Source organism: Triplophysa rosa, linkage group LG4 (assembly GCF_024868665.1).
Source record: "Triplophysa rosa linkage group LG4, Trosa_1v2, whole genome shotgun sequence".
Taxonomy (NCBI): Eukaryota; Metazoa; Chordata; class Actinopteri; order Cypriniformes; family Nemacheilidae; genus Triplophysa; species Triplophysa rosa.
In genome coordinates this window covers 653,863-725,704 of record NC_079893.1, presented here as the reverse complement: position 1 = coordinate 725,704, position 71,842 = coordinate 653,863, and the positions used below count along the sequence as shown (strand labels likewise).

Below are 71,842 nucleotides of genomic sequence, written 5' to 3'. Positions count from 1 at the left end.
CTTAATCCATATCCTGCCATAACAACATTCTCAGGTCAATGAAGCTTAGAAAATGAAAGGAAATGAAAACTTTTGATCAAGTCCTGTTACACACGGAGGTTGTTGTTGACATGTTGCTAAGTTTACAGTCAAGCAATAAAAAAACATAACACAACAATTGGGTGAGGTGGTTTAATTTACACATGAAGAGTTTGGTTCCAAAATGAGATAACTTCTTATGACGTTATCATGTTTTTATAGTGTTTTTATTGTGTCAGTTAGCTGTACTTTTAAGTTATCATGGCTTAAATCAAAACAAACCAACTGCAGTTTGACTGATATTAATTGGAATGCGCAATAAAAAACGTGATTTATCTCATTTTGGAACCAAACTTTTCATATATTTATGCATTTGACAGATGCCCTTTTCTAAAGCGACTTTTGTTGCGTTCAAATTCACGTGAGATTGGGCTGCTCGTATCCCATTTGACGAATGAAAATGTATTCTTGGGTTAAAAACAACACGTGAGCCTTCTTGACACTCAATAAATTCTACGTGGGATTCAGATTCGTCCAAAGGAAGCTTAGAAGGCAGCATCATAACTGCCCACTGGGTTGTTTCGATTGACATGCATTGCGACCAATCGCAGTTCACTTAAATCATCTCCTTTTCTCAAGTAAATACAGCTTATGTCCTCAAGCTCTTTATGATGTTTACAATACCTGGAACTGAATGTGTTTTCTCTAGACTCGGTTACCACGAGTAGGAAATGAAATGTGCACATATTTGCATGTGAATGTCTGTGTATAACACTAACTCTACATTATCTATTCAACCTCTCTGATGCTTCAGCAGGTGAAATTCACAAAGGTCATTGAAATGACAGATGAAGCTATAGATGCAGGAAAACTGAGTTGCATGTAAACACTGACGGAGAGATTTGAATCAAATCTGAAAGGTTAACGCAAGCCAGATTTCCTCACTTGGCTGAAGAGAGCAGAAACAAATTGGCATGAAATAGCAAGCCAAAAATGCAACAACGAAGTGAGGAGAATGTCTTTGCCGACTGTTGAAAGCGAGGTGCCTACCTGTATTTTCAACCAGACTTGTTTTTGTAGTTTCTCTTCTGTGGAAATGTTTTTGCACTTTTGCTACAAACATGTCTAAAGTTGATGGTAAAATGTCTGAACCTCATCAGGAAACACACACAGCCCACGCAGAAGTCAAACAGCACGCGTGTAAAGTCAATGACATTATCTTTTCCACTCGGTAACCCATAATGTACCATATGTTAGATCAGAGGTCTGCAACATCAAAGTCGATCGATAATAGCATTTGATAGTATGTGTTGAACAGTTCTGTGCGATACGCTCTTAAAAATAAAGGTGCTTATACGGTTCCTCACAGCGATGCCATAGAAAAATCAAACCGTTCAGTCAAAGGTTCTTTAAAGAACCATGATAGATCTGGATAGAAACATACAGTTGTTTCTTGTTTTATTTCACTTTATTATTCTATTTCATTTATCTCGTTTATTACATTATTCAGTTATCATATGTATTCATTCATTTGTTGTATTAATCACTTTTATTCGTATTATTTGTTACATTTCGTCCTTATTTTCAATATTGTTTAACCTCGTTGGGAGTTGTATTGTCTCTTATGCTGATATGAGTATCCAATGGTCTCCATCTCAAGGTTCATAATAACGTCAGGAGACAACGTTTTGATGCTGTAATCTTGCGTGGTTAACAACACCTATTGAATCTGTTTCTAGTCAGACGAAGTTTGACAGCGCTAGACTGAGCATTAAAGCACAACTGAGATTATTCAATAAATCATTTTCAGTTTCAACAACATCACTTCGTCTCCTGCCTGCTGTTCTTCCCTTCAGCTCTGGATCTCCCTGGTGGTTGGGTTAAAGTCTTGACTCACAACGGAGTTGATATTTCCGGATTCAATAAGTTGCTGACGGGGAGAGATCTAGTGAAACTTTAGATCTATAAGATCTGCAAGCCATATCCCATAGTTGGATCTATCAACCGTCTCATCATTACCTTTTCATAGTCTGAAGAACCCTTTTTCGCCCCAATGAACCTTTTGTGAAGCAGAAAACCTTACTTTAACCTGCAATCTTTATCTTCTGCCTCAATAGCGCCATCTCTGTTTGAAACATGAAATTGCAGGTTACTTTCTGTACACTCTTCAAAATAAAGGTGCTTCGCCATACCATAGAAGAACCTCTTTTGTCTAAATGGTTCCATAAAGAACCTTTCTGTTTGACCAAAGGTTCTTTGTGGCGAAAAAAGGTTCTTTAGATTATGAAAAGGTTAGAAAGAGATGGTTCTTTAAAGTGATAGTTCACCCAAAGATGAAAATTCTGTCATCATGTACTCACCCTCTTGGCATTTGCAAACCTTATGAGTTTCTCTCTTCCGAAACAGAACACAAAAGAAGAAAGTTGGGAACCGAACAGCACTTCTACTGTATAGACACAAAATCAATGCAAGTGAATGTGAATGTGAATAACAACATTCTTCAAAATATGTGAAGAAAGGAAGTCATACAGGTTCGAAATGACAAGTAAATGATGACAGAACTTTCATTTTTGGGTGAACTATCCCTTTAAAGAACCTTTGACTGAATGGTTTTTTTCTTCTATGGCATCGCTGTGAAGCACCTTTATTTTGAAGTGTACTTTTTATCTTGAAGTTTATTGCATACTGTAATATTGCCCAACAAGTCAAACAGATCTTTATTAAAAGTTTACTGTGGTGAATTGGCATAATATAAGGAGACTGATCTTTTTTTGAACAAATGAATAGGAAATCTCTCCACCCCGTGTTTGCATATTTGGTTTATTTGTTACAACAACAGAACATCTGTGCCTTACGTGTCCAAATGTCATTTATTCATTAGGTACACACATATATGGCGTTTGGACACTTAAGGAACAGATGTTTCATTGTTGTTATGTAACAACAGAAACCAAATCTCATCACTTACGGCACATATTGTTTATTTATATTTTTTCCCTAAAGAGAAATGTGACTTTTGTCATCAGTCAGTGACTAATTGGACGATAAAACGGAGGCAGCCCATCATCACACAAAAAGCGAAGTTTCCAGTGGTTTCCTGTCATGTTATTATATCAAACCAGCAATTTCCGAGTGGATTTGGGGCCGTTTCTCTGGGTGCTCAGGCACCAGGGAGGTCCAGCTCATCCTGCCAAGATGGTTGCGGGGAAGGCTGGTCCCAGTATCTGCACACATGAAAACATTCCTCTGTTGATTTATTTTTAGACATAATCTCAAGCAGATTTCCACGTCGGCTGAGAGCGAGCGAGGTTGCGCCCGATCCGTGGAAGCGCGGGCCTCTCTGAAACGAATGTTCTTCTTTGTTTTCCTGGTTGTAAATTCCGTCGCTGTGGCGGTAACACGGCTCCAAGTTTGAGGGACAAGCGAGTAAAAGATTGGTTTTGGCCTGTTGGAATGTGTTAAGTACTTTATTATTTCCACACCCCTGTGAAATATCCTTCCACGGGCTAGTGACGGATTGTTTAGTGCACACCTCTGTATTTGACAACTGTTTACTTGTCACTGAAGATCATTTAAGACTGAAACGCTGATAACCAAACAACATTGGCCCCCACTGACTGCCAATGTATGGGCACAAAACCACTGAGACGTAGAGGTTTCGAATCACATCAGGGTGAATAAACCAAGACAGAATTTTTATTTTTGGGTGAAACTTGTGCAATAATAATAATACGGTTAGCATGCATTCAGAGGTGCTAAATGTGACCCCCCGTGTCCTCCAGGCTCACCTTGTCAGCCTCGCAGACTCGGAGGCGAAGCCGTGTCAGAACAGCATTCACGCCTCCAACCAGAGGAAACTGATCTCAACTCTGTCACACAACTATGAAGGGGCCGAGGGCTGGAGTTTCAGGTTACCAGAGGCAGGTGCAAACCCACCGTTGGGGGCACGAATAGCGAGTAAGGTGAGGAATTTCGGTTACCGATCCCCATCCCTAACCACAACAAGCTGGTCTAACCTTCTAACCTCTTCCCTTCCCATCACGATATTTGTGTAGATATCTCAGTGTTGAGTTCTCCCCTGCCCTGATAAAATGAAACGGAGAGATAAGCAACATGCCTTGGATTTCTCCAGCGCCGGTGTACCTGACGAAAGAAAAAAGCAGCTTTTCGTGCCAAAGGTATCGTCTGCGAAATTAGCACAGGTGCAAGGTTTCGCACGACAAAGAGCTCTTTGTGAGTAGCCACGATCACGTTTTTGCGACCGGGTTTCAAATTGGAGAGGAAAAAGAATGTCTTGCGGAATAAACTCGCTCGGATTGAAACGCGTGGTCGCGGAGAGCGGTAGACTGCAATTAACACCGGCGGTTAAGAAATAAGCCCCGGCTTAACAATGTCATCTACGCACGGGGACGAAGGCACGGACATTTCTGGAGCAGGGCCAATCCAAACAGAATTCCTTTCGCCTCGGCATTCCAGCTTGATTAATATGGAAGGAAGGGTCGGGCGGTTAGGTTTACTGCGCAAACATAGCTACAAAAATGGCAGGCAAAACCAAGAGATTATTTCAAGCACTTAAGTACACGCGTTTCCCCCCGAGCGCTAGTTTGGGGCTTTTAACAGAACTCTCTTTGAGGGCCGTCGTTTTTACGCTGCGATCAATGCGATTCAGTCAACCAGCGGTAAGTGTTCTGTGTCTCTCCTCATTGACACATTGACGCGCAGGCGCTGGAGTTCCGTGATGCGGTCGGCGCTAACGGCTCAGGCTGCAGCCAAAATAGGAAATCCCTGTGGCAAGACACAGGCTGGAAAACCTCACGACAACATCCTGTGGTCACCTGGACACTGTGACCCAGAAGAAAGGGCTCCTTAGAAAGCCGCCCCAGCGGAGAGGCCTCCCCCTGCAGGGCCCGTGAGGAGGAGACAACGTGCAACTCGGCCAGCGGAAAAAGGAGAAAGCTTTGTAAATATGTCGCTGGAATCCCTGAGCCTGTTTGTTTTAGAGTCACCCCTCAACCCTCCTTTTCCGAAAAAGGCTGAAGGGGAAAGAATCGGATCACAGGTTGCCTTGGGTTGTCACCTGTCGGGTATAGAAAAGGGAGAAATGAAGACTTAAGAGACAACGAAAGAGAAAAGATTTATTTTTTAAAATATTAAATAAATGTGAATAACATATTTTCATAATAAAATATATAATAATAAATATACGTGTGTGTACTTTTTAAGTTTGTATTTATATACACATATTGTTATTCTTTTATATTTGATGAAATACAGTATATATAATAAAGACATGCATTTGTGTGTATGCCTACATATCTATATATAATGTATACATATTTGACATATTCAGTAGTAAATAAAGAAGGTTTTTACCATGCCAATAAAGCTGAATCTTGAAAGAGAGAGAGAGAGAGAGAGAGAGAGAGAGAGGGGGGGGGGGGGGGGGGTTGAGGGAGAAATACACAGATACTTAATGACTTCTCAGAGGCTAAATATTTCTTCAGTTTCACGGGTGGAGAAACAATGAATGAAGTTATTATCTCTCAGTTTCAGGTGTTTCTGGACATATCTGGAGTTCTCGTGTTACTGCTGAATAACTTCTAGAAAAAAACACTACTGTGTGTGATGGAGATCTTAGAATAACAGGCCGGCCCAATGCAGATACAGACGCCTTCAGGGGTTTCCACTCCAAACCCCTCATGTTCCTTCTGTCCTGTGAAAGTGAATGGGAACTGGTGTTCAGAAGACTTCAAATACAGCACAAGTACAGCAACAGCTGTGAGAGATTATAAAGACTGACGTGTAGTTATATTCTATATGCTTTATGATATGGCACTCTAAATAAATGTCCTAGCATGTTTTTTATTTATTTATTACAGTGTGTATTCAATGGTGCTTCTTGGAACACTTTCACTGTGTGCCAAAACAGTGTCCGTAGGAAAATAATGACCATGGTTTTATTATAGTCATAGCATAGTAACCATGTTTTTGGGGGGATCTGATTACCAGTACCATTTGTAAAACCAATTAACCACAAATACCATGGCTGAACATGCTTACTGTATGTTAATTTTCGTACAGAAGCTACTTAAAGTGACATTAGCATGAATACATGACCATTTATATTTTGGCATAAACTTCAAAATGACTGGTATGTAGTCTTAAAAAACAACATCTGACCATGGAAAATAATATAGAGCGTTAGGTGTGTATCGGCGAGTAAAGCCCAGTCCTTCTTAAACTTTAAAGACGTCTTCTCTTCATGCCTGAAGGCATTCATATGGAAACTGTATGCGATTATTTACAATTCAAACCCATTCAGAGGCGGGTGGAAACCATGTGTCGGCCCCCCACGGTTTAAAACTTCCTCTTCACACTTACAGCCCATTCATGGCGTTCTGCACCTAAGAGCAGATAGAAGAATAGTTAATGGCCTTCATGAAACTTCAATGAACACATCACACGTTAATAAAAATAATCCAAGGAAATAATCTGCAACCAAACGTCATTGCCGTCAACTTGACGTGACTGGATGTCAGCGCGAGGTCCTCGGCGAGCAGAACGTCTGTTGAGCCATCTTTCCGAGACAAAAGCCATTCAGAACGCTTGAGCAACTGGAACCTTTTCTCCCCTCTCGTTCCCCGCGCTTTTTGGGGACCTTCCGAAACGGCCGTCTTGAAACGGGGACATCAGATGCCAGAACAAACCGGCCGCTTCATTCACACAATGCCACAGATTGTTGGTGCCCATTGCTTTAGGAGGGAGAAAAGGGTGGATGGGGGCGAGAAGAGGGGGCGTTGGGGGGCAGAGACGGGATCTTGCCAAGCACCCAGGCTGCCAAGAGTTGGTCTGAGGTCTGGTGATGGGCGGAGCTTGTGACAAACGAAGGGCGGGGGGATGCGGTTACAATGCAGAGAGAATAGCACTGATGTTTAGATGCGCTGGTGTGTTGTGTGGCACAAAACAGACATTTTATTATATTAATGTCTCCAACTTAATGTCTAACTATGAGGAAAAACAAACTTCTCATTTAACTTGGCACGTTTAGCAAAAAGTTAAAAAAATTAAACTTAAAAATGAGTTAGATATACAGTAGATATCTGGCAGGTATTATTTAAACAAATAAAGTAATAATAAGCAAGGATAAGTGTCGTTTTCTAAGAGAGTTGTGCTTCAGATCTTTGAACAATTTTATTGCAATGACAATTTTACGATGTGCCTAATTCGTCTTATTTGTACGTTTCTGTGCGAACTGCTTTCGTGCCTGTGACGTTTTAAGGAATGAGGCTTTGATGTTGCTTCTTTCTAGTAATTGTGCATTATGTACGATCAACATGTACGAATTCAAACTAGCCACATGGTAAAATAGTTAGGAATTCCAGTGAGATCAGTCTGGACTATCCAAAAGACACGTTATTGAGGTAAAACCGTATTAACTAAGAAGAACATCCGAGTTAAAGCGATGTTCATCGCTGCGTATCTTCATTAGGTCACATTTAAGAACGATTGCAAAACACGGAAACTAGCCGACTGGAAACAGGTTCACAGGGTAAAACAAAGAACCCTCTGTGTGGCGCATAACACGAAGACTAATTCCTCATCTAAATCCTCTAAGTTGATCCGAAAGGCGTGAGCCCGGACCTGCGGTACAGTGAGACTTATGCAAACGGCCCTGTTCACCCTCCTGCCCCTCCCCCACCCCCGCCCCCCTGCAGAAGTCATGCAAAACTCGCTCCATGCTTAGGAAGTTACTTATTAAGAGCCAGCGTCAGCACGCAGGAGCCGATCTCCTTTTCTTCTCTCCTCGGTGGCTTTGGCCTCTCCTCTCGTTTCAATAGCCTCGATCCTGTCGTTGCCCTGTGTTTTTGGGTTGGGGGGTGGAGTGCATGCCTGGAATGTTAGCAAGCGCTCTATTCACTCGAGGGGAGTGTTGTAGGGTAAGAAAAGAGAAGGAACGGAACGGAAAAAGAAGAGAGGGAGAGAGAGAGATGCCTACAACAGACTTGATGTTGATCGCATTAATGCATTGGAGTGGTGGGTCGGGCTCGAATGATTGAAAGAGCTTCCAAAGCTTTTCGCCGTTGACGTTGACAAAGCCGGCTCTGTTTCCCCCACCCCGCCCCCCTCGAACGCGCATACACACACTCGATGGTTGTTTTCCCTCGCTGGTTTTTTCAGGGGCGAATGGATGCGGAGCACGGAGAGGGAATACAGCCAGGGTCTGTCCACCAGGGGCCTCGGTCGAGGGAGGGTGCGTTGGGGGACCTAGATGGTGAGGAGTGTGTAAATGAGCCATGGATGGGTCAGATGGTCTCAGAGAGGAACCGGGGGCGGGGGGGGGAGATTACAGGTCAGGCCAGAGACTTGGAATAAATTAAGTTCTGCCACGGTACAGAATGGTACATTGTTAGCGCCAACAGACAGACAGCGGGCGAACAATCCTAGCTTTGTGTCCGGTACTGGCAGAAGGCAATCTCTCTCTCTCGCTCTGATTTCTCTATAAATCCACTCTGGGATCCCGCTCTCTGAGGATGTTATAGAAGAAGCCTCTAGATACTGGCAGGGGATGCGGTCATATGACCTTTTCATGATTTGGCTCATCATGAATATATTTTTTATTTGCAAAGGCAATCATCACAATTGCTCATACTTTGGGTTAGCGATCATTTTTCTCATCTTACTTTAATCATGCGGCGTCTTGAAGACGTGCTTCTATTTTTTGGTACAATCTGCACCTGCAGACAATAAAAAACCATAATAATATATCACAGACACTTTTTTTAAAACTTGGAACAGCTAACCAGTTAGTAACCACATGCTAGTCCGCAACATGCTAAAAGCCACTTGGAACACCATAGCAACAGAATGCCCCAACAGAACTAATGTTTTGCTCTGAAAATCAAATGAATGATCTAGGGTACAGATCTACGATCCTTATCTATTAACTGTCTTTTCATTTGCATGGCGGCTGCACGCGAAACTTTTAGAAGCTACAACCAGGTATTGTACCTTGTCATTTCTTTTCCTCCTTTCCACAATGACAAGCATCACCGCCTTTTGCATATCGTATGCAAAATGCGCACCAACTGTTGCACGGTGCGCTTTCGCACGACGACCGAAGAAAAGCACCTTTCACACGCCAATTCATTTGCATTATGGAAAAATAGCTACGTGGAATCAGCCTCCACAAACAAATGTCACTTCAAGGTAGTAGTATGTGTTCGTACACAACGCAAGCCATTATGTATAAACACATAGCGTCCTTGGCCACACACTTCATGCTGTGTTCAGGATCTAGAGAGCAAATGGCTTCACCACGTGGAGTCAATATCATTTACGTGGGACAGTTACTCAAGACAGCGTCGATCCATTTGGAGTGGACTGAAAAGCTGAAAACAACAACAATAATAAACAATATTGCTTTTTGATTTTGCACAGTGAGCTCCACATTTATGCGATAAGATTTCTGGCAAGCTCTGGTGGTCTTGTTGAATTTGTAGAGATAAGGCACACAACATTATTCCATGCCTCTGAAGTTATAAATGAGTGCAAATGGATGGGTTTCTTTTGGATGAGTGTAGCAGCTTATGAACTGAGTTTTGTTGAGCTCGAGTTGGATGGACAGTGTGCAAATGGCGTCCTGAAAGCGGTATTCCAAACAAGTCCTCGTTTTTTTCCAAACGCACATCTGGTTAACACATATGTTCATTTGCTACACAGATGAGGCCCTTTGCGTAGCACGTGACAGATGCAAGTCTGAACGCAAATCACAGTTCACACGTTATTTATTGCAACCAGCCGGTGGCATATTTTTGCGCTGAACTCACTCGCATGTGCTTAACACGCGCGGATATGCCGTACGCCGTTCCCACACTGATTAGAGAAAATCTACGATTAAAACTTGCGAATGTGAAGCTTGTGCACTAAGAAGCTTAATGGAGGATACTTTTTGATTATTTAAAGGTAGTTTTAACATCTTCAAAGCCTTAGGAGTTGACTTTTGTGATAGGACCATGCGTCCTATGGTGTGACAGCAAACATTTCGAAAAAAAAACAATGAAGATAAATCACTCTTATCCTATTTTATACTATAAATAATCACATAATATATTATTAACAGTTTGATTACATTTTTTGCTGTAGGATGATACGGTTTATTTGTCAACTACCCACATACTACTAAGTGCAAGACCCTTTAGTCTTCGTATTGAACTTTGGGGTGTAGTTAATCTCATACCATTTGAGCAACAGTCAGTAATACTTCAAATAATAAGATCTTTTGAGTGAAGATGTGTGATTTACGGTTTTGGCAGGCGATTAAACGGGTAAAAAAATCCCTTGGCCTCGGATTGAAGGAAGGACCTGAGCCATATCTGGAGAGCAGAACATGTTGTTGCTGGGCATTTAGAAAAAAAACACCTGGAAACCATTTAACACCCTAGCAACCTCATAGCAACCCATTAAAAACGTTTTAGAATGCATTAGCGACTGCATGGAAACGCCCTGGCAACCACTAACAGCAAATGGTGAGCGAACAGGAGTCACCAATCTAGTTTTTAAAAAGCATGAAACATAAATATTTACACAAATTGGATTTTAATTTGATGAATGTGAACTCCAGGGTTTCGTGTTCTGAAATCTGTTGCTTGTTACAGAGATTTCATTGCCTATTACACAACCAAGTTATATGACACAAACATTTCCCTGGCGTGAAACTCGTTGGAAGTCATTCATCTGAATGATAACCTCCTTTTATCTTGGCTTTGGCAGGGATGCTGCTATAAAACTGATAACCTTTCACCTTTCTATAAGGCATTTCCCCTCTGTTGTTCTGGACTCGTGTAGCCCAGGGGAACGTCTTTGTTTGTTTCAGAGCTGTTAACCTTATTCCAACCCCGATGCAACGGCCGCTCCGAGGTCATTTCTAGTGTGTAACTAACCTTTGGGTTAGATTTTTATCAAAAAACATCTTGTGTCTTCTCTCTCTCTCTCTCCTGTGGTCAAAGAGCCTCCATTGATGGTCTGATAAGCATGTGGCCGTGTTTCCAAATGAGATGCTACAAGCTTTCTTCATTAAGGGCTGTTGATCTCTTGACCCTGATGTTTTTCTCAATAACAGCACATGTTCTGTCAGGGATCATCCTTACAACACTGAGCGCTGGGTTTCTCTAGAAACATCAAGACCTTGAGATTGTATCGATTGGATGCTTTATTTTCACAAAACTGACAAAACAATTTTGGATGCATTTTATTTAACACTACGTGCAACTGTACTATCAAACTATTGAAAAACACAAACTGAACTTTATTTACCGACAAGGCTAACCTTCATTCTTTTGTTTGTTAAACTCTATCGCCATCTCTGTTTGAAACATAAATTGCAGGTTACTTCACCTTCGCATGAGTTTTACAACATTTCAAGCAAATACCGAGTAGACGGCAGCTGAAGGTGGGGGAGGAACGTGTCGGACGGACAGACGGATGATAAAGTAGGATAAGGGTGGAAGTTGAGAATGGAATTCCTCTGGTGCATGGCCGGACCTGGAGCTTCAACAAACACACACAAAACACACAGGGAAAGAAATTATTTTATGCTTTTAATGAAGAAAACTGTTTAAGAACAGGAATTCAGATTTCCATTACAAAACCATTACGAACTAGCTGTTTACCATTACAAAATTCCTTACGGTGTGTGTTGAGTCTATCCCAGTATAACTTCTTTGATGGTTTCTATTGATGGTTTAATGTATTGTTCCCATCTGCCAGACCCTTTCTGGAAAAAAAACAATAGAAACCATTAAAGTTATAGTGGTTTTAATCATTTTAAAGGATTTATATTGGTTTTAATGGAAACCGTAATGGTTCTACTGGTATGTGATGGATTCTATTGGAGGGATGTTAACAAAAAGGAGTTTTGAAATGGTTTTAAAGGGAAAAGCTAACGGTTCATGGTGGTATTGTCATGGTTCCCCCTCACCTAGTCTTGGATTTCTTGGTCCCGAGGCAGAGCCATGACAAAGTCTTTGGTTATGTGTGGAGAGAAACATATTATTGTCCTTTTGACAATAATATACGTTCTCTCCAGTGTCTCGTCATTGGCCCCGCCCCTCTTGTTTCCTGTATTGTTTTCCAGCAGTGTTTGATTACCCTCACCTGCCCTGTGTCGTTATCCTTCGTTTGTCTTCCCTATTTAATGCCCTCATGTTTCTTTGTCTTGTGCTCTTGGATTATGTGTGTTGTGTATGTGCTTGTGAAGTGTACCTCGTCGTTTGCGGTCTCTAGTTAGTTACCTTGTCTTGTTTTTTGGGTTTCCTTAACCTGCCCCTGGACGTTGTGTCGTGAGTTTGTTTTGTTATTTTTTTCTAGTTTTGCCCCATCGTGGGAAGTCTTTTGTTTGTATCCTTGTTTTGTTTCCGTGTCTGTTTTTTTCCCATGGTGGGTGTTTTGTTTTGAATTATTAAAGTCTTGTTTTGTTAACACTTTCACGCCTGCCTGCATTTGGGTTCTTCGTGACAGGTATTTTAATGGAAACCATTTGAATTTCTGAAATGGTTTCTGTTGGCTTTCTACCCTGCTGAAAAAATCAATAGAAACCATTAAAGAAGTTACAATGGTTTTATTGGTTTTAATGGAAACTGTAATGGTTCTACTGGTATGTGATGGATTCTATTAGTGGGATGTTAAATCCTACTGGAATAATGCCCAAAACACTACAAAAATAAATTTTGTAATGGTTTTAATGGAAAAAGCTAATGGTTCATAATGGTATTTTATTGTAAACCATTAGAATTTCTGTTGGGGTTCTATTGTTTTTTTTCTGCAGGGGTTTGTTTCTTTTTTAGCTTACATTCAAACCAATACAATTCCCATTATAACCATTAAATCCAGTTGAAATTTCTTTCGAAAGAATTGTCGCCAAGGAAAGTCAGACACAATATAAAAATCTATTTCAGTTTTTTCAATAAATGTTATCTCCCAAACAATCCAGATCTTTGGAGGATACCAGGGTGGATGTAGGTGAATGACAGCAGGCTGTGTGTGCCGAGGGTCACAGAGACCCCTCTATGACCAGGCTGCTTTGAGAGCAGGTGGTCCTTATCCTCGCCTGTCCAGTCTGAGCGGGACACTCGCCACATTGTGCTCGGCCAAGTTTACAAGCAGCACCTGTGGGCTCGCCGGCCCCCGAACTCAAACATGTGGCGGTGAAGGAACATTAAGTGGAAGTTTCACAAAATTGTTTTGGCGAACTTTTGCTTCAGCTGAACTAGACAAAACTAGGCACTATATTACCAAAACATATCGGGTTCAAAATAGACTTCATGCATTGTTAATAACTCACTAGATATGACATTTATGTATTACTCATTTTATGTACTTGATTTTTAACCATCTAACCATAGTTTACACCACTTTGCATAACTACATCATTTGCATATGGGATCTTTATGACGGTAAGAGCTCTTTGTGTTGAGCTGAGAGACTATAACAGACGCAGGCCTTACAAAAAGAAACACGGTATTGTGGTGTAACTGTTATTGGAACATGTAAATACACGCTGTCACTCAAACGGTTTTGTGTCTCGAGATCTGTTGCATCGCACGGAAGTTTCGACTCAGAAACAAGTGAGACTGAAATTGTTTAAATGCATGAGAAGTGTGAAGGTGTGAAACGCATGATTGAGAGGTAAATATGATGAGAAATGTTTGAGTTGATATTGAGATCTTCAACAATATTGACTTTTGATTGCAGACGAGAGAAATCTGAGCTCAGTTTGACAGAGCCGTGTGTGGCATTTCTGACTCTTTTTCTCAGGAGAAAAATCTGAGACGCACATGAGAAATAATTGAGATGACGTTTGTAAAGTAACTTCAGCCGTCGTCACACTGGGATGTTTTGGTAGTAAGTAATGGAATCCTGGCTGTATGTTTTGATCCAGCGGATCGGGAATCTCTGGCTTGGGAAAGTAGATCCACTGCAGTCTCGTGTCTACGGATGAATCACAGCTGTGCCGCTATACGGCCACACGGCACGCTCGCTCATGAAACACTCCTTTAGATTCCCTTTAAGCTATAGCTGATATGCTGAATAATTACCTCCTGGAGGTTCTCGCCATGCTTTCTTTCATTGCCAGACTTCTGTTAAATGTCAGGATGTGGCGGGACTCTCATATTGATCCGGGTCTCGTTCACCCCAGCCCTCTGATAAGTGGAGAATTGAGTTGAGGAAATGAAGCCCGAGTAGATTTCGGGGAGTTCAGTGCCTCCGTATAATTGGTGTTCATTTGGAAGGACAAAAATAGGCGTGCTTGTCAAATTATTAATGGCCCTATAAGTGAGGAGCTAAAAGTGGCCCTGTGCCAGATTGTGTTTATTAAGAAAACACACCGTTGGGTTGTGGGGGGTTGTAGCAGCACTACGAGCGTGTCTGGGCCACGTGTTGGGTCCAGGCTCATAAATAATGTTACAAGCCCAATGATCAGCTCACTTTTGAGTTTCCTGCGCTGTTTCCGACCTGAAACATCTGCAGCTTAGCATTGCGCAGCGTGTCTGTGGAATTGCTTTTCGCCTTAACGATGTTGATGTTTCGAGTTCCAGGGACACAAAAGTAAGAAGTCGCTTAACTCAAAAAATGTAATTATATCTTCCAATGACGTCAGAGCGATTCCCAGCATGCTTTGTGTGGACTGGATAATGGAAATAAAAATCTCGAAATAAAGTGTTATTTTATGTTTTTATATCAAAATGACAATGGGAGGAGGCTTATAAATGTTTCGTCTTCTGTTCTATAAAGAGTTTTGGGACATTAGTGATTTTAGTGAGGTTAGACGAGTAGAGGAAAACAGACTCGATTGTTTGATCTGAAGGCGCCGCATTGGTAATGATACAGCTGTTATTGGCTGTTGTTCCTTCATGACAACATTGATAAGTGAAACTCAAGTACATGTCAAATGAAATAATGAAAAATGAAGTTTATTCTAAATGAATTATTTGGAGTTAACTCTTCTTATGTGTTTAGTGTTCCTTACTCAAAAGAGTTGAGTTATCAACTTAAACGTTTTGAGGCAATAAGTTTCCATGCATTTTTTTAGTTATGTACCGCTTTAAATGTGATTTTCTCAGTATTTTAAGAAATATTTTTTGCACTCTCAGATGCCAGACTTTGAAATAGTTGTCTCAAACCATACATCAATGAAAAGCTCATTTATTCAGCTTTCAGATGATGTATAAATCTCAATTTTGAGAAACTGACCCGTAAGACTTTATGTAAGACTATAAGTTTTGTTGTCAGGATCTCTATTTTACAAGGTGCCCAATTGATCGTACAAGAAATGTATGATTATTAGAAAAATCAATAATGAAGTCCGTATATACGAATGAGACAATTTGTACAATGAGCAACCTTGTAAAATCGTTATAAATTTCCATGAGATTGTGTTGGATTGTGTTTGAACAGAATTTGTGGAAATTCATGTACGTTTACGCTGTTCAGAGTTGAAACAGCTAAAAATAGTCTGTGATATACACCAAAGACACAGATTTTAGATTAGAAAGCTCAACGCTGAATATGCACATTAAAGTGATACTTCACTCAAAAATGAAAATTCTGTCATCATGTCCTCACCCTCAGATTGTTCCAAATAAATGTCTTTGTACGGACAAAATTTGTTCAAATCTCACCCCCCATTGACTCCCCTAGTATTTATTTTCCCTACTATGACAGTAAATGGGGGGGGTGATCTGACATCCTTCCAAATTTATTCTATATTTCCAGCAAAACAAATGCATTTATAGCTACAGGTTTGGAGTGAGAAAATGAGGACAGAATTTAATTTCTTTGGGTGAAGTATCCCTTTAACATCACTCTAAAAGTCTCTCTTAGAAAACAAGCACGCTAAACGGGTCCATTGACTACTCGACGGTCAGTGTTTACTTTCACGTTACTGACACAGTCTTTTTTGTCTTACTATAAAGTCGCAAACGGAGTTGTGGTGAAGTGTGAGTAAATAGAGGAGGTAAACGGAGCGGTTTTCATGTGTGTTTGTGAAATATCACACCCGATAAAACAAGCGATTCATAAACTTTCTGGGAACTGAATGTGGATGTCGGCCATAACAAAGCTCACCGCGGCAGCACCTACATTCAGAAAGACTCAGAATAAATAATATCGGATACACTTTATATTAGGGTACACAAATTCATCATTAACTACTTGCTTATTAACATGCAGATTGGTTGTATATTAGTATGTATAAAGCACATTTTAATGCCTTATTCTACATCCCTTAATCCTACCCAATACCTAAACTTACAGAAAAGAACTCACTTGTGCAAAAAACACATGTGATCACGTGTGAAATGTGTTTTTGAAACATTTTGGTGTGAATCCCATGTGAAACCCACGGGATGACATGTGCGACATGGGTGTTTACATGTTAATTCACACGGGATTCACACCAAAATGTTCCAAAAACACACATTTCACATGTCTTTTTTGCACGTTAAACATGATATATACATGTGATCACATGTGGAAAAACATGTAAAAAACATGTGAACTTGTGTCTTTTCTGTATTTATTGAGGCAAAAGTCATAGTCAATAGTTAGTAAATAGTGAGAAATGGTCCCTATTCTAAAGTGTGAGCATAATAATCATCAAATATTAGATAAATTATAGTCTGTATGAAAACTGGATTCTGATTGGCTGGAAGGTGTGCATTAAAAGTGTTTAATGCACGAGTAGTTCCAGTCAGTTTGATCAGTGTTTGACATTAACTGAGGAAAACAACTGTCATGTTCACCTGTCTGGTCATAAAATACACTGTAAACATCAACAACAGCTTTAACTTGGCAAACGGCTAGCCATGCATTAAAGGGTTTCAGTGCACGTCACTTCACGGAGGCAACCTTGGCCTCCACGTCGTGCATTAAAGTCCTTTAAAGAAACGGCTAAGCGTGGATTATCTCTTATTTATATTATACAGTTGTATACAGTATGTGAAGAGTTTTTTCATTTTCCAAAATCATGTTTTTATTGTGCTAGTATGTTAGTTAGTTAGCTGTTTTGTTTCATAAATATACCTATATACTGTACAGTACATCATCATATTATAATAGTTAAGTAAACAATTTAGTTTTAGAAAATAAATGTCTTCTTTTTACCATAAATAACAATATATACAATTTTGTATATAAAGTACATCTGTAAAACAAGTGAACATTTCTTCTTGTGTTTGAGGTGCACTTTATTCTCATAAGCATGTACTCGGAAACAAGAAATCTGTTGCATTGCAAACAACGGAAGCATGCTGAAGGAGAGTGGGGATTGTGAAATGAAAGCATCAATAGTGAGTCATTGTTTCTGCGAGGATTGATATACACTTTCCACAATAATAATCCCTACAGATCCAGAGTTTTGTGCCGAAGGTGAGCCAGGTGGCGTCTTCCAGACAGACGTTACGGCTAGTTCTCTCGCCATTAATAGGCCCAAGTACACCTAGAACATGAACATGGTCCTATATCCGATTATTTCACGCTTTTACTCACTATAAAGGACCCGAGCGTGCACGTGTTGGGAAGGGCGACTGAAGGGAGAGACGGGGAAGGTGTTTTTGCGGGACAGCTGCACCGAGCCGCTCTGTATCAGATGTCGCCACACACATCCTAATACAAATATTGTGTGGCAGTTGCCATGGATACGACCAGGCAACAGCTGGCTGGATTCACTTCACCAATACAACCTGTTCCTCGTGGCCCACAGCTCCACACAAGACACCGTTTCTAACCTAGTTTTCTTTATTTCCAGTTTAATACGTTTAATCATTTGCATAATGCACTAGGCAGACGCTTTTATATTATTTTTGTACATTTTATGACCTAATGAGCTGTCAATTCAATCTTTTATTATAATAATCGGATGTTACGGTACGATTCACGTTGTACGAATACAAACGAATTAGCCACCTTGTTTAACAGTTGTTAAGGGGTGAGACAGGAGCTAAATATTTGTCTGTGTTATAATATGTAAGTGCATTAGTAAACTGTCTCTTTACGGTAAACATTACTTAAATAATACATGTAAATACTAAAATGAACAATGTACAACCAGTTGAACTGTAAATAAAGTACAATCGGGGGTCGAAAGTCATGGGAAAAAATACAAATATAATTTCTACAATTAATGTAATGTGACTTTTTTGCATCATTTTTTCGTGAAAACCGAAAAGCTTTCAATGTTCATTGGCTCTTGACTTTGTTCTTAAGTTTGATGCGATGGTGATTCTTGTGCTGGCTGGGAAAGCACACTGATTGGTCAACATGTGGGAAGGCTGCAGAAGTGGCTTTGAGGAGGTACGTGAGATCCAGACGGCAGGAGCGGCGGCTCTATCTCACGCGCCGGGTTCATGTTACGGTTATCGGAAGGAATCTACGGAAAAAGCGGAGCCAAGCACAACTGCTCATCATCAGGACGGATTAACCTTGTCAAGCGGCGGTGTGCGAGGAAGTGAAGGAGAGAGAGAATGGCTGGCTGGCAGGCAGGCCCCACAGCTAACTCAACACCACAGAGGCCTTTCCTCCATCCTGAGGGAGCGCAAACATACTGTACGTCTCTGCGCCATTACACTCACGTATCCCAGCAGCATCCTTTTCACACCACCTGTACACCATCACATTTTCTTTCCTTGTTGTCGCTTTGAGGTAATCGTTCCAGGTTTTTCTGTTGGCACATGAACAGTTTGCTTCCAAAATGAGATAACTAAAATCACGTGTTTTAATTGTGCATTCCACATCATATCCATATCAATCAAACTGAAGTTGGTTTGTTTTGATTTAAGCCATAATAACTCAAGAAATACAGCTAACCAACACAATAAAACAATAAAAACATGATAACATCATAAAAAACATGATTTTTGAACAAATTCAAAAACGGATTTATCTCATTTTAAAACCAAACTCTTCACATATTCCCAAAGTTGTGACCGTTTTAATCTCTGTTACTGATTTTTAACATCAAATTATTTAGGAGTTGATGCTTTAAAGGGTGTGAACACGTGTTGTTCTGTGTCTTTGGTGTGTTATAAGTTGCTCATGTATGTATTAGACGTGTAAAATTGCAGAAATGAAAGTGTGGGAACAAAAGAGTCATTCTATGTAAAAGACCTGCCTGAAACGCCTCTTGTAGCCACACCCCCACAAATCTACGTCAGTTGGTGGTCTGATTTGACTCAGACCGCCCAAATGTAGACGCAAGTAAGGTGGGCGTACCTGTCAGTACAATTGAAGAGGAACCTGATGTTCCAAATATGGTCAGAGGCGTCACATTTCCCTCACACGCTTGCAGTATTCCACCAATCACTACGCACTGGTGAACTGGCCAATCACAGCACACCTCGCTTTTCAGAGCCGTGAGCTTTGTTAAACAGCCGTGCGTTTCAGAGAGGCGGAGCAAAGAGGAGATGCAAACATGCACGGTGTGTGGAGAATACAGCGTTTTTGGCTCGACCTGATCTAGTGGTTGATGTCCTCAGGACAACATTTTTATAAATAAAACCTAAACCCACACCAAAGCCCAACCCTAACCATAACTGACCCCTAAAAGGGAAATGATAAGTGAGAAACAATGGTCTGAAGCATCTAATCCTGGTTGGAAGATTAAACTTGAAATAAACTGTAAACTTATTTCTGAAATCTGATTGGTCGATTTAAATGTTGTCCCAGGGTCAACATCATGTTGTCCTAATGATATCAACCACTTGGCAAAAACAGGAGAGCCGCGTTTTTGAACCTTAAATCGTGTAGACACATTGCATGACATCTAAAACAAACCATAATATTCATTTCAGCCGTGTCATATGACCCCTTTAACAATGAATGCTGCAATCCAGGTTTTGTCTCTCTATCACCATCTGTGTTTGAACCAAACTGCAGGTTTCTTTACGTACTTATCTTTCTTAGTTCGATCTCAAATGTCGCTTACTGTTGTAAATCAAAGTATTGAACGCTGATTTTTAATGTACTCGCTCATGAACTTATTTTTGTTTATTTTTAACAACCAAAAAGTTAGGGATTGCAGCTGTAATGTGTATTTTAAGTGTTGCTACGTTTACTTCCTCTTTGCTTCTGTTTGCAACATAAATTGAAAAGTCTGGCACGTTGTATTATGGGATACGCTACTCATACAAAGTATGCAAATGGTCAGGCATCTATACACCATTTGGTCCAGAAGCACTTCCTGTTTTAGTTTTTTAACACTACACAAATGTAAAACCATTTTGAACATTAAAGTGTTATACCAAGATCTTTAAGACTTAATTATGTGAAAAATATCAGACCAGTGTTGTTTGCATGTTACAACATGCTCTTCACCATGATCTGGTGATTCTAGATATACAGACGATGTGCATACTGTGAACTACTGTTATATAACATTACTGGAATTAGTATGCTATAGTGTGCTATTCCGGTCACACTAACTAACAGAAACTATTCTTGCTTTGATTCTATTTCACACTTAAGAGAAGAATTCCTGCCGAGGTGACAGGACGAGCCTCGGGTCAAACTTGTTAAAGCTTTGGCATGTGGACGTGACCTCTGCCGAGCATTCTGTTATTATGAACGAGTACAAACCAAACGTAGCACGGCAACAGGACGAGTCTTTATCATGAGCAAATCTTTAGGTTCAGGGCATTTATTACATCCAACAGCTGCGACGCCTGAGCTGTCGGCCCCACTTCCTTCCAAAATCATAAAGCAATCCATTTTTATTTGTTCGGGTTCTTCAACGGCTTTAAAAAAATAGCGATATAGAGCCACAGGGTTTAACATATGGCCGTATGTGTTTTGTGTGTTATGAGACTACTGTAAACATGGACTCAGTGAGGTAGCATCCAACAGCCACGGAGTCGCAGAATCAAAAAAGTGGAAATTCGGGTACAGCGAATGTATTATTATTATTATCCTTTGTTTAAAACCCCCACAGATCTTTGGAGATCCTCTGAGAAAAAAAATGGACTTTGTTGATCTACTCGAGCATAAACGCAGGCGTACAGCCAAACGGTTTGCGGTTTTATTTCAATGATCTTGAAAAAGCGCGGCCTTCTGTGCCAGAAAAACAAGTGAAAGCCAAGCCACTGTGGAGTGTTTCTTGGCCACTTGAAAGGCAGAGGATGTGCTCGTCAATTTACCACTGTGTTCCCCGAAGGCCTAAGAGGTGTCGCAACAAGAACTCTCCTGCAACACAACTGCTAAAGATGCACTGGCGACCCAGAAGGGTGACGTCTATACCCGCGTGTCCATCGTCAGAGCCAAACGGTGTCTTTTCACCCCATTTGCTGTGGAATGAGTCCCAACGAAAGCTTCTTGCAAGATCGGTGTGGAAAAACGCAAGTGGAAGTGTTTGGAAGAATCTGACAGGCCGTTGACAACGTACAAGAGAGGTGTGGAACTGTGCCATGCTGGCCCTGGGCGCCAAACCCATCAACTGTGGGGATACGCCAATCTCAGATCAAAGTCAATATGACTGAAGATCTCAATATCAACTCAAACGTTTCTCATCCCATTAACTCAAATCCAGATGGTTTCACCTCTACCATCTACATATTTTTGCCGTATTTGTTTCGGAAACATCTGACACTAAGTGCCATAATAATTCTCCACTGCTGTTCTTATCTCTGTCTCTGTTTGTCCTCGAATGCTTTCACAACAATGCGAGCGCTGTAGAAAGGCATTTGAATGAAAGAAAGAGTTGAGCGTGAACAGCCAGCGACCCGGGCAGAGCGAGCAGGTTGAGACCCGGCCCCTGACATTCCTCTCAGTACCTGTGGCAACTGCAGACTGAGCGGAGGTGTGTCGGAGCTTAAGAGAGACACTGTTTACCCGCGGGGCCGGAAAGCCTCAGGCGGGGGGAGAGGACGAGAGTGCGGGCCGGGGGTGCGTTAGACACTTTAGACCTGACCAGCAACAACAACAAAAACTTGTGAAAACACTTGTGCTTTCTCCAACACACACACATTCAGAGAGAGAGAGAGAGACAGAGAGAGAGAGAGAGACAGAGAGAGAGAGACAGAGAGAGAGAGAGAGACAGAGAGAGAGAGACAGAGAGAGAGAGAGAGAGAGAGAGAGAGAGAGAGAGAGAGAGAGAGAGAGAGAGAGAGAGAGAGAGAGAGAGAGAGAGGAGAGAGAGAGAGAGAGAGAGAGAGAGAGAGAGAGGAGAGAGAGAGACAGAGAGAGAGAGAGAGAGAGAGAGAGAGAGAGAGAGAGAGAGAGAGAGAGAGAGAGAGAGAGAGAGAGAGAGAGAGAGAGAGAGAGAGAGAGAGAGAGAGAGACGAGAGAGAGAGAGAGAGAGAGAGAGAGAGAGAGAGAGAGAGAGAGAGAGAGAGAGAGAGAGAGAGAGAGAGAGAGAGAGAGAGAGAGAGAGAGAGAGAGAGAGAGAGAGAGAGAGAGAGAGAGAGAGAGAGAGAGAGAGAGAGAGAGAGAGAGAGAGAGAGAGAGAGAGAGAGAGAGAGAGAGAGAGAGAGAAGAGAGAGAGAGAGAGAGAGAGAGAGAGAGAGAGAGAGAGAGAGAGAGAGAGAGAGAGAGAGAGAGAGAGAGAGAGAGAGAGAGAGAGAGAGAGAGAGAGAGAGAGAGAGAGAGAGAGAGAGAGAGAGAGAGAGAGAGAGAGAGAGAGAGAGAGAGAGAGGAGAGAGAGAGAGAGAGAGAGAGAGAGAGAGAGAGAGAGAGAGAGAGAGAGAGAGAGAGAGAGAGAGAGAGAGAGAGAGAGAGAGAGAGAGAGAGAGAGAGAGAGAGAGAGAGAGAGAGAGGAGAGAGAGAGAGAGAGAGAGAGAGAGAGAGAGAGAGAGAGAGAGAGAGAGAGAGAGAGAGAGAGAGAGAGAGAGAGAGAGAGAGAGAGGGAGAGAGAGAGAGAGAGAGAGAGAGAGAGAGAGAGAGAGAGAGAGAGAGAGAGAGAGAGAGAGAGAGAGAGAGAGAGAGAGAGAGAGAGAGAGAGAGAGAGAGAGAGAGAGAGAGAGAGAGAGAGAGAGAGAGAGAGAGAGAGAGAGTTATAAGTGGGTGGGAAAAGTGCCACTCAGTGGTGGACATGAAGAACAGCTCTTTGAAAATAATATTGTGTTTGTTCCTCTGCTTCAGTGATCTGTGCCACATACACAATTGTATTTGAGCAATTCCCACGTTATGGATATACAACATATATGTTTGTGACATACAAACGCTCAGAGAATGTATTTCTTACCAATATACTGAAGCATTTGTTTATATTTGACTAAACCCTTGTTGACAGTGTTTAAACATCAGAGAAATGTCAGTCTATGTTTGAGTTTTCTATTTTAATAATGGAAATAAACATGCGTTATGGATGTGACAAAAAGGACACCGTGTCTAGGAGCCTAAGTCAAACTTTGTAGGATTTGTGTGCAGTAAAATGAATGTTAACCACTTAATGTTGACATCTGTTTTCCTGTAGCTCAGTGGTTAGAGCGTGGCGCTAACAACGCCGAAGTCCTGGGTTCGATCCCAGGAAATTGCACATACTTACAAGCAAGATGTATGGGTTAATGTAATGTAAGTTACTTTGCAAAATGCGTAAAAAACGTTCGGTAAGAACTTTTTTTTTCACGGTAAGGTCGATATTTTCACAGAATTGTCCATTTACGTGGCTTTTTACCATGGTACGGTATCCAAAAAAGAACTTAAGACACCCTGAGTGAGTGTGACAAACCTGTGATGATGTTGTCGAGTACACGCTGATATCTACAGCAAATACCATAGTTACTAGTTAAGCCGTGTGTCCACCGAAGCGTTTACGCCTGCGGCCGGCCTGTTTTTTCAATTGTTTCCTATGGAAACGCCGCGCTTTCAAAAAAGCCATCAGCTGACGGGGTTTTTTCCGCACTCGGCGCTGGTGCTATGCGTTTTTTTCACGCTCAGCACCGGCGTTCGACTGAAAAATGCTCAACTTTGGGCAGAACGCTGCGCCTGCAGAGGGCGTTTTCAGCCGAGTAAATGCGCCTCGGTGGACACAGCCCCTTACCATGGTGAGCTGGTTTTTGCCACATTTAAACCAAAAATAATAATGTACTTTTGATATTATATTCCCTGTTTAAAGGAAATCTTTGTATTAATATTCAGGGTTTTAATGCACTGCAGGAAAATATACTGTTGTATACTTTCTTTACTATAGTAAATTGCAGTTAATTAATGTATACCACAGTATTCTGTAGCACTAACAAATACATCGAAAAACTATTACACTGATGAATAATATAATACTACATACTTTAGTATTCAATTATTAAGTTGGTAAATCATCATCACTCACTGTAGTATATTACTGTGGTAATTTATACTTTTTGTAGTAGTGACTTGATCCACTGTAGTTAGCTGTATACTTAATAATACTTAAACGCAATAGTATCTTTTACGATAGTAATTACACAAGTTTACTGCTGGGTTTTTCATGTGGAGACTATATGGTGCTTTGTCAGAAACTACGATCACCATGATGCATTTTTGAATAAATAAAAAACTATATTAACTTACCTGAAACCGTTTACAGTCACAGTAAATATAGCAACACAAAGTAAATCACAGCCACTGCATGTACGCTTCATAGTCAACATGAATGACATCTGCAAAACATTTGACTACTGTAATGTGACGTGTGGCATATACTGTACACTCCAAAAAAACAAGAACTGCAAAAGTGACACGTCCAGTGCGGACATCACTTATTTGATTTCAAACCGTCTCTTTTCACACCCAAATGACCTTCAGGTGAATATTAAACCAGAACGAAAATATGTGCAGATGAATCAGCGGGTGAATTATTTCACGTTAAATTGAAGATAAATACATTAGTTAAGGTCTAACAACAAGCGAAACGTTCCCAGGATTCCAAATTTTATTGGCATTTGGCGAGACAAGAGAATAAACATCACACAATCAATCAATCAATCTCTGCCAATCAGAGAATACCCCAAATATTTTTTTTCCAACAAAAATAGTTTGCTTGTTATACATACATTTACCAATGTAAGCTTGCTTCTCTTTACTCAGGTGAATTAGTTTGGAAACCGTGGCTGTCACCGGGTTAACCATGCATTTCTTCAGTCTGCGATATTGCTAAAGAAGCTTGTGATGAACAGAAACAAATGACAATAGTGTTCAGGCATTCCAGAAACTAAAGAAGTCATCTAGGCAGGTCACGGCTTGAGCAAGCCGCAACTTAAAACAACCAATAATCATAAAAAAACAGAACAATCCAGAAGGTGCAAAAGGCAAATACATACTTTAGGATAAGTACAAATTCATTTTCCAGTTTGAAAGACATCAATGATGTTACATGATCACTTACTATAAAGTTAAGCCAAACACAACTCAGAAGAAGAAGAACATGTGCAATCGTATCTTACACATTTTAGCTTGACTGTTTCATTAGGTTTATAAGTCAACATCTATCTATCGATCAAGATCGGTTTATTAATACTGTGATGCAATCAAATCGGCCAAGGACCTGGATGCAACAAAGCTGAAAGTCTAGTCTAGTTTCATCCTTCGAAAAGTTTGGTAAACCACATTGCATAGGACATCTTGGCTGCATATTATCATAAACCAAATGCGCATGCAGTGTGTGCGTGTGTGTGTGTGCGTGTGCGTGTGTGTGTGTGTGTGTGTGTGTGTGTGTGTGTGTGTGTGTGTGTGTGTGTGTGTGTGTGTGTGTGTGTGTGTGTGTGTGCGCGCGTGCTGTGTGTGTGTGCGCGTGTCGTAACCGATGAGGGACTTTGTGTTTTCCAAAAGTAGTTATAAACCAGAATTGAAGCACATGAGCTGAAGCAAAAGGGGAAGTTATTAAGTGAAAACATTCATGTGAATGTCGTGGTTCTGCGCTCCTTCAAAAGTGCAGTAAAACCTTTAACCAAGTTCAGTTCAGAGGGTTTGGCAGAGAAACTGGTGTTTTCCCCCTCTCTTCCCTTTTTCCTCCGTGGGATCCGGTCCAGTTCATTTCACGGGTTGCAAATCATCAAGGAATTTCACATTAGGGAGGAATGTTTGGCGAGGCGACCCTGAAGAAGAGAGTGAATGAGAGTCAAGCTTGTTTTTTCTGAAGTTTGGCCTTCGTTCTGCAAACTGTGCGGAAGCAAAGATACAAGAGACATGAGCAATGAACCCACGCATCTAATGTCCCACAAAAACCATGCGTGCGCCATCCTTTCTCTGTAAAGCATCTCTGAAGTGAGAATTATTCAATCATTTTGAATCTACAAAAACTAGATTGTTTACTACATTGAAACATTTGGAATATACTGTACTTGGCAACATTTGAGGGTTTCTAGCGAAAATACCGAGATACAAAATGTGGTCAAAATGCTTTAAAATAGCCAGATTTTGTGTTAGCCACTCGCTTGTAATATCCAGATGGCAAATGATACATTGGGTAATTCCTGACCTGTTTCTCAAGGAAACGTTTAACAAATGACATGACAACCGCAGCAATTAAGTTCACCGCAGAAAATGTGATCAGCATCATTTTATACGTGTTGAGCAACACCAGCCAAACATTTAACCACATTTATTACAAAAACACATGTCAGGCATTTTGAAAACAGGAAACATATACGAGCGTGTGCTGGTTTCTCTCAATTCATCCAATAAAGGATGTGATATTAAAACATGGAGAGCAGGACTCCATCTAAAACTAATTGAGCACAAGAAATGAAAACTAGCACGACACGAAAAAACGTAGTTCCACCACTTTAGCTGTACCATCACACCTACAAACCCATATTTGTGATTTGCGCTGATGTCAGGAGATGAAAGGGTTAATCTGAGTTTTCAGATTGACAGTAACACTGCCCTTCATGAGAACACGTGCGTGCGTGCGTGCGTGTGTGTAAGGGTCTCCTCACCTCTAGTACAGGAGGAAGAAGCGGGTTCGAAGTGAAGACACCGTGTTTTCCGACATGTTACGCACCTTCAGGTAGTTGACGAACCCTCTGAAGAACAGCAGCAGACCTGCAGGTGAAAGGTCAGAGGTCAAAGACACAAGGTGCATTAGCTATCAATATGCATTCAGTGATAATGCTCTCTATGTGCACAAGAACTACAAGTTTACATACATTTATCTCATGCTGCTATTGTGCACTTTGCACTTTAAACCTTGCTTACTGCACTGTGGAATTTGTATATACCCGCTGTTGTCTGTATATGTTGATGCCTGTGTGCACTTTGTGTTTATACTATATGCTGTGTGTTAAATTAATACTGCACATTTGGAGTTTGGTGAAACGCAATTTCCATCCTTCTGTGTAATTACTGTTACATGGTCGGTTTTGACAATAAAGTTTACTTTGACTTTGACTAATAATAATAGTTATGAAACAAACCAGCAATATTTCCCCCACACTGGTATAAACACGGTTGTAAGTATGCTAATGCGTGTTATTTAATTTGATCAAAATAAACATTGAAACATATAAGAGGCGATCATGCATTCAATTATGATAATATGTGTGGAGTTTTGTTTTTGATTCTATAAACATGAAATGTGGTAAACGTCCCAGCAGATGGAGCCAGAGCGCTGTACAAAAAAACATGCCGACTGATCAATCCAAACAACTGTTCTCCATACGATCAGATGACAAGCGAAGGAGAAACTGTTACTCTTGTGTAACATCCGCAAGAGAGCTTACCCAAAACAAGGAAGATCCACCAGAGCCAGTACTGCCCATTGAAGTATCCAGTGAAATAATCTGAGAACTGTAAAGAAAAAGAACTCCCGTTACACGCGGACTTTCTGCCACGTTCACACAGTGGATGTCCAAACAGACTTCAATCCTGAATTTCAAATAGAAATCTTTCACTTGCAGCTACGCTCCTCAATTCCAAATGTGGACTTTGTGATAACTAACCCTAACCCGCGCGTGAATAACTGAGTCCTACGCTTTTCTTCACCAAGTCCCGAGATCAATTTCTCTGTGTGTTCACGCTTGAGGTAACTCACCCGAACAATAAGAATCCATTTGATCAGCGAGAGACCAAAGCCACAGATAGCACCGTATCGGCCCGCGATGGTGTTGGTCAAACAGAACGACAAGCAAAACCCGATCCAGTTGAAGAGGAACGCCACTGGTTTCACACACACACACACACACACACACACAGAAATTACATGACATTACTGCAAACTAAATGAAGTTACACAAACATCTGTGCATTGAAGTGAACTTGATTAATATGATTTAATAATAATAGCAATAACAATGCTGTACAATTACAATAAAGCCACTGCGATTGAGTAAATAAGACTAAAAGAAGAAATATGAAGATATTATATTAGCGTCCACACCAAGTATGATAACTAGAAAGAGATGTGGCTGTTTTATATTGTTAAGCTCGACAATATTTGATTGGCTATCAATGTTTTTTATCATTCATCAGCTGGAAAACACGCTTGAAAATGACGATGTAGTTTTTGTTATAGACGTAACGTGGACTGTGCTCTTCTCTTAAATTCAGCACATTTTTTCTCAACTTTATAGCTATCATTTACGTGCTAAACTTCTGCTGTACTCACTAAAGAAGGCCAGCATAAAGATGCCATCATTCCCGACCCTCAGCTGGTCAGCATCACTGAAGTCATCCCGAACCGGAAAATCCTCATCCTTATCAAGATTTAAACAGAAGGAGAAGACTCCTCGTGACAATGTCAATTATTTCACCGCTTCAACCAAGAATTGATTCCAGTCCATTGTAAAAATCTAATCATATAGGCAGCAGGCCCGTCTTCATAAACAACAACACAGCTGCCTGTTTGATGTCAGAAAGATGCTGGAAAATGTTCATGCAATGCAAACCCAAGTATAGTTTTGGTGCGAGAAACCTTATCAAGCATCAGAAGCAGACCACGAGGAGAACATCATTACTTAAGTACGGTATATAGCACCTTTAAAGCATTTGGGCAACAAAAATCACATTTGCGTCTGATATGATGTTAGATTCAGAAAGTCCAAAGGTCAAAGCTCGATTACAACACATTGCTGCTAAAGCTCATAACAGTGCGAGGGGGTTGTGTAACCAACCAAAGTCTTAAAAACAACTGGTAAGACTTTCCTTGAAGCCATTATTAAGGGTTATTAAAGGATATGACATTATCATGGTTCATAACGTGTTGTAATACATGAAATGTTGTTATAACCAAAATAAAAATGCAAAGTGTAACAATGAACTGATGAGTGTTATAATGTATCAACAATTATTCATGAGACATTATAAAGTGCATTACACGGCATTAAAACTACTTTCATAATGCATTATACAGATATGCTTTAAGTCAAGCGTTATTCTCGCAAAATCCTCAATGTAAAGATTCAGATCTGGATCCACAAATATATATGAATTGTGTTTTAGTATGACAGCAGAAACTTCTCAAACACAAACTGGTGACAAAACAAGAGGAATATTTGGTTTAGAAACTTAACACTACTAAACGCAGCTTCCAAATACGCTTGTCTGTTTATCTAGATCTAGTTTTAGATTTGAGTCATCTTTAAAGAGTATTTACACTTGAACGAATGAAGGAATGACACTGCATTAGTTGACAAAAGATCAAACTAGTAGCATCTGACGTGCATTTACTAAAATCATCTTGACAGCCGCCTCAGAAAACTCAAGTGTGTTGTGAGAAACACTCTGCCATTGTTTTCCTGCAGACTCCCGTTTGGTTATGTAACGCAATGACTTTTAGAGGATTGGAAGCAGGATGCTTTTCAGGGTGGCGTTACATAACACTTGATCCGAGCAGAGCCAACTGAGCGAGTATCTGAGGGACTGTATCTGGGTCATGGTTTCCACGGCACCCCACATCCTCCGTGCGGCTCCCCTCATGTCCTGCTTAAAGCCTCTCAATGACATTTTTGAGGAAAAGGAAAGACACACAGACTCATACAGAGCTCCGTCCAGCGGAAGAACTCTTGGGTGGATGAGATACTCACTCGTGGAATGACCTCAACGGCTGATGCAGCCATGGCCGCCGCCTTAGCTTTCTCCGCCTCGTCATACGTGGGCAGCGACGTGGCGACGCTGTAAGGTGGAGGCACGGGAAAGTCCCCTGAAAACACGCTTTCTGCAGAGAGAGAACAGCCACAGGTCAATCACCCGAGCTGTGTTCAGTGCAGCGTCCTAGTGATACACAACACACGTTCTGTTTTTATTAGCGGTATCAGCTCTAGCGCCACTACTGCTTTTGGTCAAACCGACAACTTTGTGGTTCGTAACACGCATCATTTTTCTAAAAGCATCATATTCAAAATCATAAAAAGCAAAACAAATATTATGCAAACAAGCTAAAAACAACAACATCGACCTTTGTACAGGCAGTCACCACTCAACATATAAAAAAACCATATGAAAAAATGTCATTATTAAAAGTAAAAATGCACAAAGCACAGTCGCATCTTTCGTTTTGCGATTTGCAACATTTGAACTGATTCACTTTCGTGGCTGAATAGTTGAAACTGTTTAATAATGTGTTCAACAGCTGTTTTTGGCATATCTAATATGGATCGTTTCACACCGTGTTCACCTGCCCGTGTTGATGTGTTGTTTCATGAGACCGTCACATGGACTTCAAACAAGCTCCCCATACTGAAGTGCTGAGGCACAGAAATACTAACTCCGTGGATATTATTCATCATATTAGCTTATTAAAAGTGCTCAACTTTTATTAACGTGGTTTCGGCGGTCCAAAATTAAACATGCTGGTGCAAAAATACACTGACTCCATGGATTTTATTTATCGTATTAGTTTATTTAAGTGCACATTTTTTATTAACTTAGCTTCGGCAGGCCTTAGAAAATGTACTGTATAGAGCTCTTTTCTCATAAAGTGTCAACAGCCACACTGATGATGACAGAACGCCAACAGTGGCGTAGTTCTGCAACTGCACAGATTGTCAAACCTTTCTGTTCATTGAAATCAAATATTAAATTCAATTAAATGTTACTTTATATAGCGCTTTCACAATGTGCATTGTTCCAAAGCAGCTTTACAGCAGAAAAAACAGAAAAACACAGAAAAGGTCAAACACAGCACAGTGCGTGTGTGTTTATAGAACAAGCAAGATCATTCTAATAAAGCGAGGTTAACGGAAGTTAGCGAAACTTTAAGCTAATCTAATATAGCAGTCTCTCGGTGAGCAAGCCAACACGGCCCTGTGGCGAGGAACCCAAACTCCAATGAAGAATAACTGGAGAAAAACCATCTCTTCATGAGAAACCAGTCTCAGCCGGGAGGGCCAGATCTCCTCTGACGTGTCACAGCTGCACTCACTGACTTTCATTCAAAGTTACTGAGGAAATGTTTATGAAGAGATTATTAGTTGTGCTTTAGGAAATTTCATTTGTTGAAAGTGTTTAGGTCTAATTTTGTGACCGATATCAGACAACAAAGGAATGATATTTTGACCTAAAAAATATTAGAAAAACTTAACCAAAGAAAAAATTTAAATGATGCCTCAAAACTAGACAGAAATAAAAATGAATTAATCTTATATAGCAACATACAAAATAAACAAATAAATCAGAAAATGAGTATGACAAAAGCATATACCACAATTGCTAAAACTAAGTAAAATTAACATAAAAAATAAAAATAAAAGCTAATTTGAAATATTAATCAAAGTAAAATCAAATCTACAATAATTCAATAAAAACATTTTGTCGACAGCCGAACACGATGTGAAATTTGACGGAGGTGTAAAAATGTATTCATAACAATAATAATAATTTTGCCAAAGATTATAACAGTACTATCGGTGCTCAATTGATTCATTTAAAGTAAACAAAAGAAAAAAGAAATGAATTTCCTGTGTGTCCTGGGAGTGTTTGGACAACAAAACCATTGTGTTTGGTGCCAACAGACGCACAAGAATGTGACGCTTCACCGTCAAGTGCTCTTTGGACCTTCTGCTTTATTCAACTACTACAAGGAGCTTCGTTTTGATGACGGATGATGGAAGTCTACACGCACACATGCACGACTGAAACATCATTATTCATAACAGCAATGCATTGTGATGATCGCTCTTCCAGCATGAATCAGGAATAATTCAATGGGGTGTGAAGAGACCTGGTGCGGCTGTTGCTCCCAGGGCCACGCTGGCGTAAGGTGGAGGCGGGGCTTCCGGGTTACTAACGCCTTCCTCGGGAGCCTGGGAGGAGGTGGACGGCTCGGCGCTGGCGGACCCTTCAGAGGGATCGTCCTCATTGTGCAGCTGCGAAAGAGCCAAAGAAAATCACATGAAGTTTAAATGACACACCCCAAACAAGCGACTGCCTGCGGGGATCTTCCACATGTTCTGCCGTTAACCTGCACAAAAACACGGGACACAAACAGCTGCTGCTTTTTCAAATCTAAAAGAAACTCGTAAGGAGTGACAGGCCGTATTTTCCAGACAAACCCATTTGGCATCCACATGACACATTTTCCTCATAAGAAAAACAAGGAATGAATCTGCAGATTTGTGACGTACTTCATCAAGCACAGCTGTGAAAAGCGAAGCGCCCTGAAGCCTTCAGCTGAAGGGAGGACATTGGAGCACGTCAACAACTCTCTAGTGTTGCGCAGTCTTGTTCCCCTCGCCCTGCGGTGGTGCTGAATCCAGCTTTAATTCCTGTGAATGTGTTGCGATCATTGAAGCTGGGGGGGAGAGGTGAAGCAGGCAGAGCGCGTGATCACCCACAACTGCACCTGTTTGATGGATTGTGTGCAGCCGATTCGGTCACGTGAAGCGCTGTGATTTATCCCACAGAACAGATGAGGGGAAACTAATGCCGCCCGCGGTCACACTACACAATCGTAGCCCCTAATATTGCTTGACATAGGGTGTCGGGATGATCCGTACAACAACAGGTGTCGGAACAGAGATTGTTTGGTTTGACCTATTCTAACGTCAACCAATGCCACGTCTGCCATGCTTCACAACATCCCAAAAGAAAGTGGCGAGACGGGTTTAATAACCCAAAGGTGACACAGCATGGCTTAAAGTAATCATTTACCCCCCCAAAATAACACTTTTAATGTCATCTTATATTTGACTTTTTATGAAAGTAAGTTCCTGTTTTTACGAAAATATTTGTCACTTTTTCCTTTTTTATATTTCACTTCCTTTATGAAGTCATTTCTTTTATTCCCTCATTTCCTTAGATATTTTTAGTTTAAAATTAATTAAATCATTTCATTAATGTAATTCATTTCAAATAAACAAATTTAATACTTTAGATTTAAATTGTATGTTTTGTTTGAATAATTATTGTCGATTTTATCTTTCATTGTATTTTATTTTATATTCTGTAATTTTGCATTCTGTCTATAGACAGTTGGCCGAAACCTTTCATTATTTTCTATTAGAGGTGCACCGATTGACCGGCCAGAGATCGGAATCGGCCGGTTTTTCGTATGATCGGCCGGACCGGTGACCGGCCGGTCAGTCTCACGTCTCGCCGATTCCAAGCCGATCTTCTGTTGCCCGTGATGCGGGCAAGAACGTCACAGCCGTCAGTACACTCAAAGCCGCAAGTAAACATGTAAACGTGCGCGCGCACAGCCTGTCTTTCACGGCTCGTTTACACTCGCATGTGGGTCTCTGCTGACGCACATCTCTCATATCCGCTGACTGCACGCGCGTGCACACGCATCATGTACTGTACACACTGTAGTTCATCTCTCGCTGCTCCATCTACATGGGCTATGTATGCTAACAGTGATGCAATTAGCATCATGCTAAACTCTGACACATGCTAAACTCATGTTGAAGTCGTTCACTCTGTGTAAAACAAACGTAAATTCCATTCAACCTGATTCCTTGTCTTACGTTAAAACTGAGGTCATTTCACCTAGGTAAAGTGACATTCAACACGACTTCTACTTGTTTTTAAAAATCCAAAATATAAAAAAATGAATAAATCAACCAATATATGTGATGTATATCTGATTGAGTTCTTTACTAATACAAAAAACTGCAAATACATATACATCTTTAGAGTAGAATTCACTCATAAGATTTTTAACTTTTTTATTGAAGTTGCAGCAAAAATCAACCCACTTCTTTTAATCCTACAGACACAAGATAAAGACAATTTATTTTACATTTCAGAAAAAATGAAATAAAGCAATGTTGGAAACAGACGAGAATAAAGTTGAAGTATTTTATTGTTATCTTAGACTTTTATGAGATGAGTACACAAATGAAAAAGGTAAATTAAGTGACATGTTTAGTTACATTTTATTATTTGTACTTCTTTTCAGTCACAGAGTTCTTCAATTTAAGAGTTGTTTGGGAAAGAGAAGATTCTGTAATTTAATGCAGCTTGGAGAACTGCATTTAGGGAAATTTGGGGAAATTGTAATGTTCAATCATTTATTCAATGAAAATAAAAAAAATGTGTATTGAAGAAAAGTTAATATGGTTTATTATACAGTATACTGTCAAGTATAGCGTGTGGATAGAAAATCGGAATCGTCAAAAATCGGAATCGGCAGGTTTCACTTGTAATAAAATCGGAATCGGCAAAGAAAATTGCAATCGGTGCATCTCTATAATTTCTCTATATATTTTTTTTTAATACATGCATGCGTATTCGTTTATAAATTCTAAATAAATATGCACAGTGAGTCCACAGACATGTTATGTCAACTTTTATTCTGGATGCGATTAATTGTTGAACAGCCCTATTTTGAAGCGAAACGATATGTTTGTGAGAAAAACATGATTGATATTTGCAGCTTATTGATGTAAACTGAAACCAAAACAAACTCCAAATGTCATTTATAGACATCTGCACATCACCGGACACTCGCATGGATAAGTTGAGGATGACTTCAGAGTGTGGACAGTTCACCCAAAAACATCAATTCTGTCATTATTTGTTCACCCTCATGCGGTTGTAAATCATTCTTCTGTAGAACACAAAAGAAGATTTTTTTGAGAAATGTCTCTGTGGTTTTGTGTTCATACAACGGAAGGTTCAGTGTTGTTTGGTGTACGTTCTTCGAAATATCTTCTTTTGTGTTGTACAGACAAAAAGAAAGTGGTCCAGGTTTGAAGGGTGAGCAAATGATGAAAGAGTTTTCATGTTTGAGTGAACTGTCCCTTTAAGTGGTGTTCCCGCTGACATCTAAACCAAAGAAGGCCTCAATATTCGAACAAACTAAAGCGCACATCCCCGTGCCGTAGGTCTGGTGTGCAATAAAACAGTCAGGGACACAACACAAGTGTAACCAGGTCGGTAAGCAGCTGATGCGCAGAGGTGGAGTTGTAACTGATTCTGAAGGTTGTTTACTGTGGTGGTCAAACCACAACCACTTAATACTGATGATGCACCTTCAAACGGAAAGATCAGCTTGGCCTGCTTGTTGACACATCTAGAAAGCGCTATTTTGCAGCGGTTGCAAAAAAAAACTTTATGAGTAAGAGCGAGACTTTCTTTTCCTTCCTAGAAACGCTAAAAAGACTTTCAGAAAACAAGCACAGGATGAGTTACACCCTCCAGGAATACAATTTCATTTGCTGCCACGCCAGAAAAAAAATACTGTTATTATATTCCAAGAAAAGGTGTTTCATAAACTTGGTATATTAGAAAAATAATTCTTTGTTTTACACTTTATCAAAGATAGCAGAACCACATTCCAGCTTACATGTTCAAATTGTATTTCTTTATATGACAATATACCTTTTATTATGATCATACATGTGATACAATATATAAGCATAGGTATGTATATAAGAGTGGTATCATATCAGCTGGGTCCAGAAGGAAATAAAAGCTTGCAAGTATATTTTGTTATAGAAATATTATAATTGATATATTCTTATTTTAACCATCATCAAATCACTCGACTGCTTTACATCATAAACACAGGCCCAGAACTCAGATCACATTAAAGGGAAGTGTCTGCAAAACTCTAGACAACTGACCTTTCAAAATGTCATAACAGCCTGTGACATTCAAACGCGTTGGAACGCTCAAAACGCGTCTACGATCACCGCAGGCGTCCAAACGCGCCACTGACGCGTCAACTACACATTTGAACACTTCGAGTGAGTCAAAAATGTGTTCTACTTGGACTGAAATGTTGTCTACTGAGGTACTATCTCCAATAATATCAGAGCTCCCGCTGTTTGGGGTCGTCCCCGCGTACAGTCTGCGTCACAGGCGCTTTCTGCCTTTGCGTCGCGTCGCACTGTTTCCCCCCCAGGCGTGTCATAACACGACCATAGTTCAAACAAGTTCAACTCCCAAAAACGCGTTTCTGGGCCCTTGCGTTTACGCGTTAAGTTGCGCGCCTGTATGCTTTTTTGACGACGCAAAACGCGCTCTGAAAAAACGGTCGCGTATGTTGTGGCATCGAAAGAGTGACGGTGATCACTGCTGGCTGTAACGTTACCTCAGGTCGTTTTATGTAACGTGCGGTATTGTATCGTCTTATATAAAGAACAATGAATCGAGACTTACCATTCGGTAGCGGCTCGCCGCCTGATCCATGTTCATATACGGCCAGCCAGCGGCGAATAAAACCCGAAGAGTAATTCAAATTAAATGTAGTTCTCGGTCTTGGTTGAGATCATATGGCACGGATCGGTCATGAAACAAAACGTGTTACACAAAAAAACATAGCTTAACGCGAACGTTCATACACATATACTGTCTCTACCAACAGCGAGAAACAAAGCGAGTGGGCGGAGACGCCCGTGACGTCACTGTGATGCAATGACGTGCACGTCAAACAGTCTGTCACTTGGGTATAAAAGAAAAGTTGGCCTGAAAAGTATTTAAATACTACTGAACATATACATTTGCGAGAGTAAAAATAAATAACAGTAATAACAAAACATTTTAGAAAATGTTTTACATTAGAAAATGTTCACATTTGTAACCTATGGAAGCAAGATACAAGGGGGAGTGGCTGTATTTGGGTACACAATAGGCTTGTTCGACTTGATGCGGCGCCGCAAGATCCGACAGGCCATTCGAAACCAAACACTAGGCTCGTTTGAGATGGACAAATTCTGCGGATCACCGGTGAACAGCGCGAGATGCATGCCGGTAAGAAATGTGTCCTAGTTACGTCCGCCTTGCTCTGATGTCATGCTGACGTGTGTCAAAAAACTCTCGCGACGGCCAGGCGGCTGTGTCGGATTCTTCAGTCGGGCGCAGCTGCTCTCCACCGACTGCGCTGATGAAAAGCACGATGGGAAACAACTTGCTGACGACACATCTTAAATGCTCATTGGGCGAGAATGTCAGCTGATATCTTTTTTCTTAAGTGTTCCATTAATAAGTCCATTAACTGAAGTAGGTTTTGAGATTTATATGTGGAAAAAACACACCTATGTGAAATATATAGTCCTCATAACCACCTTGATGTAAAAGCAGTGGCAATTCAATTGCATAGATTTCATCTGCGATAAAAAGCGCTTTTTTATTAAAGTATAACAAAAACATTACAAAACAAGATGGTATACAGTTTACATTCAAAAACAGACGAGAAAAAATAATAAAAGATAATACAAACCAAACAACAAAGACAAAACAGAAAGAAAAAAATCAAAATGTTCAATCCATCCATATTAATAAATTCAAAACAAGAAACATAATTTATATTATCGAATAAGTCTAACAAAATTCCAGCTTTTTATTATTTGCTTTTGACAGCGTTTTTAAATATTGTCCCAAATAATTCTTAAATACTACAAACAATTAAAAAAATACATTTGGGAATTAAATTCTTAGCTAACAAAAGTTAAAAAAAAGTTTGACCTCCTTTTTCACAGCTTCCATATTACATTTTTTATAAACGACATGTTACATTCACAACATGTTACTCATTTAACCACAATTATTGCACTTTGTCCAGGAATTTAAGAAAAATATGCTCTGAAAAAATAGGGTCTGTGTTTTCTGGAAATGAGTTACAGAATTTACACAACTCCCCAGAAGGATAAATATCACATACAATTTTGAAATGTATTTTTGGGGGGGGGGTAAACTGGAAACTTGAAATAGGAGGTTCTAAGTTTAAGCATTCCTTTGTCAAAGAACATGTCTAAATTCTTTCGTACAGCCTTGACATGGTTGAGAGTTTGTCTAATATACGATTTAGAACATTTCTCACTTTTAAACTCAGTTGGCCCAAGAAAAATGCGATAAAAAACGTGAACGCGATCTATTCCATTGCTGACGTTTCCAGTCGACTCGACAGCGCGATTTGGGAAGTGTCCAGGCTTGTTCGACTTTGTTGATGGGCGCCGCAAGATCCGACAGGCGGATGACAAGTACCGCGAGAGCCATTCGAAAAACCATAAAATGTTTGGTTTCGAATGGCTCTCGCGGTACTTTGATGTCATCCGCCTGTCGGATCTTGCGGCGCGCATCAAGTCGAACAAGCCTTCAGTCTTGCCTGCGCTGTTTTCACTACTTCCCTTACTGCAGCCGCCTACTCTCGTCTTTTTTCAGGCGAGGCAAGGTGCATCTCAAACAAGCCTAATTTATGGTTTTTCGAATGGCGACAGTCCGTCCTTGTTATTCGCCTATTTCACAAAATGGCGACAGAGACCGGAAGTAGGGGGGGGGATTTCCGGCCCTACTGCTGTCATAGTCATTCATTCATTCATTCATTCAGCTTGTTTTCTCACAGGCATTCATTTTATTTACCAAAAACAAAAGTAGCATATGTTGTCCGATTTATTCATGGTTTACTGGGAGATGTAAAAATAGGGAAAACAAACATTACAAAAACATTGTTTTTTGAGCGATATATTTATTATCAAGGTCTGATATATGTTAGACAAATCAGCATAAAGGGAGCGCTACTACATGCCTAACTTCTTCTGGTCTCCGCAACTGTTCTGTCTGTGTAGTGAATGGAGCTAGAGCATTGACCGGACAAGCGTTTACCCTACATCCGGTTTGTACACGCTGTCACGCTGTGAAATAGGTCTATAGAGGGCGTATGCATTGACGTCACGCTCCCATGAGTGGTAAAACTAAGGCAAAATGGCTGCATTCAATGGGAGGAACAAAAACTAAAACACGCAATTATTTGCTGAAACTACAAGCAGCTGGACTCTACGGTGATCCGTACGACTACCTTGTGACTTACAAAGGAATCAGGTGTTCTTAGACACTCAAATGTTGCGCGGAATTGCGTTTAATGATATTGTAACCATTCATTTTGCCCAGTGTTTGACCACTCAAGCAGGCGCGTTCCGGCGTGCTCACGTGGGAAAGTGACGTCACGTGCATACCCTCTATTGCCATTGAAGGTGACATGTCTGTATCAACACAAGCCTGTTTTCACACCTGTCAGGCGAGCCACCTGCCTAGTGAAGTAAATATCGCCCTCACGTGGTTACTAGATAATATCGACACCGTGCTTCTTACTGCCATGCAAATGAGCGAATAAATAGCCTACTGCATTCATTTAAATACGTCACGTATTTACGTACGTCATGAAATTTTAAATGGATTAACGTGTATTACAGTTTTTTGAATGAAAAGTGTGAGAAGAAAATAAACATTTAACATTTAAATTCAAAAAAAGATTGTAAAGCATTTTAATTTTCAATCTCACCAGCAGAGGTCAGCACACCATCATCATACTTTCTCAGCCCCATTCAAATAACCGCTTGGTTTCGGATGTGGTTTTCTCTCTTTTCTATAACATCAATCACTTGGAAACAAAAGCTAGATTTTAAAATAGAAATGACACACATTTTGCATATTATATATATATATAATAAAAACGCAACTAAAACCTGTCATACATTAACCGTCAAGGACAAGTTAAGCCAACTTTGTTATGACTATCAACAGGGAACGATCTTCATCCACCCTGTTTCCATGATTTTGTATAGTAAACAACTGATAACCGAAATGATAATAGAAAGATCTGTCTTGATTTCCATTTCTGTTTGCATTAAGCAGCTTTTGAAAAGGCTTTTTTTAATCACACAAGAAAGACGTCCTGGGTCAGCTGCAGTCCCATCTGAAGATGACTGAAACCCTGATGAACTACCATTAACAAACACTAGAGGGCCACCTTACGACAGAGCCATAAACATGACTGCTGAACGTCGTGCTGTTAAGTCCAGTAGCCTAAAAAAGCAAGAATGCGTTCTTTTTCCAACAGCATGACTAAATACTAAACTAAATAGTGCAATAATGAAATATAGTAGCTAGAATCACGGATCACGTTTTTTTTAACATGAATATGGTAATAATTGAGTAGCTACCATAGTATAAAGATATTACCATCACTGCGACAGTGTTTTTGTTGGTCAATCCTAATGCTTTGTTGCAAAATTGTACACAAAACAGTGAGCAAAGGCGTTTGAATCTTTATAAAGATATACTATATACAAATTATTCTGTTATATACAAGTTATGCAGGGGAATGTGGATAGCTGAATATTATATCAACAACACATGTATAATAAATATAAGTATATAGTTGTGTATTGCACGTGTTTTTATTGCACAGTAGAACATTTAACTGTTCATAACGTAGATGGCCTGATGGAAGAAACTTTTCCTATGTCTGGCTGTTTGGGCCGTTTTTGCAGCTGAGCCGAACCAGACAGTTATGGAAGTGCAGAGGACGGATTCAATTCTTACGAAATTACATTACAATTTACGTCGCTAGTACTTTGTTAAAATGACCATTATTGTCTTTTTCAATGCTTCATATACTAGTACATAATCGAGGCTATGGGATGTGAAATCAAGCAAATCTTCTTACTGTTTTAGTTATTTACTATAATAAAACCAAGGTAATTTTAAAATATCAAAAGTGATGTTTTTGTTTGTTAAGCACATGTTGACCCAGAAATACTGGTGTGTATGTTACATCAAGCTTATATGCTCATATGTTTTTCGTAAACTTAAAGTTTAGCATGTCATTTTAATGCTTTTATTTTACACGGCGTATTTAGCTCGCAGAGAAGCTAACGCAGTTTCGGTTAGCCGTACAACAACATATCGAGATAACTCAAAATGAAAAAAAACTCTATCCCTAAATGACCACCAAATTGTAAATCATGGTGACTTTTCCCCCAAATACTGTGTGTTGAAATACACCCATGTCTTGTGTGCTTATACTTGGGTGATTTTTTTTTGAAAACCTGAAAACGAGCAAATCTGTGTGACTTTACAAATGTGGGGAAACGTAACTAGTACCATTAAAATGAGTGGGAATTCATTTAAGTGGATATAGATTATTTGCAGTGCTTCTTATGACACATGAAGCTGTTGCTGTCATGAATATTCTCTGGCGCACCCTGGGTTTATATCTCCTGTATACTTTTGTTAATGGTCTTGAATGAAACAATTGAAATAAACATTTTATGAGAACCAAAAAATATATATAACATATCGAGATAACGACTTTGTGATCAGGCATTACAACTACCTACTAAATTGGGTCCTACGCGGACACAATTCACATGCTTTTAGGGGGTTTGACTAGAAGGGAGACAGCTACCGCCACTGGGCATGCGCACTTCAATACCGCATCATTTTTCTCACGCTGAAAACAATTGATTCATATCTTTGTATTATTGTAAGGTTATATTTAGGGTTGGGGTAGGTGTAGGCGTTAGCTAATGTAATTTATTGTGATTATATGGCGAGATTTTGCACCACTTCCGGCAGTAGCTGTGTCCCTTCTAGCAAAAACCGCTTTTGGGTGAGTGTGTGGAGGAGTGTCAGTTGGCCCCTCCTCTAGTGTGGATATAAACTCAAACTCATGTGAGCACACGCTGAAACTGTCTCACTCCAACCACTTTGCAGGTACTCAGTGAGAGGGAAACTCTTCTTCCAAGTATTTTCTGACAAAACATCCAATACTAAAGCAAAATGGTGAGTACAACAGTTGTTGTTGATATGTAGTAAAATCTACTAGAGGGAAATGTATTTCCTGCAAGTAAACATGTTGAGTAATCATTCACGTGTTAGGCAACGTTGAGCCGCAAGTCATGTAATGCGTAGCCTACTTTATTCGCTTTAATTCATGTATTCGCTTTAAATAAGGAACGTTTAAATGAAATTATTTGAATAACTGGGTTATCTGCAATAGAGTTTGTCAATAAAATAATAACAAATGTCAACTTTATTAGAAGTAAGATTTTTATAAACACAGTAAAGCACTATACAAAGGCTTTTGTACAATGAACAATAACAAACAACATTGTGTCATTTACTCTGATTTACCTTTGAAACTCGTGCTTACGTTACCTTTCCCATGCGATCGATGACGCATTTCCGTAATAACCAACATTTTAAATCTAGCGAATTGTTATTATTACTATTTTTTTTCATGTACATTTCTAACTCTATAACCGTGTTATCACTGGCATTAAATTAAAAAGCAATTAAATACGGCAACAAAAACAAGGGAACTCAAAAATAACATTTGCTATGGTATACCTTAACAGAAGTGGTATAAACATAATACTATTAGCTTATGTTCATGGTCTTTTTTTATTTTAGTCATACAAACATTTTAAGCTTGTTGTGACCAGAGCCGTTGAGATAGGAATGTGCTACGACACTCGCAGTCCTCCATTGTAAGAACGGAATGCGGAAGTAACTCGTGGAGCGACCAATAGTTCCAAACACTGCACTGAAGCCCATTCATTTCAGTGTCTCCAAACGCATTTACTGTATAGTTGATGATATAACTGCATGTTTATACATTTTAACCAGCTGGCGGACATATCTCATATTCATAGATCCACGTGACCACACGGCGGCGAGATCTAGTGTCTAACCAGAGCCGTTGAAAAACATGGTTCACGGAGCGCGCAATAGTTCCAAACGTTTCCAAACAGTGGTGACGTAAGGAATACCGTTTCCGGGTCCAATCATCTATTCATTTCAAGCGGGGCTACAGCTTAAACAGCTGTTAATGAGCACTGTTTGCTCACATCGCATAGTTAAGCGGAGCATTTATTAACTCGCAGTATACACTACAGTCACCAGGCTCACGGAATATCCGACATCAATATTTGAATAAATTGTGACTAATAAATCGCTGACTGGCCATGTGGGATTTCGTTACGAAGATAAAGCTTAGGGTCGTGGTTTTACGATAGCTTTACAGCTCATCATGAGCGTATAGCATTTTTTGTTGTTTGCCTTTAGCATCTTGTTGAGCGTTTGGACCCGGAAACAGTACATGACCTTCCATATATGGTGGTGCGTGACGTCAGACTAAACGACCGAATTTGAATGGATTTTAGCGGGAAAGACAACCGCAACTATATTTGCAATAGTTTTACTAAATAAATTGGCACATTGTGTACACCGATTACTACGTTGACTACATGTATAGCAGCATTTTGTCTGGGGAGTAATATGTTTAAAATGTATAAACATGCCGTTATATCATCAACTGTACAGCAAATGTGTTTGGGAGACAGTGAAATGAATGGGCTTCAGTGCCGTGTTTGATACTATCGGTCACTCCACGACACGAGTCACTTCCGCATTCCATTGTTTCAAACGGACGTCTGTGTGAGTGTCGCAACTCAACGGCTCTGCTGGTGACTATTTAAAATGGCTTCATTTCCGGAGACCGTGTACTGCATACTGATGTGCATGTTTATGTTCCCGTGTATAACACTTTAAAGACATTAATCAAAGCTACTAATGCTGCTAACAAATACACAAATCATAACTGAATATGGTTTTAAAACCATATAAACTCTACTTTTATGCACTGTTCATTCTACATTAAAATGGTAAACTCTGGTTGAGAACGAAATGCTGCACAACAAAACTGTATTGAAGTAGTTGTCAAGTCCCCGTACTAGACGTGTGTCTCCGAACTCATTTTCTGATGGAGAAGCTATTGTGAGCACATGTGTAGGAGTTTGTTTGTGTGCTGAATGCCAAGGGCATTGTGAAGCGTCTTGTTTGACCTCTGGATGTCACTGGCCTTTAGAAACAACTTATTTTATTGATGATCCACCATAACCTTTGAGCAAAATGCCTCTCTAAAACATGAAAATGAGATGCAAATAATGTTCTCTACAAACCAGAGGGTGAAGTCAGTACTCAAAGTTTTATCTCTGTCGTGTCGGGAAAATCACTATTAACCTTGTAACATAGTCACTTTTCAATCATTACCACGAATGACAAACTTGTCAGGAAAATGCAGATGTAAAACTATATAGATATCTATATTAGATAAATATTTTACTTGCATTAAAAAGTTTTCTATCTGATTATAAGAAAAATATACTGACCTACACTGAGAGTAAAAATATCTAAGCTAATTTGAAAGAAGCTTGCAGCGTAACGCATTACTAGTCAAATAGATTTATTTCTATATATTATATTATGTCGTATTGTATTTTTGTATGTCCGTGTTGCAGTTACAATACAATGCATTTTTACGTAGAGGACATGATATCAACTCACTGCAGGATGAAAAGAAGAGGAGGGTTGTGTTATGAAAAGAACTACTAGTGGAGAAAGATGACAACAACCCATAAATAACTTCTAACCTGGCTGCTATGCCCAAACTAGGCTGTGTAATCTACCCCCGACCCACCCCCTTTACCTCGGAGTCATCATATACTGATAGAGGGGCAAAAATAGCACAAGAGAAGAGAATGTAGAGGTCTGGATGTTTCTGAAGTAGAGCGGCTCTCTGGAGCACAGGCACAGATTCACGATCATTACACAGCACTTTTACTACAGCCAATGAGAGCCGGTGATGTCACGAATGTATACAGGTCCCCCCTCTTAACACATCTGGGTCATGTCACAAAAACAATGCAAACTTATCGTTTATTTGGAAAAATAAAGATTTTACATTCTTCTTTATTCCTATTACTTTAATGCAAAAAAAAAGAGATTCATTAATGATGCATTATTAAATCTGTATTTAAATGTAGATTTTAAAAAAGTGAGGAAAGCAAGATCACTTGCTTTATTATTTTTAATTTGTGGTAGGCCATCTTTTTGCGAAATGTCATTTATGAAAAGACAATGTGGTTTAATAATTATGTTTTTGTGTTTGTTAAACCCACGTATTTTATACTGAATAATAAAAGGAGATATTGTAATAAAAACAGAGAGACTTAGGATAGAACCTTAATGTTAAAAAGCTGATTATTCTTTTCCTATTCCTGTTCTGAAACCTTATAAAATGTTGTTTCTTAAAAAAAGGGCTGTTTGACAATAGTGTAAGAAAAATAAAGTAATTCAAATAAGGCGCGCTAAGCAGTGGGTTACAGTGCATTTTATAACGGCTAAGGGCGTTGTGTCATTAAAGTCATTAAAACCCCTTTAACTGTTATGAAATGCACTGCTGCGCGGCTTTTATACGACGGTTATTATCCGTAGCGAGGTTTCATGAAATAAAGTGATATTTAGGCTATGTAATGCGGTCAGCCGTTATAGATCGGAGTATTTGCTCAACCAATCAGAATCAAGGACCAGAACTGACCATTTTATAGAAAGAACTTTTATAATGACTATAACGTGCTCGCACAAGTTCAGATCTTCACTTTTACCATTTGTGTTATTCTTGCGTTCATGACTCATGTTTTCCGTGTTGACTCTAGAGGGAAAAACAAACGCTTTGAATACGATCTACAGGATTGCAACACACATTAGGGCACATGCTAGAAATTCCTCGTTGGGGCACAGCCTGCCCTAGCTTCAGAGAAAACCTGTCTGAGCTGTTGTGAACACCCCAAGCTGTTTACAGTCACGCAAAACATGGATGTGTTATACTGTAATTGTAATGAAGGTTTGTGGATGGCTCCGTCTGCCATATGAGCCAAGTGTCACATCATAAACTGTGTCCGGAGTGTTTAGGAAACTCCCTCTCCAAACAAAGCCATGCCTTTATGCCAAACGTCGTGGCTTTGTTGTCTCAGCTTTATTGTCTGGATAAGTGCAAACCCATGACCGGAGACAAAAACAGGTTTGAGGGCTTTACATGATCTGACCAGCACCGTTTCTCTCCAGGCAGCTGCACATGTCAGTCACCTGTCAGTGACCTCCATATCTGTGGTCTGCCCCCTGGTGGCCAAATAACGAACGACATAATGCTGGAAACCATAATATATCAAACAAATAATATTGACTTTGGATTGCAGACTTGACAAATCTGAGCTCTGTATGTGACATTTTGAGATGTCTTCTGAAACTATAATGACAGACACATTTGTGAGACTCTTTCTCAGAAGAAATATCTGCGACACGGATGAGACTTGCTCTTCATTTACTCTCATTGACGTCTAATGGAAATATTTGCGATATTAAAGAGCTCTTGTCTGTGGTTTTGCTTTATTATGGGCTGTGTTTCACTTTGGATGGGTCAGTGCAATTCCACGCAATGTTTGCCCGCTGGTAATAATGTGTTTCTGTCCACAGCGTGAGTGTATTTCTGTCCACGTGGGTCAGGCTGGTGTCCAGATGGGTAACACCTGCTGGGAGCTTTACTGTCTGGAGCACGGGATCCAGCCCGATGGTCAGATGCCCTCCAACAAACCCGTGGGTGGCCACGATGACTCATTCACCACCTTCTTCAGCGACACCGGAGCTGGAAAATATGTTCCACGTGCCATTTTCGTAGACCTGGAGCCTACAGTCATTGGTAAATATCAGCGCTTAAAGACATGAGATTAAAATAATAAGCAATGGGAAAGTCCTTTTTTACTTGGTCTTTTATTTTTCTGGAACACTAATCTAAACATCCATAAATCGAGATATGTTAAAGAAGTAAAGTGATCTTATGTTGTGCGTTGAGAGAAATCTAACAAAATGTTACGTTTTAGCTTAAAACAAGAAAATGGGTCAAAAAAGAATTCTTAAGCAAAACAAGATTATATTTTAACCTATTGTCAAACAGCTTTTATGTTTACGCAAGAACTTCACAAAATTCTATTAGATTTCGCTGAAATCAAGACGTAGATGAAATTGCTTCACACACAGCATAAAAATGATTTCTTTTAGAAGTAAAATGAACTTTTATTCTGTAATTTGTTACCTACCTAATAAACATTGTAGATACATTTTATTGTTGAGCCTAAACTTAACAACATAAACAATACTTCATATCTTCATTTTGCCTCACGTAAAAGTTTCTTGATTTAAACATTTTTTTGTGCTGAAAAACAAGACAAAAATATTAATACTTGTTTTTGTTTTTATAGTGAATAAGCGCAGCTTTTAAATGTATTGTTTTTTATGGGGCAATGGTACAGGACAATGCTTCATTATAGCCAATAACGATTAGTTTTAGTTTAATTGTGACATTTAATATTTAGGATTTTTGGTTTGTTTTACACAAAAGAAAAGAAAAGGCAAGTAAATGTATGTATCTACTGAAATGAATTTAACTAACAAAGCTATACATGAAAGAAAAGCCACGAAACATTTTGATTTCATGGGTTTTTCAATTCTTCAAATTCATCTCACGAGCCTGAAGACTGTGTACCATGTACTGCAACATGGCTTTGGGGGTTTATTAGCGAGTGATTTCTGGTGTTTTTCTGGTGCAGATGAGGTGCGCACGGGTACCTACCGTCAGCTGTTCCATCCCGAGCAACTCATTTCAGGCAAAGAGGACGCGGCAAATAACTACGCCCGTGGACACTACACCATCGGCAAAGAAATCATCGACTCCGTCCTGGACCGCATACGCAAACTGGTAACGTGAATCATTTGTGTTATGGAGAACTTCATCTCTAGTGGTGAAGAGAACGAGACTTTTATTCTGTCTGTCTTCCGCACAGGCCGACCAATGCACCGGACTGCAAGGATTCCTGGTCTTCCACAGTTTCGGTGGCGGCACCGGGTCTGGTTTCACCTCCCTTCTGATGGAGCGCCTCTCTGTTGACTTCGGAAAGAAGTCCAAGCTGGAGTTCGCCATCTACCCCGCTCCTCAGGTGTCCACAGCTGTGGTGGAGCCGTACAACGCCATCCTGACCACCCACACCACCCTGGAGCATTCCGACTGTGCCTTCATGGTGGACAACGAAGCCATCTACGACATCTGCAGGAGGAACCTGGACATCGAGCGTCCGTCCTACACCAACCTCAACAGGCTCATCAGCCAGATCGTCTCCTCCATCACCGCCTCTCTACGCTTCGACGGCGCCTTGAACGTCGACCTGACGGAGTTCCAGACCAACCTGGTGCCCTATCCCCGAATCCACTTCCCCCTGGCCACGTACGCTCCGGTGATCTCCGTCGAGAAGGCCTACCACGAGCAGCTCTCCGTCGCCGAGATCACCAACTCGTGCTTCGAGCCTAGCAACCAGATGGTGAAGTGCGACCCCCGCCACGGAAAATATATGGCCTGCTGTCTGCTCTACAGAGGAGATGTGGTTCCGAAAGATGTCAACGTGGCCATCGCTGCCATCAAGACCAAAAGAAGCATCCAGTTCGTAGACTGGTGCCCCACTGGGTTCAAGGTGGGCATCAACTATCAGCCCCCGACTGTGGTTCCCGGTGGAGATCTGGCCAAAGTGCAGAGAGCCGTGTGCATGCTTAGCAACACCACGGCCATCGCTGAGGCCTGGGCTCGTCTGGATCATAAATTTGACCTGATGTACGCCAAGAGAGCCTTCGTCCACTGGTATGTTGGTGAGGGAATGGAAGAGGGCGAGTTCTCCGAGGCCAGAGAAGACATGGCCGCTCTGGAGAAGGACTACGAGGAAGTGGGCATCGATTCTTTTGAAGAAGACGAGGAAGGTGAAGAATATTAAAAGGGGAAAGTGTTATTTTTCTACCAGATTTGGACAGAGAACGAGTAAAATAAAATCAAATAAAGATTCTAATTGTTTTCACTGTGGTTATTTCATTGTGTTTATGATCATTTCAAGTACAGGGAATTGTTTTTTATTTTGTGCCAGGAACATCCCATGTAGATTCTTAACCGTGCTGCACAAATACGCTACACAAGTCTACCACCACACTTATAAATATAGAGAATATTTGAAGAGTTTGGTTCCTAAATGAGATTCTTTTTTTCTCCAAAAAGCATGTTTTCTTTATCTTGCATTCCAATTAATATCAATCAAACTGCAAACTTGGTTTGTTTTGATTTAAGCCATGATAACAACCTAAAAAATACAGCTAACACAATAAAAACGTGATGTTTCTATCTCCATCTGACCCTCTGCACAACCCGAAAGCTCAATGGGTCACTCGTTATAAAGAATTTTATTATTGAAATATCGTTATTCTCACAATAGTTACCGTCAATAATTTTCAGCATTAAAAGTGTTCTTAATTAAAAGGTTAATGCTCCATGTTTAACAATTCTTTAAAAGTTCAAATTAACCATGTAATTATTTCTCTTTATAATTGGATTTCTGATGATGTTGTCCGTTTGAAACCTCATGTCCAAATTCGCTGTTTTTCAGGAAATCGCAAAACTGCTGTGCTTTTTAAACGATCTGATACTGTGATGTCAAAGTTGACAAGCACTTTTAATCCTTTTTATTGATTATATATTTGAAAAGATCAAGTGACAAACATGAAGGGCGACAATAGAAGCCTAAATGTTGACAAATAAAATGTAATCACTAAATATGGAGATTTTCAGAAGGACAGCAGCGATATGATATGTAAGTTATGTTTAAATTTTATGGGGTATCGCAAACAATGTTCCATTTACAACGATCAGCTTTTTTTATCACTTTGTTGTCAGGTTTTTCCGGATTTGCTGTGTAGCGGTGACGCATGGGTTAAATCAACGTCTCGCGTTGCGTCGTTGCGTTAACGTGACGTTGTTTTTATACACGGAAGAATCTCACCGGAGAAACAGTGGAGGAGCGCGAAGACTTTTCGTAAAGGTAAACCGAGTCTCATTCTCACTCTTTAAATGGGAGAAAACACGTATAATCCCATCCTGAGCATGTGTGATTCGTATTTAAATGAAACTTCGAATCAAGTGTGTGTGGTAGACACAGCGCAAACTAACGTTACATCACTGAAAGTGCCACGTTTGCTCTGGACGTGAATGCAAAGCTTGAATAATGTGAACGACACGCAGTAATGAATTAACGCACCTCATGAGGCGTTTTCTTCACAAAACGCAACGTCATGACGCAAGTAACGCTGTAAGTAATAGATTTTACTGGATGTGGATGGATGGACCAATGAAATTGTCTTGAATGTTCGCGATAGTGGCTGGGACGCCATGTGTACATATTTTAAAAGACCATCATCGCATGCTGAAAAGAACAAAAGAAACCGCAGAAATCGGAATGGGTTTAATGGTTATAATGGAAATTGTATTGGTTTTATATTGATATTACTGTAATGGTGTGTGTGGGTCACACATTGATCCTGTGACTCAAACAATCCAAATGAAAATGTCATTGTGAATTTTTTTTTGTCAGAGCCTCTTTTCCATTCCTGGTGGCACTGGTAAGCGATGCTCCAGAGAAGATGGGCCATGCTTTGTGTATCTGCTCTCGCAGTGCCATCACCATCGACAACAAGAAATACTTCTTCATCCAGAAACTAGAAGAAGGGTGAGATTACCAGAACAAATCTGTTTCTCTGTTCAGATCTCTAGCACATTGTCTCAAGATGCCTTACACACACGTGCCGCGCCGCGCCGGCGGTGGTCACAGACCGAGACGTGTACTACAAACTGGATTTCTTCTTCCCCAGTGGTTTCAGTTATGTGGACCTTGTGGAGGGATCAGACGACGGCCGTTTCTACGCTCTGAAGCGGATCCTTTGCCACGACCGCGAGGCTCGTCAGGAGGCTCAGACGGAAGTAGAGATGCACCAGCTCTTCAGTCATCCCAACATCCTCGCTCTGACCGCACACACCTTCATGGAGAGAGGAGGCAAATGTGAAGCTTGGCTGCTGCTCCCGTACATCAGTGTAAGCAGAGTGTTGTGCTGGCGGAGTATTGAAGGATAACGTGGTTGTACAGGTAATGGGTGCGTTTTACTGGCTTTCCTTTGACTTCCTGTGCAGAAGGGAAGTCTCTGGTCTGTTCTTGAGAAGCTGCGGGACAAGGGAAGCTCCGTGTCTGAGAGCCGCATCCTAAACATTCTACACGGTGTCTGCGAGGGCCTCCAAGCCGTTCATGACACAGGCTACGCACACAGGTACGCTATTATTGTTTGCCATATTTCTACGTTCTTCTAATATTCTGCTTTCGGTTGAACAAGAGTTTCATTCTTTTTTCACGTTTTCTGACGTCACTCAGAGACCTGAAACCGACCAACGTTTTACTGGATGAGAGCGATCGCCCTTATTTAATGGATTTGGGCTCCATGAACAAGGCCAGAATGGAAGTCCGGGGGTCGCGGGAAGCCATGAGGGTCCAGGTCAGATCTTCTCCTGTGCGCCTCTGCACAACCTTTATGAGCCGATGAAAACACGAAACATTCAATGGCGTTCTTTGCATTTCTTAGGATTGGGCCGCTCAGCGGTGCACCATCTCCTACAGAGCCCCAGAACTGTTCAATGTGGAGAGTCACTGCATCATCGATGAGAGAACCGATATCTGGGTCATTCTCTTTTTTACACCTATTTATTCTTATGGAACTGACGTCTCCTCTAATGCTAGTAAATGTGGCCTTTGTGTTGGTCTGGTTGTAGTCTCTAGGTTGTGTGCTGTACTGTATGATGATGCTGGAGGGTCCGTATGACCTCATCTTTCAGAAGGGTGACAGCGTTGCTCTCGCTGTTCAGAATCCCGTGTCCATTCCACAGCCTTGCAGGTGAGCTTGAGGTCTTGAGTATCTTAGTAACGTTTCCTCATTCAGCAGGAACTTTTATCCCAACCTGGATTATTTACAATACTTGAAAATGTATCCCGCAATGCAGTGGGTTCCACTTCACCTAAAAATGAACATTCTTTGTTCCAAACCTGTACAAATTTCTTTGTTCCGCCAAACACAAAGGAAGATATTTTGAAGAATGTCAGTAAGTAAACAGATCTCGTCCCCCATCGACTCCCATAGTATTTGTTTTCCTTACTATGGCTGTCAATGAGGAATGAGATCTGTTGCTGACATTCTTCAAAATATCTTTCTAATTAAACTGGTTTAGAACAACTTGGAATAGGACAATATCTGGCTGAGATACAACCGTTTAAAACTCTGGAATCTGAGAGCGCAAAAAAATCTAAATATTGAGAAAATCGCCTTTGAAGTTGTTAATCAGGGGCACTGTGGCAGACCAGCCACTCACAAAAATAAAGTTTTGATATATTTAAGGTAGGAAATTTACAAAATATCTTCATGGAACATGATCTTTACTTAATATCCTAATGATTTTTGGCATAAAAGAAAAATCGATCATTTTGACCCACACAATGTATTTTTGTCTTTTACTAAAAATGTTCCCGTGCTACTTAAGACTGGTTTTGTGATCCAGGGTCACAAATGATTTTGAAGAACTTCAGAAGAACTGTATTGAAAAGCGGACATCCACTGCTCGCTGAATTAAACTTGCCGTGGTTTTTATTTGAAGAGGATGTATTAAGAGATTGTGATATGTGTAATAACCGGCATGTCTCCGTCTTTCACACAGTTATTCTCAAGGGCTTCAAACCCTCCTCAGCTCTACCATGGTGACCAATCCTCAGGAAAGACCCAGAATCAGCTGGGTACTCGATCAAATCCGGAACCTTCGGGGCTCAGACGGGACAGCCGTTGATACGAACAGAGTATGATGCTCTCGCAAAGGGCTCGACTATAGGTCTCTGTTCTTGTTTTTCAATCGACTCTGGACTTTTTGGACTATGCACTCTCTCATTTGGACTCGCAGCCGGGTCATACCTCAGTCAGCTCAGAACACACACTCACACCATCACTGCATCAGTGTCCGGCTCCATTGACCCCAGAAACAAAAAAAGACCAAAGAACGACTTTTGTCATTTATACCACTCTGAACGGGCATTTGTTGTCGTGGAAATAATGTGCTGTTAGCTTGCCACGTCTTGTGGTTGTACTGTTTAAAAAACAAAAAAGGATTCTTTAATTGGTGTTAGTTCTATCATTTGAGCCGTTTGTCTCTGGGAGTTTGGGGTTTGTCCCAGCTTTCTTTTGTAGGTCCAGTGTTTCAAAGCCGTGAGACTGTCAGTGAGGCTCGTGTTCATTTCGTAAACAAATTTCTTTGTCAGTCGCTCAGAAGTCATTTGGTGGCATAGAAATGTCGACGGTTCAAAGAATGTGAAAAAAGACCAAGAAAATGGACTAACTGAAGGAGTGAGTGATCAACTGTGGGTCAAGCTTCTGTAAATTGCATCTGAGATCAATCTTGAGAAAGGATTTGTGAGGGGTGGTCGTTTTATCACTTTCCTATTTTAAGCGGTACAGAGGAATATAAAAAGACTTTTTCTCTTATTTCTTACAGTATTAGGTGGACGTGAATTAAGCCATTTAAAATGTTTTAAGCATAGATTTTAAGAATCATTCATGTTTATTTATTTCTGTTGCGGCCTCACTAGAAAGTGGACGAAACTTGCAAAGAAAGGAGTTAAAAATGAAGAAATGTCATTTTTACATTATTTTATTAACGTTCACTTTTTTCTCGTGGTTAATTTCAGTATAACAAATGAAACACAGATGATCGTTTGGTTTTCTTTATGCAAAATACAATTCTCTTTTTCTCTTGATTTTGGTGAAATATAACTGTACTTGTAATAATCATTTGTGAGATTTACCCACGATGGTTTAACGGGCCAGTTTTATCATAAATGTAGAATGAATTAAACATTCCCGTTACACATTGAGTGTGTTTTTGCTGTGAAGAAGGGCCTAGCTGTATTTCTGTCTTTGACAGTTTTAACTTCATGATGATTTAAGGAACATAATCGTGACATTCATATTAATTGCCAGCGTCATAAGTCTTCAGTCCTGGTTTATTTGACAGAATAACGTCGGCTTGATCACATGTTCATGTTTCTCTGTTCTGTTCAGGATTTTTCTCAATTATGCAAATCTCGTTATTTACAGGATGTAAGACTATAAACATGCATCTTTTGCTGTTCATTTACGTTGTGTGGTTCATCTTTTTTTTTTTAACGGTGAATAAAGTGTAAAACGAAGAGTGACCGGTGGTTTTGTCCTGTATTTGGGATTTTGAAGTGTTCAGGATGACCACATGGGGGCACTGCTGCTTAAGTTGTTGACTGTAGACTGACGTTCTTTTTTTGTTTGTTGTTGTTTATCTTTTGCATATGTGATGGGTTTTGAAATGTATAGTCATCCAGCCAGACTTTCACAGCATTACATGCAGCATTACACCCCTTTAACAATCTGAGAAATGTAAGTATTTCAGGAAAACAAGGGGGATAGAGAGACGGGTGCATGTCAACTTGTGAACAGGATTTTGTCTTCTGAGAAAGTTAATATATGAGGTAACTTCTAAAGGGCATTGCAAAGTGGAAGATAAGATCTTTAAAGAAAATACTAACAACTTATTCAGATTATCTGGTTCAAAAGCTTTCACAAACCATTATAACACTCTTAAGCCACTTGATTTGTTATTTTGTTTTCCATCTCAATGCATCATAGTACTTTGATATATATATATAGTGCGGTCTTAGTACCTTATGTAGGAAATTAAATCAGTAATATGCTGATTTGTAATCATTTTCAGAATTTGGATTTTGAATATTATTGATTTTGTCCTCTTTCGTCAGATCAGCATGTATTCATTCTTTAACAGAACACTAAAGAGACGTTTACAAAGGAAAAGCTCTTTCACATGTTTCCCATGATGCACGAGTAAGAGTCATTTACAACATAAACAACACACCAGTTTGTCCAGAATTTCTCTTTACACTTAATGACTTGAATGATTGATGCACGCTCTTGTTTGATTTGTTTCATGTTATTTATTTAGTGGCCAACCTTCAAGAAAACATTTATTTCCAATGACCGAGAAAACCTCTGATCAGGTCCTGTTGTTTGCTCTTTGCTGTTTCTTGATGAAACTTCCATCACAGTCACTTTAGGCATCTGAATTTATGGTTGACGGGGGTTGTGCGGGTCAAATGTGACGTTCTGACTCACTGTTCATCTCACTCAATCTCATCAATGACCCCGACGCCAAAGAGAGGCCGTAAAGGTGTTTCTCTAGACATCCTCGACGTAATGCCCAGACAAAGATGCCGTTCCAGTGGGGTGAATTTGCATTTTCCATCCATGTAAACCATCCCAAGTCCGGATAATAATTCATTAGACAGAAACAATGTTTATGGTTGGAGGAGCGTGCAGCGCCATCACCTCATCGGTCGGCCAGTGCTACTTTCATGATCCCTTGGGCTATGAAATGATGTCATGTTTTAGTCAAGGTCAAGCGTAACCTCCCTTTGTTTTCTCAGCATCCCTGCTAGGTACACTTCAAAAATAAAATATATGAACAAACCCAACCGCTGAGATGTTTCAGTCCATTGTTTGGCCGATAAATTGTTTTAGGAAAATGAAACCGTATTTGATCTAAACATGAGGCATTTTGTAGAGTGTTCAACATTATAGCCGACATGGTCAACTTGCTTTTAAAGCTGAAATTGAGACATATTAAATATGTTTAAAAGATCACATTAAGGTGGAGTGCACAGGGATGCTTTTGTTGTCTTGTCATTTTTATGACATCTTTACATCTAAAGTCACCCTGCACAGTGATGTTTATGTGTTGTAAATTGGTTGCCAGGGTGTTGCTAAGGTGTTTTGAGTGTTTTTTAATACATTCCTTTCCAGTTAATGGTTTTCTGTGTGGCGTTGCCCATCAATATTAGCTATCCTGTTAAATAGAGAGTTTTTATTTACCGTGCATCCAGTTGTTTTTAACCCACAGTTGGGTAAAATATAGACGAACCCAATCGTTCTTTTAAAGGGACAGTTCACCCAAAAATGAAATTCTGTCACTTATTCACTCTCTTGTCATTTCAAACCTGTGTGGCTTTCTGTCTTGTGCAGAACACAAAAGAAGAAGAAGTGGTACACATTCACTTCTATTGTATGGACACAAAACCAATGCAAGTCAACGGGTAACGCTGTTGTTCAGTTCAAATTTTCATTTTCATTTCTGGGTGAACTATCTCTTTAAATGAACCTAGAAAATATCATCTGACCCAACCAGCATTTTTTTATAGTGCCACTTATAAGAAGGCAGTCAGAAAGCAGCTGGTCACAGAGAACTATACCAACACCATAAACCATCTCCTGCTTTATTGATTTGGCGATGAATCAATTAGTGAATTATTTAATTAGCCAGGGATTATGGGTCAATGTTGAGTGCCTTTGATCCTCTGTTTCTCCGGGTCAGTAAATCACCTATCAGCCATAAAGAGACAGTCTGGGAAAGGTGGTGTAAATGCGTCACATTGCGCGTCACGGTCAAGTTCTGTGTATATCGTGTCAAAACGGTGTTCCAGTGTTTTCCTGCCGACTTTGCATTTATTGAATGTGATAATTAACCATGGTTTTACTATAATAAACTTTGCTTTTGGGGTTTTAGATGTAGTAAAATCATGGTAACCGCAAACTAACCTGGTTTTACTGCAGTAACCACACTGCTAGTAGGATTTATTCTTTTTGTTTGAAATTGTTTGAAATTTACTTTAAAAATAAATGAACGCAAAAAAAGTCAACCCTACTCCTACAAATTGTTTTGTTCAGTGCGTAGTTTAAAGGGATGAAAAATGAACATTCTGTCATGAATTACTCACAGATGTGTATAAATGTCTTTGTTCTGATGACAAAGGGAAAGATATTTGGAAGAATGTTATCAACTGACATTTCTAGGACATCTACATAGGAAAAATTAAAATGGTAGTCAAAGGTGCCCCAGAACTTTTCGCTTTCCTACATTCCTCAAAATAGCTCATTTTGTGTTCAAAAGAACCCAACAACTATACAATTATGTTTCTACTACACTGTCAGAAAAAAAGGTACTGTGCAGGTACAGTTTTGTTCCTATAGGAGTACAAAATATTTAATTGTACCTTTAAAGGTCCACAATAGGTCCTTAGGGTACAACTTACAAAGGTACAACAATATGTGAAAGGTACATTTGTGTACATTTTGTGTTTTTAGTTTAGCTACAGTATATAGCTCCAATTACCTCCACTTATTTTTCTCATTTTTTATTTATTTAATGTGTGCCAATAACATCACAACACCATATTAAAGTCAATGGTGCCACAGAAATCTCAGTTGATGACATTCTTCCAAATATCTTTCTGTGTGTTCATCAGAACCAAGAAATGTATACAGATTTGTAACAACTGGAGAGTGAGTAGGCCTAATTCATGACAGAATTTTCATTTTTGGGTGAACGGTCCCTTTTACTTTTTACAGTTTTTACGAAAACAAATCAGACTGTGCTACACTTTTACTAAGATAAAACGTTTTCTTAAGGGTTCGCACATGAAAAACTACTGTAGCATTCTGTAGTATTAACTATTTTAAACTGTAGTAAAATTCCTAAATGTTTACTACAGTATTTACTACAGTAGTTAATACAGAATGCTAGTACTGTACACTGTAGTAATTTTACCGCATTTTACTACAGTACAGGCTACAACAGTTTAGTTTAGTATTTGTATGTGGGTTGACCGACTCAGTATTTGTAATTGTATTATATTTGACCTCATTGAATTTATCGCGCGTCAGAACGGAGGCCTGCACATCTCTTAAACAATCCGAGAACCATCAGCTATAATAACCACATCGCCTTCGCTTCAACTTTGGGTGGCCCGAACACTCACATCACGTTCACATCGCTCGCGTATAAAGCAAACACGGGCCACTTTCTAAGCGTGCATTCAGAAATCACATCTCAAGGATAGGGCGGTTATTTATTGCGGCAGGGAAAAACAAACACGGCCTTTTGCTGACTCCTAGCCATTCACAATCACGGTGACGGCGAGCTAGTCGCTTATCTTGATTATTAAGCCACATTTCGCATCTGTTTGATAGATTTCCCGCAAGCATAATAAATGCCTGTCCCGAACACAACGTTGCCTTTAAAGAGAACAGGCTCAGGCTTTTTCAATAAACTTTATTACTGAAACTTGGCCTTTTTTGCGCGCGTTTGGGGCACGGCTGAAGTCGCGACAGATGTGAATTTATGGGCCCGGTTTCTCATTCCCTTACCTTCCCATTAGCTTAAGTGACACGACAGGGCCGCGCAGAAATCTCAAGCAATACGGGTGATTGCTTTGAAAGATCACACAATCTGTTCATATTCCCGTAATGAGTCTGATTGATTAAACTACAGCCTATAAATATTTTACGAGGTCGTGTCGCTCAAGTTATTGGGCGTGATTTGTCGCTAGGCGAATTGGTGGAGTCGCGTTTACTCGTTTCGCTGTGAAATTGACATTTTCATGCGGATAAAAGGGACGGATCGGACTGCAGGTTGGCGCAAATCGGATTATTTCCACGATGCGTGCACGTGACTTTTGGTCGTCGTGTTTAGAAAATAACAGTAGGCCAGTCAATACGTCACGACACTCTATAAGTATTTTATTTATTATGAAGTGCAGCGTTTGGTCAAGACTTTATAAAAGACTAGATTATGTTTTCTGAAGTATTAAAGATGTCCATGCTGATAGAACCATGATGCTTTGTTAGGTTGCTATTGGGCTGCAAAAGTGTTCTATTCCATTGTCTCTGACATTTTCTTCTGTAAACACAAAAGAAGATAGTTTGAGAAAAGTCTCAGCGGTTTTGTGAGTCAATGGGGTTCGGTGTTGTTTGATTATCAACATTCCCCCAAAATATCTTATTTTGTGTTCTGCAGAAAAAAGAAACTCGTACAGGTTTTGAATGACATGTGAATAAATGCTAAACATGTTTTATATTTTTGGCTAAACTATCCCTTTAAACACACAGTAACATGCACACTGTCGTATAAAATACATCCTCTTCTTTACATGCGTCAGGAATCCTTTTCTTGACTTTGAAAACCTGGCTGGTCTAACACTCTTGAGCGTTTCATTGACAACGCATTCACAACGCTCTCCTATATAATCACACTAAGGGAGCGTGGACAATTTACCACGCCTAAAATGAACCGTTCAATCTCTAAAAATGAGCAAAAAACAAACTGAAAGCCCGTCCTTGTTTCCAGGTTTTCCTCCAGGTTGAGTTTTAACAAGACAGAGACATCAGCCAGTTAAAAATGCATTTCATCATTACATAAACACGCTGTCCTGTCGTCTCGAGTCGTTCTTCGTTTAATCACCGTCCTCACGCAAACACCCAATAAAATGCCTGGTTTTAGTCGCGCTCTCAATCATTTTGCTTTTGTGTGGGTTTTTTTGGAAATGAAATAAGAGCGGTGACATCATCATCAGGGGTTGGTTTCATTACTCGCTCTTCATTAACTTAATTATTTCGCTATCAGTAAACTCGGGCGAATAATTCAGATTTGAGAGCCGGGGTTGTAAATAACCCATCGCAGGTTTATGATCGCAGCAGATCGGCGGTGTTAATCATCCTCGCTGTCAAAGGCAGGACACATATGCTGCTGGACCTCAGTGCTATTGACGCAAAAAAAGCAGATCATATTCATTCATATACATTTGCAACGTTGTAAATAGTCACGAATTGCGGTAAGAATGTCATCTTAGCTGAAAAGAAAGTAGATTCACACAGTTGTGTTCCTTTTGTTTATTTTCATCAGTTTACGACAACACAGACAAATATCACGTTTATACAACCGTGTTCACCGTCTTTGCGGCATTCAGCGTAAATGATTTAAATAACATTATAGACGACAGCAAACATGTTTGTGTTCGCAACACAGACGCATGACTGAATATTTACATGACGTGTTTCTATACAAATAAATATTTAGTATGTAAATTCAACCTCTCCAACAGTTTATTACTTGATATTCCAACATGATTTAATATATAAGGATGCTATTTTGTTGTAATTGTTAAGAGTAATGAAACGTGGAACTTGTAAATGGCTTTGTAAACCACCAGGCAATAAAATCATCATTTTCACAGAGCTGCATTTAGTCAACTCAATTCAATGTCGTTATTTATGTTTTCTTATATGAAATGTCAAATTGTACTAAACTGAGTGCATTGAATGATATATTCACAACATCTGATTCTATTTACAGAGAAACAAAATAAATGACGAATGAACCTTCTGGTGTTCCTCGTTGTGACTCACACTTCTCCTCTTGGTCAAAAGTGAACACCTAAAATCAAACTTATTTTTAAAGTGGAATCTATTTTCGATCAGTGTGATAATTTATGTAAAATGTACGCAATAATTATGATTTGTTTTCTTCTATTAAATATAATATTATTATGAAGAATATTTTTGTTTGTTTAATAATTAGTATTTTTAAAGGCAATATTTATGCAATAATTATGATCTGTTTTCTTCTATTAAAAATGATATTACAACAGTTTTCCTCATATTTTTGTTGAATAATTAAGATTTTTAGGGAACGTTATGGCTTTGAGCAATATTTATCTAATAATTATGATCTGTTTTTTTCTATTGAATAATATAGTATTTGTCTTGTTCCCTTGGCAGAGAGAAGTAGACTGACTTTTTTAAAGACCTTTTTGAACCCCATCTAATAGTGTTTTGTGCACATAGCAAGAGGCACGAGTCGCAACGTTTCGTAACAAAGTCAAACTCATTCAAACATAGCACTTTTTTCCTGTTTCCAATACATTTCCTATGGTGGTCATTATTGACCGACGACCACAAGTGTGACGATTTTCACAGTGCCACATAAGTTTTGTGCCATTGCCATAAAGTAAAAAAATGAAGAAAAAGTTTTATGTTCAAAAGTGACCAATGAATACCAGAGGGTCGATGTATGTCTTCCTAAAAACAACATGTACGTTTTATATATTGGTTTGTTTGTTTTGGGAATGTGTTTTTCTGAACTGGAAGAACGTCTCCTGAGGCGATTATCAGTACAATTTTGGTTGGTTCATTATTTCATCTCAGTTTTTAAGTGATGCCTATCACAGGACTGCATGATATTGCTGTCAGTTCCTGCAGTCTGTTTTACAAACTCAATTTCGACTTCCGGAGTCTTTTCATAAGCCCGCCCCAATCTTCCTGTCAGCCCCAACCTCGTCCATGTCGTCATCGGAGAACGAGCTATCCGGGTGGTATCCCAGTTCAGCCGTGTGGTGCAGGTAATCTGTGGAGCGATGGATGTTGAGGTTGTTCGTGAATTTGTGTTTGTCTCCGTCTTCCTCATCATACTCTTCGTCTTCCTCGTCGATATCTTCCTCCAGCTCATCCATACCTGAGGCCCGGCGGCCGTCTCTTCCTGGCCTCTCATTGGTCGACTTGGTTCCTCCCCGTTGGCGTTCGGCCTCGCCCTGAGCGGCCTGTTCTTTAGCCTTACGACCGCGTTTCCACTTCATCCGACGGTTCTGGAACCAGATCTTCACCTGGATACACACGCAATGGATGTTTATCATTTTGTATATTGTTTGGCCTATATCAAATTAAAAACATATAACATATGACATTGAAATATTTGATTTTAAAGTCACCGTGAAATCAAACAGGAAAACTCTTAAGTGTTTTACACGGTGTTGCAGTGATTATTATAAATGATTTATCCGTGCACACCATTATAATTTTTTTATTCATTTGTGCTTGTAATCTTTAATCAAAAACGTTACGCTCCTCTCCCCCTCTCAACATTCACCACATGACGTCAGCAACAAAAAAGAGCTAGGAGTATACTGACTGTCCAAAAAAAATAATAATAAATAAATAAATAAAAAATAATAATAAAATATATATATATATATATATATATATATATATATACTGATTGTCCAATGGCCCTCCCCTACAGGCCCAACTTACAACAAACCAATCAAAACATTTTTTTCTAATTTCAGAAGCAGTTTCAATCGGATACACGTCACAATACGGAAAAGAAGACACTCGCAACTTCCGTTTCACGGTGACTTTAAGGACAGTTCTGAGGGGATATTCAGCTGACGCTTCACCTGTGTTTCGGTCAGCATGAGCGATGTGGCGACCTCGAAGCGTTTGGGTCGTGAGAGGTACTTGTTGAGTTTAAACTGGTTCTCCAGCTCCAGCAGCTGTTGACTGGTGAAAGCCGTGCGCGGCCTGCGACATTTTCCCATTAAACCAGACTGGGGTGCTGCTGTAAGTCAAACACAATCATGAATATATCGAACATACAAAAGACTGCGCATGCCCGAAGATGCCATAACATTAAAGTGAAAGTGACCTATTTAAAGGGACAGGTCACCCAAAAATAAACATTCTGTCATCATTTACTCACCCTCAGATTGTTCCAAACCTGTATATATGTGTTTGTTTTGCTGAACACAAAGGAAGAAATTTGGAAAAATGTCAGATCTCGCCCCCCATTTACTGCCATATAGGGGAAATAAATACTATGGGAGTCAATGGGGGGTGAGATCTGACATTTTTATAAATATCTTCCTGTGTGTTCAGCAGAACACAGACATGTATACAGATTTTTTGGGTGAACTGTAACTTAAACTGTCACTGGGGGCAGTCGTGGTCTAATGGTTAGAGAGTCGGACTCGTGACCAGAAGGTTGCCGGTTGGATTCTCAGAGCCGGCGGGTAACGACTGAGGTGCCCTTGAGAAAGACACCTGACCTCTACTTGCTCCCCGGGCGCTGCAGTGATAGCTGCCCACTGCTCCGGGTGTATGTTTGTTCACCACTTGCTGTGCGTGTGTTCACTACTCTCTGGATGGGTTAAATGCAGAGGTCACATTTTGGGTATGGGTCACCATACCTGACAAATAGGTCACTTCACTTCACTTAAACGATCAATGAAAAAGATTTAAAGGGATAATTCACCTAAAAATAAAACTTCTTTCATCATTTATTCACTCTCCTGTGATTGTACACCTGTAAGTGACTCTTTTTTCAGTGGAATACAAAAGAAGATATTTTGAGGAATGTCTCAGTGTTTTGTGTCCATACAATGGGAGTCAATGGAGTTCAGTGTTGTTTGGTTACAAGCGTTCTTCAAAATATCTTCTTGTGTTGATCAGAGGCATCATTCACGTTTGTAAAACTGAAGACGTGGGGTTATGGGTTTGTTTGAGGCAAAGCTGTTAGTAATGTTGAAGTTCAACATAACTTTATATTGATCTTATTTAAACTGTAAACTGGCATAAACATTTAGCAGCATTTTTTCTAAAAGCCCACACTAATGCTCTTGAAAACCCTGTAAATCTGTTCCAAATTAATAACAGGCCTCTTGTGCCTCTATATAAAAATTAAGCACCAGGCAGGCAAAAAGGACATGAGCCGCTGTAATCCACGTCTAGATTATTTTTATGAGATTTTTGTCTCTTTTATATAAAGTCAAGGACTCGCGGGGCTGGAAAAGGAAGTCCAGAATTTGCAGCTATCATTTACCATAATAGCTGTTCTGCAGCTTATTGTTGAACACAACGGATGCCATAAAACCCAAGAGCAAGCCATTAACTTAATGAAAATTCAATGAACGCTTTTGGGATTTTATTGATGAACTGCAGTATGTTTAAGGCGTGTGTTTATTGTTTCTCTTTCGCACAAAGATAGTTTCCATCAACCTGACATTTATGGCTTTATAAAGAAGCCAAAAATAAAATTATATTATTACAGTTTGGTATAAATCCTGGTACCCTGGTTTAGATGATCGTTTAGTCAGAGAGTCAAAATGACTTTATTGTTGAGTTGTCGTTTTCTTTAAGTACCTAAGGATAAAATAATATTTTTATCATGTCTAAGCACTGCTGTAATGTATCATGCATATGCAGGTAAAATATAGAATGCATTTCAGAAAATTGTTAATATATAAAAACCTTATCTTAAATGTAAGCATTTTTTACTTCATTTAATATATATATATATATATATAATCTAACAGATGTTCAACTAATTTTATAATATGACCACCATAATTTCAGTTTAATAATCAAAGGTTAATCATTTATCATGAATACAGTAATTGCTTGGTGACAAATTAACCCCTGTGTTTTAAGAGTGGCAGGTGAGAGTAACCATAGCCCCCCCCCTCTGTTTGCCTTTGCACTTCTTTGATTACCTTGAAAAGGATTTTGTGGTCCTTCACAATATTTGCATTCAATATGACAATAGCAGTGATGCAAGTTCTGTTGTATTTTTTTCTCACCAGACAGACACTGTTATCTTAATTTTTAATAAAGGAAATTTAGTTTAGTTGCCAACAAACACGGAACAAGATTTGTAAGGTTTTGTTTTTATTAAGAGTCTAAAACGCTCACCTATTGATTACAGTTCATAAAACGTTAAATATCATTACATAATACTTTATAATGCTTAGTAGGTCATTGGTTAATTGACATTCAAACAGTTGGAAGTGTCATGAAATTGTGAATTCTATATCTTGGTTAATTTCATTGTTTTCATATAGGCTATGCACACATTTAAATACAGTAACGATCTTTTTAATCGTTCTATAATGTTTGTTTTTGCAAAGTGTTACACATCCATCTAAGTGATTCCACAACATTTTCTCACTTCATAACTTTCATTTGCAAGATTTAAAATGTGTTAACAACATCTTTATATCTGCAGGCACATTCTAAGTTATCTGTTAATCAGGATATAAATATATGTTTAAACCCCACTCACAAGTGTAATCTGGAAGTCGCGGCAGCATGATCCCAGCTCGCATCCAGTGCTCCAGGGGTAAAGATCCAGCCATTGCCGCCGCCTTCAGCTGCTCCGGATATGGATGCACCAGCTGCGTAAAACCCGAGTACGCCAAAGCAGGGTGCTGGCCTCCCAAAGCTGAGAGAGGGTACATGGGAGCAGAGTACATGCCCGGGATCGAGCCTTGGTGAAGACACGCGAGTCCTGGGTGCGGGAGATTGAGCAGACCTGGTTTAGGTATGATTCCAGGTTGAAGGTGAAGTGTTGTCCCGCGTGGAGACGGGGTGTCCGCGCGCCTGCAGGACACCGGGCTGCCCGTCGGGCTGTCGCTGCTGAGTCCGGGTGATACTTCTCGGTTCCCTCTGTGTGTTTCTTCAGCCAGAAGGGCGTCGATCCGGAAGTTTTTAGATTTTTCCATCGCAAAACTTTTGAGTCGCTTGAAGTGGCCAGTGTAGTGAGTGCGTTTTGCGTTTAAACTCGATTACCCGATGTCTTCTTGTCTTTAATCAATTAAAGAGCTGTAAAATATTTTATCCCCTGATGCCTACCCATTTGGATCCCACCCAATGAGACGCCAAATTATCTATCTACAGTTTTCTTGCGTATTCCCAAAAATGTATGCGCAATAAAGTGGCTGGAAATGAAATCCAGAACCCGTTCCTGTGGCTCTGAGTGCTAAATTCCTCTAAAGTACGACTCTGTGAAACAGCATCCCTTTCATCCACTGTTCTCTGAACTTTCCTGCGCGTTCACATCTTCAGTCATAACGCCTGCGTGCGCGCTCATTGGCTGCGGAGGAGTTGATCACTTGACAGTTTTCTAATTAACTAACCATACTGTAGTTACTACAGGCTCGCCGAGGTCGTCCTTGTGCTGTTTCTTCACCATCATCAGAGCACAGATAGCCTACCTGCAAAAGGCTGCAGATGGTTCCTAAAGTGAGGGAGACTAAAGACCTAGCTCTTTCACTGTCTGATTCATTTGATTAAATACAGTTAAAAAACCTCACTGAACAATAATTGAAACCATCAGCACAATATTTAGAATAAGTAAAACACCGTATAATAATAATAACAATAACAATGAATGAATCATTCATTGAATGAATGAATAATTTATTATTATTATTATTATTATTATTATTATTAGGGTCTTAAGAAGAAGAAAGTAAGTTCAATAACAACACAATTATAATTATTCAAATCAAATATCAAATATGGAATTTCGTATGTATTTTATTAATAATCATAAATAGTTATTACGAATCTAACAATTTTACGACTCATCAAATGTATATACATAGTCCATAAAATAACGCATTGCATAGCCTAATTGTTAGTGTTAGAGACAGTGTATTGAATCTCCATATTTTCAGTAATTAAAGGGTTTGATCTAATAAATGATAACTTTTCTCTTTCCCACCAACATAATAATAACACGTTCACTGTTTATGTTAGAATGAACACAAACGGCGTCTCTAAATGCTGTCCATTAAAATAACTAGTGGAGACTGATATTTCTCATTTCGATTCGAAACAATTACTTAATTTTTTATGCTTTTTTAATAAATAAATGTGTCTTATATATTCATTCAGACATCGCAAACAGTATATATTGCGTTTTACTTAAAAATAGAGGCAAAAAAATAGTAATATCGGAAAGAGTGGTAGGCTGTGTGAAATATGCAATCTATTTAACACATTCATTCAGGTCATGAACTGGTCGTCGTAAACATGCAATAAATCGACATGGAAATGAATTGAAATTCAGCATTCCTATTTTAAATATTATAAATATCCTCTGCATGTGAAATTGTCATGACCTGAGAAAATTGAAGCGGGTCAGCACTCTAGATTACTGTCTGTCTGCGGTGCTGATGACCGAATGTGAGTATAAACCTATAGTGTGCAGACTCATGTTTGGGGCATCATACCCATACATCTTGAATACGTAAATTATATTTAAAATATTAATTATTCATTTTTTAAACAAAACTTCTGTTACTTTTTACATAGGCCCATTATATATGATTATTATATAATATTTTAATGATACATTTATGAAACGTTGTTTTTGAACGTCTAACTTTTAATGTGTGCCTTTTATGTTCTATAAATGCAAACTTGTGAAAAGTGCTATAGGAATACATTTGGAAATGAATTTGGTTATATGTTTATTTTACTTTATTCACCACACAAGCATGAAAACATAAAAAACAAAATGAACAAAGATTAAACATATTTATAATAGGCCTATAAGGAGATGTGTTGAAAATCACATTGCGCATAAAATGCATTTTGAATACAAACGATTATTTCTAGCAAGTGACTGCACGCGCCCATCACGTGGTCTAGTAGGCAGCACTAGGATTTGACACACGGCCGGAGAGCTCATTTGCTCGAGGGAAATCAAGTGCTCTCCGCAGATTCCCAGCAACAACCTCTCCATTTAAAACCTCTGATTTAAAAGTCATTTAAACAGCCGGGCCGCTGGTAAATCCGTCATTGGCACCCCGTGACAGAGGTGCGCAGATTAAATTGAATCAATGCGAACGCTGCCGCTGCTGGCCTCGTGTAGCGTCCTCGGCACGCACGCGCAGACACCCGTACGCGCGCACTTCTGAAATAAGATGAGCGATGCGGGCCTGTTCTCAGCAGGCTCATTGTTGGGCTTTATAAAAACTTATCACATGCATATTTATTAGGTTCATATTTATTCATGCGCGCAATGTTCATCTGCAGTGCATGGACTGTATGTGTGTATGTATGTAGGCCTATATCACACAGTGCAGTTTTACTTCAAAGTCAAAGTTACTCATTTCATTGAAGGCCTGTAAACTTTAGTGCTCGTCTAGTTTACAGAACATTAAAGGTCTTATCACCGATTACTGGCATATTTTGTCGTCATTATCGCGGCTCGGCGATGATCACACAGAGCTGACCGGCAGACGTCTTTTTCTTTGATCTTGTGCTTGAGTCAGCAGTCTTTCTATTACACCTCATCTGCTTTCACTGGAAATAAAAGGCCTCAAGATACCTTTCAGTTATTCAAAATACAGTATGTAGTTGAAATGGCGTGTTCACTGTAAATTTGTGTTAGGAAAATATAATTGTACTGCATGTGCAGGTTCATCGGTGGAACACAAAAGAAGATACTTTGAGAAATGTCTCAGTGGTTTTGTGTTCATACAATATGGGGTTCAAAGTTATTTGGTTATCACGTTCTTCAAAATATCTTCTTTTGTGTTCTCCAGAAGAAAGAAAGTCATACAGGTTTATGACATGAGGATGAGTAATTGATGACAGAACTTTCATTTTTGATCTTTTTTTAATGTTCTAAGCATTTGGCCTCGCATTGACTTTCATTGAAGTACAGATGGGACACCATCTTAAATCATGTAAAAATCTAATTCAAGTCATCAAATTGCAGTTGTAATCTGTATTCTTTGAATTTAGTGGCAAGTCTTGTTTTATTTCAATCGGGCGGGGGGTGTCCTGTATAAAATACTGTGGTCCTGAAAGTAAACACATTTACGTAATTAAGCAGATGGAAACTCATTTGGACGAACACCAGTTTTTGCAAACAATATCGCCGCAAATCTCCAGACCTTCATCCCTCCTGTCTCTATACTTTATCATATAATATGTTGTGCGCTTAGTGAGATTTGTATTAGAGAAAATGAAGGTGTGATTCCTAATTAGAATAAAGATGTTTTGTGGATCATAGTAAACAAGATCACCGGCAAAAACATCTTAAAATAGAATCCAAAAGCATTATAACATGCTTTCTCAAACCACGAGTTAACAGGCTTGCTTAGGAGAAATAAAAATAGACACAATTTTTAAAAACATGAAGAGTCTGGAGGTGTAATATGAATGTAGATTGTAGAGATAAAATCATCTGGATTTGATGAGAAATGTTTGAGTTTAAATGGAGATCTTCAATAATTATCTTCAATAATCTCGATTTCTGACTCCTTTTCTCGGGAGAAATAATTTAGGTAAACATTTCCATTTGTTCTCCTTTTAAACTAATTGATGTCTAGTATAAATAAAGGAGATATTAAAGAGATCTCATCTGTGATTTTTTTGGGGGGATAACTTTGTGCATGTTAATTTCAATGCACAGCGTTTCAGTGTACCTGCCTTTGAAAAATGTTTGTGTGGTTTCATCCAATACATTACAGTCATTATTCCTGTGAAAAAAACATCTTTGCTGGCACTACATCTAAACACTGATAAATGTCCAGCTTTTATCCAAATGCCAGAAAATGACGTTATTTATCAGCGGTTTTGTCCTCGATTTACACCTTTCAGTGTCACTTGCGCTGTTGAATTTAACATGTTTTTGTCTGGCTAGACCCACCAGGTCTCATAAATTCATCAGAGATTGTGCATTCAATTATGCGGCTTTATAATGTTGGTATAGCGTGACACTTCCCTTTCTCCAGACCTGACAACTAACTGCTGCTTCATTGATACAGAGCAGGGCATTTACATACGTTAGGAAAAAGTCATATTAATTATTAATCACATTATGTTAACACAATTGCACATTTCACATTGTTTCAGGTGATAAATGAAAAAAATACCGTAGTGTATTTTACTATTTACTATGGTTAATTGTAGTAAAATCCTCATTTGATAGTATGTTACATGATTTAATGCACTATAGTTGATACATTAACAGTGTTTCTTGCTATAATATATACTGTAACGCTTTGCTGTAGTTTTGCAGCAGGTTTGCCAGTAACTTACTGTAGATTTAATTTACAATTTTGTTTTAAACACAAACTTACCTAGTTCTTATATTTTCTTTCATTAAACAGACCAAATATACTGAATAGATCAGTTTATTTTCTGCAAGTATTTTGGAAAAGTCATTTTTCTTGAAGACCCCATGATGACATCAAAAAACAGCACAAACAATTTATGAAGGTAGCTACAAATTTGATCAAATTTCTTGCTCACTTTAAAATCTTGTTTGTTTGAAACATTGTGTAAATGTCTGTGTTAATATCGTGATTTTAAATGATGGTTAAAATATCACATTTTATTTGAAACTCTTATGTAAGGCAACCATAAATCCCTCATAAGTGATAATGGTCAAGTTATCATCAATAAAGTGCCTCGTTTCTAAAAGTCTGTTGCATCCTTGTACAGAAATACTGTATGTCCTTCAATTAAAAACGAAGCTTCTACTCATTTTTAAAGTGACAGAGTTCAAGGTGTAAGTATACTGGATCACACCTGTTTGGTTTTTTCCTTACGCCGCCCGGGATGGTGTGAGCTTTATGGCGGTTTAATGGGTGTCCTTTAACAAGCAGGTATTTTATGACCCCGCACAAGGGCCTCATTGTGTGCTTGTAGATAAACAACCAGTGTTACAGCGATCACACACCAGCAGACATAATTACTTTCACCCTCCTTGTTATCTCCCACACTATTATCTCTTCCTTTAAGAGAGAAGACTGGAGGCTTTGAAGTTCTCCTTTTCTTCCCACCTATCATCTGGTGTCTTTCCCGCTCAGTTTAATCTCTCATTATCTCCCTATGTGTATGTGTTAATTGATGTCGTTTTTTAAGACGTGGATTACACCAATCTCCTTTGAAGAAGCGCTGGTCCTGGCATATGAGTCAACGAGGAAGTGTGCGAGGCCATTAGCACACAGTAAGCGTGCCCTCATTGGCTCATTTGTCTGAGAATGACAACCTTTGGTTACTACTGAGTCAGAAGGCTTTCAACTTACTTAACAGGGAAGTGATGAAGACCTGAGACACAATAATGGACGTGCAGGTTAAAGGGAATTGTTGGGGCAATTTTCACAATGAATCTGGGCCATGATTTGCCGCCAAGTGTTGGCCTGTTGAAACCTCACCGCAAATACTGTCAAATGTTAACAGGTAAAGGTAAAAGCTTTTATGCAATATCTTAAAAACAAATCATTTGCTCCTATTCATTTACTATATTATTAATTTGCCACTATATAAATATTAAAAATGATATTTGGCTTGGCCTTTCAACTGCAACTACAGTATCATGACACTTTACATGCACAACTTGATATGCACAATTTGGAAGCTCATACTTCAAGTACTAAAGCATACTTCAACGTACACTTATTATTTACATTTATATTAACTTGCAGCAAGTTGCCTAAATGTATGTAAAGTCGATTTGCAACAATGCAAATGTGTGAAAAGCCCCATACTGTGACTTAAAAGATTTAAAATAGCATTAAAACGAGTACTTATTAGGCATACTTAAAAAAATACTTATGTACACTAACGGTTAAGTATTAAGGACTTCAAGCATATAAATGTTTGTAAGGCAGTATAAAATTTCCACATTTTCACAATGTTACATTTACATTATACGTTAACGTTTATTTTTTGTGATTTTAAATTGACTATACTTAATAAAAGGAACTTAAAAAAGGATAGCCTACTCATTTTTGTAAGGGGAGGAATGAAAGAGCAATAACATTTTCACATTACATTTACATGATACGTTAACGTTCATTTGTATGTGATTTTAAAGGTGTGGTGAACTGGGCTTGTTTATTGTTTTATACGATTGTCTGATGTCTACTTATGACGTTCGCTTGGTTTTTACATTCGAAAACATCAAAATCAATAAGTAATAGGCTATTTTCTACCCAGGTTTTGAGGCCGGCTCGGCTCGACAAATGATTGGTTTGAATGGGTGTTCCGCATTGAAGACTTGGAAGTAAACGCCCACTGCTATGATTGGATAGCAGTTTGCATAGTAAACTTAGTTGGAGCCTTCTGTGAATTTGGTTAGAGGCGTAACGTTAGGTTACACATTATTCGCAGTTTTCGCACGGTATTAGTATTATCTGGAGACCTCGTGTGATTTATAAATGACCTCCCCACATCAGTATTTCATGTGACGCATTCGCACGGGATAAGTGAAGCCTCTGATTTACTCAAATTTACTGACTTATTTCCCGAATGTGATGGCAAGGCTTTGCTTATAGTTTGTATAGCTTAGGTTACACATTCGCCTATACGCACAGGATTAGTATTATCTGGGGACCTCGTGTGATTTATAAATTACCTCCCCGCATCTGTATTTCAGGGCATATCAAGCGATCTCTAACAA

At 39.5% G+C, this 71,842-nt stretch overlaps 4 protein-coding genes across 7 annotated transcripts; 2 read left to right on the top strand and 2 right to left on the bottom strand.

Annotated features, from left to right (window-relative positions):
- Window positions 1-24,899: 24,899 nt before the first annotated feature.
- ndfip2 (Nedd4 family interacting protein 2) lies at window positions 24,900-36,763 on the bottom strand. 2 transcript variants are annotated; one of them, XM_057330765.1, is made up of 8 exons: window positions 36,523-36,763; window positions 32,138-32,282; window positions 30,003-30,133; window positions 28,586-28,673; window positions 28,013-28,137; window positions 27,702-27,768; window positions 26,919-27,024; window positions 24,900-26,139 (listed from the first exon to the last, which is right to left on the bottom strand). In XM_057330765.1, the coding sequence occupies exons 1-7, from the start codon at window positions 36,556-36,558 to the stop codon at window positions 26,921-26,923; spliced, it is 696 nt and encodes a 231-aa protein (XP_057186748.1). In that variant the 5' UTR covers window positions 36,559-36,763; the 3' UTR covers window positions 24,900-26,139; window positions 26,919-26,920. The 2 variants fall into 2 exon arrangements, with proteins under 2 accessions (XP_057186748.1, XP_057186747.1); XM_057330764.1 differs by having other exon boundaries at window positions 24,900-26,075; window positions 36,523-36,761.
- Window positions 36,764-41,788: 5,025 nt separating this feature from the next.
- Window positions 41,789-48,883, top strand: tuba8l2 (tubulin, alpha 8 like 2). Its single transcript, XM_057330761.1, has 4 exons — window positions 41,789-41,925; window positions 46,459-46,681; window positions 47,589-47,737; window positions 47,823-48,883. The coding sequence occupies exons 1-4, from the start codon at window positions 41,923-41,925 to the stop codon at window positions 48,795-48,797; spliced, it is 1,350 nt and encodes a 449-aa protein (XP_057186744.1). The 5' UTR covers window positions 41,789-41,922; the 3' UTR covers window positions 48,798-48,883.
- A 114-nt stretch (window positions 48,884-48,997) lies between these two features.
- On the top strand, window positions 48,998-54,122 carry stk16 (serine/threonine kinase 16). 2 transcript variants are annotated; one of them, XM_057330763.1, is made up of 8 exons: window positions 48,998-49,889; window positions 50,439-50,573; window positions 50,716-50,935; window positions 51,032-51,165; window positions 51,267-51,387; window positions 51,475-51,570; window positions 51,662-51,783; window positions 52,598-54,122. In XM_057330763.1, the coding sequence occupies exons 2-8, from the start codon at window positions 50,488-50,490 to the stop codon at window positions 52,737-52,739; spliced, it is 921 nt and encodes a 306-aa protein (XP_057186746.1). In that variant the 5' UTR covers window positions 48,998-49,889; window positions 50,439-50,487; the 3' UTR covers window positions 52,740-54,122. The 2 variants fall into 2 exon arrangements, with proteins under 2 accessions (XP_057186746.1, XP_057186745.1); XM_057330762.1 differs by lacking the exon at window positions 48,998-49,889 and adding an exon at window positions 49,941-50,156.
- A 6,978-nt stretch (window positions 54,123-61,100) lies between these two features.
- Window positions 61,101-65,135, bottom strand: mnx2b (motor neuron and pancreas homeobox 2b). 2 transcript variants are annotated; one of them, XM_057332705.1, is made up of 3 exons: window positions 64,672-65,135; window positions 62,037-62,199; window positions 61,101-61,463 (listed from the first exon to the last, which is right to left on the bottom strand). In XM_057332705.1, the coding sequence occupies exons 1-3, from the start codon at window positions 65,133-65,135 to the stop codon at window positions 61,101-61,103; spliced, it is 990 nt and encodes a 329-aa protein (XP_057188688.1). The 2 variants fall into 2 exon arrangements, with proteins under 2 accessions (XP_057188688.1, XP_057188689.1); XM_057332706.1 differs by having other exon boundaries at window positions 62,037-62,197; window positions 64,697-65,135.
- Between the last annotated feature and the right edge of the window lie 6,707 nt (window positions 65,136-71,842).

What these genes read in the sequence shown, in the direction of transcription:
- ndfip2 (XM_057330765.1), bottom strand. Translation starts at nt 36,558, where the DNA reads ATGAACATGGATCAGGCGGCGAGCCGCTACCGAATG. An exon ending in CCGTTGAGGTCATTCCACGA is followed by an intron (nt 28,674 to 30,002) that starts GTGAGTATCTCA and finishes AATCTTGATAAG; the next exon opens with GATGAGGATTTTCCGGTTCG. An exon ending in CTTTATGCTGGCCTTCTTTA is followed by an intron (nt 28,138 to 28,585) that starts GTGAGTACAGCA and finishes GTGTGAAACCAG; the next exon opens with TGGCGTTCCTCTTCAACTGG.
- tuba8l2 (XM_057330761.1), top strand. An exon ending in CCTGGAGCCTACAGTCATTG is followed by an intron (nt 46,682 to 47,588) that starts GTAAATATCAGC and finishes TTTCTGGTGCAG; the next exon opens with ATGAGGTGCGCACGGGTACC. An exon ending in TGGACCGCATACGCAAACTG is followed by an intron (nt 47,738 to 47,822) that starts GTAACGTGAATC and finishes TCTTCCGCACAG; the next exon opens with GCCGACCAATGCACCGGACT.
- stk16 (XM_057330762.1), top strand. An exon ending in GACACAGGCTACGCACACAG is followed by an intron (nt 51,166 to 51,266) that starts GTACGCTATTAT and finishes GACGTCACTCAG; the next exon opens with AGACCTGAAACCGACCAACG. An exon ending in TCCATTCCACAGCCTTGCAG is followed by an intron (nt 51,784 to 52,597) that starts GTGAGCTTGAGG and finishes TCTTTCACACAG; the next exon opens with TTATTCTCAAGGGCTTCAAA.
- mnx2b (XM_057332705.1), bottom strand. Translation starts at nt 65,135, where the DNA reads ATGGAAAAATCTAAAAACTTCCGGATCGACGCCCTTCTGGCTGAAGAA. An exon ending in TGGGGTTTAAACATATATTT is followed by an intron (nt 62,200 to 64,671) that starts ATATCCTGATTA and finishes TGTTTGACTTAC; the next exon opens with AGCAGCACCCCAGTCTGGTT. An exon ending in TCATGCTGACCGAAACACAG is followed by an intron (nt 61,464 to 62,036) that starts GTGAAGCGTCAG and finishes GTGTGTATCCAG; the next exon opens with GTGAAGATCTGGTTCCAGAA.